This window comes from Arachis hypogaea, chromosome 12, assembly GCF_003086295.3.
Source record: "Arachis hypogaea cultivar Tifrunner chromosome 12, arahy.Tifrunner.gnm2.J5K5, whole genome shotgun sequence".
Classification (NCBI taxonomy): domain Eukaryota; kingdom Viridiplantae; phylum Streptophyta; class Magnoliopsida; order Fabales; family Fabaceae; genus Arachis; species Arachis hypogaea.
Genome location: NC_092047.1, coordinates 35,965,374 through 36,037,462, shown reverse-complemented (window position 1 = coordinate 36,037,462; position 72,089 = coordinate 35,965,374). Strand labels below are relative to the sequence as shown.

Sequence of the window (72,089 nt, the reverse complement as noted above, 5' to 3'; positions counted from 1 at the left end):
TTTCAATCATATCTTTTCAAAAATATCTTCTTATCTTATCTTTTTCAAAAATATGATTTCAAAATATCTTTTCTAACTTCCTAACTCCTTATCTTTTCAAAATTGATTTTCAAAAATTGTTTCAACTAACTAACTAACTTTTTGTTTGTTTCTTATCTTTTTCAAAACTACCTAACTAACTCTCTCTCTCTAATTTTCGAAAATATCTTCCCCCTTTTTCAAAAATTTCTTTTTAATTAACTAATTATTTTAACTTTTGATTTTAAAAAAAATTTCGAAAAAAAATAAAAAAATTACTAACATTTTTCAAAAACTATTTTCGAAAATCACTAACTCTTTTTCAAAAATTATTTTCGAAAATTCCTTCTCTCTCATCTCCTTCTATTTATTTATTCATTCACTAACATCTCATCTCACATCTCTGCCCTCCTCACAGTTGTGTTTCTTTCTTTACATCACATTCTTTGTACCCCTCTTTTCTTCCACTCACAAAGGGATCCCTATACTGTGGTATAAAGGATCCATATTATTATTATTATTTTTTCTGTGCCCTCTTCTTTGTCATATGAGCAGGAGCAAGGACAAGAATATTCTTGTTGAAGCAGATCCAGAACCTGAAAGGACTCTGAAGAGAAAACTAAGAGAAGCTAAATTACAACAATCCAGAGATAACCTTTCAGAAATTTTCCAACAGGAAGAGGAGATGGCAGCCGAAAATAATAATAATGCAAGGAGGATGCTTGGTGACTTTACTGCACCTAATTCCAATTTACATGGAAGAAGCATCTCCATTCCTGCCATTGGAGCAAACAACTTTGAGCTGAAACCTCAATTAGTTTCTCTGATGCAGCAGAACTGCAAGTTTCATGGACTTCCATCTGAAGATCCTTTTCAGTTCTTAACTGAATTCTTGCAGATATGTGATACTGTTAAGACTAATGGAGTAGATCCTGAAGTCTACAGGCTCATGCTTTTCCCTTTTGTTGTAAGAGACAGAGCTAGAATATGGTTGGACTCTCAACCTAAAGATAGCCTGAACTCTTGGGATAAGCTGGTCACGGCTTTCTTAGCCAAGTTCTTTCCTCCTCAAAAGCTGAGCAAGCTTAGAGTGGATGTTCAAACTTTCAAACAGAAAGAAGGTGAATCCCTCTATGAAGCTTGGGAAAGATACAAACAGTTGACTAAAAATTGTCCTTCTGACATGCTTTCAGAATGGACCATCCTGGATATATTCTATGATGGTTTATCTGAGCTATCAAAGATGTCACTGGACACTTCTGCAGGTGGATCCATTCACCTAAAGAAAACGCCTGCAGAAGCTCAAGAACTCATTGACATGGTTGCTAATAACCAGTTCATGTACACTTCTGAGAGGAATCCTGTGAGTAATGGGACGCCTATGAAGAAGGGAGTTCTTGAAGTTGATACTCTGAATGCCATATTGGTTCAGAATAAAATATTGACTCAGCAAGTCAATATGATTTCTCAGAGTCTGAATGGAATGCGAGCTGCATCCAACAGTACTCAAGAGGCTTCTTATGAAGAAGAAGCTTATGATCCTGAAAACCCTGCAATAGCAGAGGTGAATTACTTAGGTGAACCTTATGGAAACATCTATAACTCATCATGGAGAAATCATCCAAATTTCTCATGGAAGGATCAAAAGCCTCAACAAGGCTTTAATAATGGTGGAAGATACAGGTTTAACAATAATAAACCTTTTCCATCATCCACTCAGCAACAGACAGAGAACTCTGAATAAAATACTTCTAATTTAACAAACTTAGTCTTTGATCTGTCCAAGGCCACTGTGAGTTTCATGAATGAAACAAGGTCTTCCATTAGAAATTTGGAAGCACAAGTGGGCCAACTGAGTAAGAGGATCACTGAAATCCCTCCTAGTACTCTCCCAAGCAATACAGAAGAGAACCCAAAAGGAGAGTGCAAGGCCATTGACATAAGCACCATGGCCGAACCCAAAGAAGGAGAGGAGGACGTAAATCCCAAGGAGGAAGACCTCCTGGGACGTCCAGTGATCAATAAGGAGCTTCCCTCTGAGGAACCAAAGGACTCTGAGGCTCATCTAGAGACCATAGAGATTCCATTGAACCTCCTTATGCCCTTCATGAGCTCTGATAAGTATTCCTCTTCTAAAGAGAATGAGGATGTTACTGAAGAGCAAACTGCCAAGTTTCTTGGTGCAATCATGAAGCTGAATGCCAAATTATTTGGCATTGATACTTGGGAAGTTGAACCTCCCTTGTTCATCAATGAACTAAGTGATCTGATCAACTGACATTGCCTCAGAAGAGACAGGATCCTGGAAAGTTCATAATACCTTGTACCATAGGCACCATGATCTTTAAGGCTCTGTGTGACCTTGGTTCAGGGATAAACCTCATGCCCCTCTCTGTAATAGAGAAACTGGGAATCTATGGGGTGCAAGCTGCTAGAATCTCATTAGAGATGGCAGATAATTCAAGAAAACAGGCTTATGGACAAGTAGAGGACGTATTAGTAAAGGTTGAAGGTCTTTACATCCCTGCTGATTTCATAGTCCTGGATACTGGAAAGGAAGAGGATGAATCCATCATCCTAGGAAGACCTTTCCTAGCCACAGCAAGAGCTTTGATTGATGTGAACAGAGGAGAATTAATCCTTCAATTAAATAAGGACAACCTTGTGTTTACAACTCAAGGATCTCTCTCTGCATCCATGGAGAGGAAGCAGAAAAAGCTTCTCTCAAAGCAGAGTCAAACAAAGCCCCCACAGTCAAACTCTAAGTTTGGTGTTGGGAGGCCACAACCAAACTCTAAGTTTGGTGTTGAACTCCCATATCCAAACTCTAAGTTTGGTGTTGGAGAGTCTCAACAAAGCTCTGCACATCTTTGAGGCTCCATGAGAGCCCACTGTCAAGCTACTGACATTAAAGAAGCGCTTGTTGGGAGGCAACCCAATTTTTATCTAACTATATTTTTCTTAGTTATATGTCTTTATAGGTTCATGATCATGTGGAGTCACAAAATAAATATAAATATTGAAAACGGAATCAAAAACAGCAGAAGAAAAATCACACCCTGGAGGAAGCATCTGCCTGGCGTTCAACGCCAGAACAGAGCATGGTTTTGGCGCTGAACGCCCAAAATGGGCAGCATCCTGGCGCTGAACGCCCAGAACAAGCATGGTTCTGGCGTTCAACGCCAGAAATGGCAACAAATGGGCATTGAACGCCCAAAATGGGCACCAACCTGGCGCTGAACGCCCAGAGTTGTGTGCAAGGGCATTTTACATGCCTAAATTGGTGTAGGGATGTAAATGCCTTGACACCTCAGGATCTGTGGACCCCACAGGATCCCCACCTACCTCATCATCTCTCTTTCCATTCATGATCATCCCTTCTGTTTTCCATTTACCACTCACATCCATACACCCACTACCTTCAAAATTCAACATCTCTCTCCCACCCAATCCCACCCATATGGCCGAATACACACATCCATCCATCTCCTCCATATCTTCTTCTTCTTCTTCTATTCTTTCTTCTTTTGCTCGAGGGCGAGCAACATTCTAAGTTTGGTGTGGTAAAAGCATAGCTTTTTTGTTTTTTTCCATAACCATTGATAGCACCTAAGGCCAGAGAAACCTCTAGAAAGAGGAAAGGGAAGACAAAAGCTTCCATCAAGGGTCTATAGCTCAGTGGTAGAACATTTGACTGCAAATCAAGAGATCCCTGAGATACCTCAAGGGATACATTTTCTTCCACACAATTATTGGAAGCAACTAAGGGTGGAACATCAAGAGCACTCCATCATCCTTCATGAAATAAGAGAAGATCTAAAAGCAATGAAGGAGGAGCAACAAAGGCAAGGAAGAGACATAGAAGAGCTCAAGGACATCATTTGTTCCTCAAGAAGGAAACGCCACCATCACTAAGGTGGATTCATTCCTTGTTCTTATTTCTTCTGTTTTTCGTTTTCTATGTTATGTGCTTATCTATGTTTGTGTCTTCATTACATGATCATTAGTAGTAGTAACTATGTCTTAAAGTTATGAATGTCCTATAAATCCATCACCTCTCTTAAATGAAAAATGTTTTAATTCAAAAGAACAAGAAGTACATGAGTTTCGAATTTATCCTTGAACTTAGTTTAATTATATTGATGTGGTGACAATGCTTCTTGTTTTCTGAATGAATGCTTGAACAGTGCATATGTCTTTTGAAGTTGTTGTTTAAGAATGTTAAATATGTTAGCTCTTGAAAGAATGATGACTAGGAGACATGTTATTTGATAATCTGAAATATCATAAAAATGATTCTTGAAGCAAGAAAAAGCAGCAAAGAACAAAGCTTGTAGAAAAAAAAATAGGCGAAAAAAAAATAATAGAAAGAAAAAGAAAAAGCAAGCAGAAAAAGCCAAAAGCTCTTAAAACCAAGAGGCAAGAGCAAAAAGCCAGTAACCCTTAAAACCAAAAGGCAATGGAAATAAAAAGGATCCCAAGGCTTTGAGCATCAGTGGATAGGAGGGCCTAAAGGAATAAAACCCTGGTATAAGCGGCTAAACCAAGCTGTCCCTAACCATGTGCTTGTGGTGTGTAGGTGTCAAGTGAAAACTTGAGACTGAGCAGTTAAAGTAAAGGTCCAAAGCAAAAAAAGAGTGTGCTTAAGAACCCTGGACACCTCTAATTGGGGACTTTAGCAAAGCTGAGTCACAATCTGAAAAGGTTCACCCAATTATGTGTCTGTGGCATTTATGTATCCGGTGGCAATACTGGAAAACAAAGTGCTTAGGGCCACGGCCAAGACTCATAAAATAGCTGTGTTCAAGAATCATCATACTGAACTAGGAGAATCAATAACACTATCTGAAATCTGAGTTCCTATAGATGCCAATCATTCTGAACCTCAATGGATAGAGTGAGATGCCAAAACTATTCAAGAGGCAAAAAGCTATAAGTCCCGCTCATATGATTGGAGCTATGTTTCATTGATAGTTTGGAATTTATAGTATATTCTCTTCTTTTTATCCTATTTGATTTTCAGTTTCTTGGGGACAAGCAACAATTTAAGTTTGGTGTTGTGATGAGCGGATAATTTATATGCTTTTTGGCATTGTTTTTAGTATGTTTTTAGTAGGATCTAGTTACTTTTAGGGATGTTTTCATTAGTTTTTATGTTAAATTCACATTTCTGGACTTTACTATGAGTTTGTGTGTTTTCTGTGATTTCAGGTATTTTCTGGCTGAAATTGAGGGACTTGAGCAAAAATCAGATTCAGAGGTTGAAGAAGGACTGCTGATGCTGTTGGATTCTGACCTCCCTGCACTCAAAATGGATTTTCTGGAGCTGCAGAACTCAAAATGGCGCGCTTCCAATTGCGTTGGAAAGTAGACATCCAGGGATTTCCAGAAATATATAATAGTTCATATTTTGGCCAAGTTTAGATGACGCAAACTGGCATTCAACGCCAGCTCTCTACCCAAATCTGGCGTCCAACGCCAGAAAAGGATCCAAAACCAGAGTTGAACGCCAGAAATGGATCAAAACCTGGCGTTCAACTCCACAAATGGCCTCTACACGTGCAACACTCAAGCTCAGCCCAAGCACACACCAAGTGGACCCTGGAAGTGGATTTATACATCAATTACTTACTTCTGTAAACCCTAGTAGCTAGTTTATTATAAATAGGACCTTTTACTATTGCATTAGGTATCTTTGATCAGTTGTATGCTATCTTAGATCACGTTTGAGGGCTGGCCTCTCGGCCATGCCTGGACTTTCACTTATGTATTTTTAACGGTAGAGTTTCTACACTCCATAGATTAAGGTGTGGAGCTCTGCTGTTCCTCAAAGATTAATGCAAAGTACTACTGTTTTCTATTCAATTCATCTTGTTTCGCTTCTAAGATATTCATTCGTACTTCAATCTGAATGTGATGAATGTGACAATCATCATTATTCCCTATGAACGCGTGCCTGACAACCACTTCCGTTCTACCTTAGACTGAATGAGTATCTCTTAGATCTCCTAACCAAAATCTTCGTGGTGTAAGCTAGAATGATGGCGGCATTCAAGAGAATCCGGAAGGTCTAAACCTTGTCTATGGTATTCCGAGTAGGATTCAATGAATGAATGACTGTGACGAGCTCCAAACTCGCGATTGCGGGGCGTTAGTGACAGACGCAAAAGGATAGTAAATCCTATTCCAGCATGATCGAGAACCGACAGATGAATAGCCGTGCCGTGACAGGGTGCGTTGATCATTTTCACTGAGAGGATAAGATGAAGCCATTGACAAGGGTGATGCCTCCAGATGATTAGCCATGCCGTGACAGGGCATTTGGATCATTTTCCCGAGAGAAGACCGAAAGTAGCCATTGACAATGGTGATGTATCACATAAAGCCAGCCATGGAAAGGAGTAAGACTGATTGGATGAAGATAGCAGGAAAGCAGAGGTTCAGAGGAACGAAAGCATCTCTATTCGCTTATCTAAAATTCTCACCAATGAATTACATAAGTATTTCTATCCCTATTCTATTATTTATTTTCGAAAACCCATTACTGTTTTATATCCGCCTGACTGAGATTTACAAGGTGACCATAGCTTGCTTTATACCAACAATCTCCGTGGGATTCGACCCTTACTCACGTAAGGTATTACTTGGACGACCCAGTGCACTTGCTGGTTAGTTATGCGAAGTTGTGAAGATATGTTTAGACCATGGTCCTGTGCATCCGTTTTTGGTGCCATTGCCAGGGAATCAATTTCGAACAACAATTCACAACCTGAGTAGCAATTTCGCATACCAATCGTTTCATAAGAAAGGAACAAAAATAATAATAATTACAGAATTAAAAGACAAAAATTTCCCCTTACTCTACCCTACCTAATACAATATCAATCGTAGAAATGATCAATTAATCTACTTCTCATTAACAAGATCAATATTAACTATACACAATTAATTAATTAATCAATTCTCTGTATCATATAAACATAATAGGATCAAAGAACAAATTAAAGCAAGTAAATTAATTAATCACTTTTCTACTTTATTGTAATGAGTATAGTAATTAGCATTGGATTAGAGAGAATTAAGATGTTAGAATACTAACGAAAAGGGAGAAATCAAATAAGGATAAATTCAATTCACTAATTAAACCACTGGCCAATCATACATGTGACATTCACATTATCACATATACTATCCTAAGTCCAAGAATATGTATTTTAAAGCGTTGATATTAACAAAAGTATATGTACCTGTAAAATGAACCATAGTGTGAGTAGGATATTGCCAGCTGTGAGAAGAAAGCCACCAATGACCCAATTTGTATCCACTAATTCAAAGTTTCCATTTAATCGTTGAACAAGATGGAGAGAAGGGGAATCATCAGCAATAATGATGGATGGGCCTTTGTAGAATGTCACTATAAATGCACCTCCTATTGATATTATGCTTCCTACAATTTTAGCTTGGGTTGTTCTAGTTTTTACATCTATCTTTTCCATCCTTAAGTTGTGGTAGTAATAGCATTGTGAAAAACAAACAAAACATGGAACAAGAATGGATAATAGAGTAACATGCTAAGATAGTGATTCAGAAAGACATTTTTATTATCTTCTGACCATTTTTGTTTTCATTTTTGTTCTTCTTTGAAACAACTTTGAGCAACAAATGATGAGTGTACATGTTAGAATTTTGTGAAATAAATCCATAAATTGAGAAAGAGAAAGGAACCTGCAAATGATGGAAAGTATGAAGGTGAAAGCAGCAATGAACGAGTACTTGATTACAGCAACAAGAATGGCAAAAGAGTTGAACAGCTGCCAGAGAACTTGAACATTAGCCCATGTCAGAATCCCAATCAACCCAAACGCAACCACGTTGTCTGGGTCAGGGTCAAAAAGGAAATTCCAACTCAAACTGAAAATTGTTCTTCTTTCTTTGCTGAAATTCTTCTTATCATCTTCTTCTTCTCCATTGAAACCACTGGGTTTTTGTTCTTCTTTGTCTTCCACTTTCCTCATGGCTCTGTTATTCTCCTCTTCCTTCTTTCTTTCTTTTATATATATATATATATATATATATATATATATAGTAATAATTTGAAGATTTAATAATCCTAAATTGCTAATCAGAACAAGTAAAAAAAATAAGTAACAACTCAGAAAAAATACTACACAGAACAATAATCAACAACTCTAATATTTACAAGTATTAAAAACAACATTCTTAATCAGAAGTTCTAATAATCAAAATCAACACTTTTACCCAACATCAGAAGTTTTCATTAACAAAATCTTTATTCCCTAATCAGAACATTAATTCGTTATAATAACTAATTATTTACCTGAGAAGAGAAGAAGAGGACGACTGAAGAAGAGAATAGAGAAGAGGTGGCGAGGCGGGATGGACGGGGGCAGCAGCGCAGCTCCTCCCTCTCTCACGCGCGTCTTTTACCATCGAGCTCGACGGCTCTCTCGCGTACGACATGGATAGCGGCGACAGTAGGATCGGCGGTGGTGAACCAGAAGGACGTCGTGTGGTCTCCTCTTCTTCGTTCCCAAGCTATCTCCATTCTCCCCTTACTTTCTGCTATCTGCTGCTGTTGGTTGTATTTGGAGAGGGGGGCTAGGTTTATATGGGGGTTTTAATTTGAGAATTTTTAGGTTAATTAGGGTAGTGTAATTTAAATAAAATTAGGGTTAGGGTTTGAAAAATAGAATTGGGATTTGGATGAGGAGAGTTAATACTCAAAATGGCCTCGAAAATTTGACCTCCGACACAATTTAGCCCTTAAATTTTTAATTGACTCAAATTGTACCCTGAAATTTTGACCCGTTCCTCAATTTGGCCTTTCTGACATTTTCTGTCACCGGAAAGCTGACTTGGCAATTTTAAATGACACATGGTACTGTAATGGTTAAATGACACGGCCAAATTTTTTAAGGCATCAATTTAACCCCTCACAATTTGAACATAAAACCTAGAGCAGTCTCAGTTCTCCCAAATCGTAGTAGTTAATGTGTGTCCTAAGTACACATGATAAATTTATTATTATCGAAAAGTTTTAAATATTTTCATTTAATAAATGTAAAATAAATACATAAAAAATTTAAATTTTTTCATATTTTCAATAAAAAATTTATTAATTTATAAACTTAACATGTCTTCTTAATACACAAAATAGATAAATTTTTATTTTTGTTAGTGACAAATAATTTTTGTATTTAACATACTATTTATACATTTGTTCTAAAGTTTTAAAAGAATCTTTGAAAAATTATTTAAAAATCATGGAGAACATATACGTACATATATATACATAATAATAACCCAAAAGAACATGTTCAAAATCCTAGTTCTCCATAAAACTTCTAAGAGGTACATAAACAAAGTATTCTTACATACAAGAGGAGAAACTATACATATATATACATCAAAGTAACAAAAGGGCTGATGGATGATGGAAGGATGTAGAGTTGTGTTGTGGTGGTATTGCATATGCTGTAACTAATTCTGTGATGATCGGAATTGCGTGGAACTAAGTCCTGGTTAAACTTCGGAATATTTGGAACTGAACTGGAGAATTTGAGATCTTAAACTAAAATTCAATCTCTTGCAAAATGGAGGAGAAAAAATGAAAATTTCTGCAACTCGTTTCTGACATCCTGCTACATATAATTTGGAGTTCAATTCCAATTTGCGGGAACCTTTCACAACGTGGACATGCGCATTTTGATATCTCTTTTTTATTATGCTATTTTAGGAATTAAATATTTTAAATATTTAGTAAAATGAAAAAGCCGAATATCATGTTATGAAGTACCATTAACATGGAAGACGAAATAGCGTGGGTTTAATCAGGTACTACTCTGGGAGAACTCTACTACGCAATTAGCATGGTTCATGGCTTCCCTGCTGGGAGTTGCACTACAATTGGCATTGGAGGACACTTGAGTGGAGGTGGATTTGGCACCATCTTCAGGAAATATGGCCTAACAGCTGATAATGTGATCGATGCACAGATAATCAATGTTAATGGGACGATACTGAACAGAAAAACAATGGAGAAAGATCTGTTTTGGGCCATAAGAGGTGGAGGAGGTTCAAGCTTTGGTGTCATCACAGCATGGAAGATCAAGCTTGTCCAAGTTCCATCAACAGTTACCATCTTTGAGGTTTCAAAGAATCTTGATGATGGTGGTTTTGAGATTTTCACCAAGTGGTGGTTCTGAGATTTTCACTAAGTGGCAAACTGTTGCTCCAAAGCTTCCTACAGAACTCTTCCTACAATTTGGGGAATTGGGGCTACACTAGGTTTTATGTTCAAATTGTGAGGGGTTAAATTGATGCCTTGAAAAATTTAGCCATGTCATCTACCCGTTACAGTGCCATGTGTCATTTAAAATTGTCAAGTCGGTTTTTTGGTGACGGAAAGCGTCGAAAGGGCCAAATTGAGGTATGAGTCAAAATTTCAGGGTACAATTTGAGTCAATTGAAAATTTAAGGGCTAAATTGCGTCAGAAGTCAAATTTCAGGGGCCATTTTGAGTATTAACTCGGATTAAGATAGTATAAGAATTTAAATAAAATTAAAAAAATAGAATAGTAATTAAAAATCAACTATAATTTATTTAAATTATTTTAAAAATGTAATATTTATTTATCAACTTATTAATTAGTTTTAAATTTTAAATAATTTTTTAATTTAAAATTAAAAGTATTTTATTTAATTTTTTTATTTATAAAATTAAATTTAAAATTTTAATATTTAAATTAAATTATATAAAATTTAAATTAGTTTTTAATTATTAAAATTTTTAAATTTTAATTAATTTGAATTCAAATTTTCAAAACTTAATTTAGTTACAAAAATATTCTTGAATAGTAATTAGACTTAGGGTTAGAGTTAGAACTAAGGTAGTGTAAAAATTTTATTAAAATTAAAAAGTAGAATAATAATTGAAAATTAATCATAATTTATTTAAATTATTTTAAAAATATAATATTTTTTTGTCGACTATTACGTAGTTTTATGTTTTAAATAATTTTAAATTTAAAATTAATAGTATTCTCCTTAATTTTTTATTTATAAAATTAGATTTAGAATTTCAATATTTAAAATAAATTAAATAAAATTCTCATTAGTTTTTAATTATTAAATGTTTTTAATTTTAAATATATGAGATATTCACTTTTAAGTCACCCACCAAAACTGTGACCAGAGATCTTTTTAGGTCACCCTTTCGTAAAGCTGTGTTCATAGACCTTTTAGGTCACTCCCCAAAACTGTGACCATAAATACCTTTAGGTCACCCCCAAAAACTGTGATCATAGACCATTTTAAGTCACCCTTTCGAAAAATTGTGACCATAGACCCTTTTAGGTCACCCCCAAAACCGTGACCACAGACCCTTTTGTAAACCCCGCTAAAATCGGTAAATAATTAGTTAATAAATTAAATTTTAATTAGAAAAGCTACAAATGTAAAACTAATATCAAAATTGGATAGAGCTCATCAAAACGAAAATTTTGATACCAATTTCAAAAATTTGGCCCAAAATCAAACTGAAAGGGCAGAACCGGTTGAACCGGGGCCCAAACCGGGCCCATGGGTCCAACCGGACCATGACTTAAAAGAGGGACAGAAGCTCTTCGTCCCCATTTCAGCAACAATAGCGCTAAAAACAGATTGGGGAGAGGAGGAGATCCCTAACCCTCATCAAACCTTCAAACCACCGTATCTTCCTCGTTTGAGCTCCGATCGCCGCACCGTTTGCGGCCACGCGTCCAACGCGTCGAGCTCTACCTTTCTATCAGATCAATTTTATTGGTAAGTCTCATATTTGATTCAGAATCTCTATTTCCCTTTCTTTGGTGAAATTTAAATTCTATAGTGAAATCTTGTCCAATTTTGTGTTTTAGGCTCAAGTTAGCTTCCGGGACTTAATGGGCTCAAGCTATTGAGCATATAGGTATGGTAAGAACACTCTAACCCTAGCTCAATCTTGCATTTATAGTGGAATAACTGAATTTGGAATATGTATATGAATTAGGTGTAGATTAAGTGGGTATATATGCATTGAAATTGAATTGGGAGTATTTGGAGGCTTATTGGTGATCAAGGCTTAGTTTGTGGCTGTTTTAATTGAGATTGGAGGGGCTGTGTTTTGTGTTGAGAGGCTACCTTGGGTGAAACAAAGTGACCAGCCAAGGTATGGTTTAAGTTTCGCACGTTTAATATTTACGATGTTGTGAAAACTGAGGCTATAGGAACTATAGGATAAGTTGAATTGGTTATTGCATTAATGATTAGTCTTGTAATGTTGTTGGAATAAATTGTTGGTGAATATGTATTCGAATTATGAGGTGTTGAAGTTATTAGTTGTATGCTCTTGGATTTATTTATTAGGGATTGTGTTGATGTTGGTATATATTGATGGACTATGGTTGGTGTTTGATGAGCGGATAATTTATATGCTTTTTGGCATTATTTTTACATAGTTTTCAGTATGATTTAGTTAGTTTTTAGTATATTTTTATTAGTTTTTAATTAAAATGCACATTTCTGGATTTTACTATGAGTTTATATGTTTTTCTGTGATTTCAGGTATTTTCTGGCTGAAATTGAGGGACTTGAGCAAAAATCAAATTCAGAGGTTGAAGAAGGACTGCAGATGCTGTTGGATTCTGACCTCCCTACACTCAAAGTGGATTTTCTGGAGCTACAGAACTTCAAATGGCGCGCTTTCAATTGCGTTGGAAAGTAGACATCCAGGGCTTTCCAGAAATATATAATAGTTCATACTTTGCTTGAGTTTAGACGACGCAAACTGGCGTTCAACGCCAGTTTCATACTGCATTCTGGAGTTAAACGCCAGAAACAGGTTGCAAAGTGGAGTTAAACGCCAGAAATAGGTTACAAACTGGCGTTCAACTCTAAGAGAAGCCTCTACATGTGTAAAGCTCAATGCTCAGACCAAGAACACACCAAGTGGGCCCCGAAAGTGGATTTCTGCATCATTTACTCATTTCTATAAACCCTAGTAACTAGTTTAGCATAAATAGTACTTTTTACTATTGTATTAGGATCAGAAGTTTTATCTTCGGATCAATTTAAGTCTTGGTTACTCTGGTTCCCCCTCTGGGGCCGAGACCAATGAACTCCATTATCACTTATGTATTTTCAACGATAGAGTTTCTACACAACATAGATTAAGGTGGGGAGCTCTGCTGTTCCTCATGAATTAATGCAAAGTACTATTGTTTTTCTATTCAATTCAAGCTTATTCCTATTCTAAGATGTTCATTCGCACCCAAGAACATGATGAATGTGATGATTATGTGACGCTCATCATCATTCTCACTTATGAACACGTGCCTGACAAACACTTCCGTTCTACATGCAAACAAGCTAGAATGAATATCTCTTAGATATCTAATACAGAGGACCGAGTCTGAGATATTAGAATCTTTGTGGTATAAGTTAGAACCCATGGACGGCCATTCCTGAGATCCGGAAAGTCTAAACTTTGTCTGTGGTATTCCGAGTAGGATCTGGGAAGGGATGGCTGTGACGAGCTTCAAACTCGCGAGTGCTGGGCGTAGTGACAGACGCAAAAGGATAGTAAATCCTATTCCAGTATGATCGAGAACCAACAGATGATTAGCCATGTCGTGACAGCGCATTAGACCATTTTCACAGAGAGGATGGGATGTAGCCATTGACAACGGTGATGCTTTACATAAAGCTTGCCATGGAAAGGAGTAGGAATGATTGGATGAAGATAGCAGGAAAACAGAGGTTCAGGAGGAACGAAAGCATCTCTATACGCTTATCTGAAATTCTCACCAAAGAATTACATAAGTATCTCTATCCTAGTTGATATTTTAATTATGTTTTAATTATCAAATCTCTAAAACCATTTGAATCCGCCTGACTGAGATTTACAAGGTGACCATAGCTTGCTTCAGGACGATAATCTCCGTGGGATCGACCCTTACTCACATAAGGTTTATTACTTGGACGACCCAGTGCACTTGCTGGTTAGTTGTGCGAAGTTGTGATAAAGAGTTGAGATTACAATTGTTCGTACCAAGTTGTTGGCGCCATTGATGATCATAATTTCGTGCACCAGTATTTGTTAATAAAGAGTTGTTAAATGTGTTAATGGAATAATATGTGTGAAGGGTTGATAATTGCATTAATGGAATGGTATATGTGAAGGGATGCTCATATATGTATATATGTTATATGCTAATGCAAAGTTGAGATTATGGCTCATTGGATTGGTTAAAGGTGGCTTGAAGTGGTTGTTGATGAGTTGGGATTGGATATGTTAGCAATATGCATGTTTTAAAGATAAGGATTTATGAATGTGGTGAAAATGAGGTTTGGAAGTGTTTTGGTAAAAAGTGATTTTGATGAACTTTGGACGTCCATAATTTACTCCACAAATTTCGGATTGAGTTGTGATTTATTGCAAATGAAAGATGGTTCTATGAGCTTTTGATCAATATCAATTTTGTGAAAAACGAAATTTCGTAGAGAAAGTTATGGACGTTGAAAGCTTGATGTATAAATCTGTGGTATAGGATGGCAAAACTGGTTGCAGTAAGCTTTCTGGGCATTCTGCCCATTTTTGAAAAAACGCCAATCCATGCGTACCCGTGGGTGGCTCACGCGTACGCGTGGCATGGAATTTTGGCGACGCATACGCGAGAAGCATGCGTACGCGTGTGTGCATATTCACGAGTACGCATGACTCATGCGTACGCGTGACTTGATGTACGCTCCACGCGTGCGTGTGGCCTACGCGTACACGTGGATGCTGCCCGCTGCAAAAACCGGTTTTGACTGTTTTTAAACTAATTTTTCCACTTCTAAACCTCCATGTTCTTCCCTTAAGGATTAAAGTATGGTTTTAGGTCCAATGGATAAAAGAAGCTAGGAAAACAAGATATCTTAAGGGTGAAGAAAGTTGTAAATGGTGGCTTTTATGAAGAAAATAAGAATATTAATGAAGCTTAACGCTAAGGCTTGATAATTGATGATGTATTGAAAATGAAATTGCCATGGCTTATGAATAATGATATCTGAGATACGAGTTTCCCTGGGTAAAAATCGTGGCTTGTCACCATGTGTTCTAGGTTGAATCTCGATACTCTATTGACCCTACGTCGTAAGGGTGACCGGGCACGTATAAATTCCCAGGTATGGATAGCCCCCATTGAGTGATTATATGATGAATGAATGTGAACTCTATGCATAGACTCTTGTGGATGCACGACGGGGGACAATCTAAGGTTTTCGGACTTGTCAGGTTGGCTGGATAACCGATTGATGGGCCCCATCATCCATATGACAGGCATGCATCATATGCATTTGTTTGTTTTGGTTGCTATGCATTTTCTGGGTTTGCCTAATTGATATATACCACCTGATACCTGTTATACTTGCTACTTACACTATCTGTTCATTACTTATGCGTGAACTTGTTTGGTTCCTTGTTTCTGTTGCATTATGGATGATGGAGGGATGGAGGAACAGGTGGAATGGTTTGGTGTTATGATAGGTTTGAAATTGAGTAAGTTAGGTATTAAGTTAAGTAGACCTAGAATACCTACCCCTGTTTATGGTTCCTGTTTAGTAGTTAAGTTGGATAATTGAATAACGGAGTTCTAGGATTACCTATGGCATTCTCAGGACCTTATTTATTATACGCGTGGCACTTTTACCATGCTCAGAACCTCCGGTTCTCATTCCATACTGTGTTGCTGTTTTTCAGATGCAGGTCAAGAGGCTCCTCGCTAGGCGTCTGGATCCTTGAAGCGAAGTAATTCTTGGGTGTATTTTGGATTTCTGTTTGTATATATGTATATATGTATTTAGCTTACTCTCCAAGTAACTTGTGTATACTGCTCCTCTTAGAGGTTGAGGGAAAGATAGGAGTTTATTTTGGTATTTTGGTGTATTTTGGGATACCTATGTATGTTTATATATATATATATATATGATGCACGGAAAACTTGTCTCGTAACAAATTTCCATCGGCAAGTGTACCAAATTCGTCGTCAAGTAAAAATTCACAATAGAGTGAGGTCGAATCCCACAGAGATTGATTGATCAAGCAACTTTGGTTAGAGGAATGTTCTAGTTGAGCGAATCAGAATTTGAGTTGAAAATTGTAGAAAATAAAATGGCGGGAAGGTAAATAACAGAAAAAGTAAATGCTAGAAATAAAGAGCTGAAAGTAAATGACGGAAAGTAAATTGCAGAATTGTAAATGGGAATGGGGTAATGGCTCATAAAAGTAAATGACATAAATTAAAGAGAATGAGTAAGATCAGAAATGGGGAGTTCATTGGGCTCAGGAGATGTATGTTGCATTCTCCGGATCAATGTCATTTTCATCTCTTCCTCAATCAATGCATTCATTGATCTCCTTGGCAATCTTAAGTGATCGAATTACAATTCCTTGTAATTCAATCTCTCAAATCTTGATCAATAGCCAATTCCTTGGTCAATTGCTCATGAGAAGAGATGAAGTATGCTCACTGATTATACCACATGCATTTCCCAAATCAAGTATTGAGAGGATTATAGTCACATATCCATCCAAACCCAATTTGGTCCAGCATGAGAAAGCATTTCTAGCATGATCTCTTCATTCCTCTTTCAAGGTTCAAAAGAGACCCAAGTTTGAATAGCTTCTTTTCCAAGATAACTATCCAATTGGATGAAGATCGAAAGCTTCAAGTAAAATCAAGAAAACAGATAGAGGAAGAATAATGAAAACTAGTATTGATCCATCAAATTATAACAGAGCTCCCTAACCCAATGAAAGGGGTTTAGTTGTTCATAGCTCTGGAAAATGAAAGCAAAGATGGAGAATACATGATGAAAACAAAACTAGAAGTGCAGAGAATGGTAAAATACAGAGAGTAGTTCCCTCAATTTTCCAATCTCCTTAATCAATTCAAAGCTCCTCCTATATATACTACTCTTCTGATCTTCTAGTTGGCTCTTCAAGTCTTGGGTATGGGCCTTTGGATCTTGAGTTTGAAGCAGTTATCTTCTTCATTGGGCTTAGCTTTACTTGCAGAGAGAAAGTGTGAAGTGGGCAGGGTCTTTAGCTCAGGACGTTAGTGGTGTTAACGTTAAGTGAAAATATGGGTTTGAGAACGTTAGTGACAATCACCTTTTTCACTAACGTTCCTTACCCAAGTTAGAGCCACGTTAACCTCAACGTTAGTGGCACAAACGTTGCCACTAACATTGCCTCTTGGTCCTTCGCACACGTTATTGGGACTTACCTTTCACAATAACGTTGAGAAGCCTCCCCCTTCCTTACGTTAGAGTCCACGTTAACTTAGTTAACTTGGCTCTTAACGTTAGCTTGCCAACCTTCGAGAACGTTAGTGACAGTTACCTTTGTCACTAACGTTTTAATGTGCCCCTATCTCCCACGTTAGAGTCCATGTTAACTAGGTTACCGTGGCCTCTAACGTAGCAATGCTAGCCATCTCCAACGTTAGTGACAAAGGTGAATGTCACTAACGTTGGCTCATCATCTCTCTTCTTCACGTTAGCTTCCACGTTAACTAAGTTAACGTGGGAGTTAACGTGGCTCATTGTGGCTTGTGTGCTTCATTCCAACGTTAGTGACAAAGTTAGGTGTCACTAACGTTGGCGATCATATACTTTCTCCACGTTGGCTTCCACGTTAACTAAGTTAACGTGGGAGTTAACGTGGCTTATGGAAGCTTGGCCAACGTTAGTGACAAAGGTGAATGTCACTAACGTTGGCTTCTCTTTTGCTTCTTAACGTTAGAAGCCACGTTAACTAAGTTAACGTGGCAACTAACGTGGCCACTTATGAGCTTGACCCAACGTTAGTGACAAAGGTAAGTGTCACTAACGTTGGCTCCATTTTCTTTCCTCCATGTTAGAGTTCACATTAACTTAGTTAACGTGACTCTTAACGCGGGCTATGATGGCTTCGAGGACGTTATTGGCGATTACTTTTCTCATTAACTTTGCAAGCTAGCTCCCATTCCTACGTTAGAAATCACGTTAGTGAGACTAACGTGGCTGCTAACGTGGTTCTTCCTTGCTTCCTTTGTCCTGAAATCAAGCAATAAAGTGCATCAAAGTTCTAGTCCAAGTCATGGGAAATGCAACATCTAATTTGTCATTAATTTCATGCAAAATCCTCATGAAATCATGTAAAGCGCACAATGTATGCTTGAATCAAGATGTAAGTGAATATCTACCCAAAACTAGCTTATTTTCTAAGGAAATGCATGAAACTATCCTAAAAACAGTAAAGAAAAGGTCAGTGAAACTGGCCAAAATGTCCTGGCATCACAACACCAAACTTAAAGCTTGCTTGTTCCTAAGCAAGTACTGGAACAAGAGAATGATGAATGGAATGCCAATAGAAATGAGTCATTCTTGTGGAGGTCATGTCCCTGGTTTTATGGTGGTTTCATGCATAGCAACTTATGTTCATTCCTGGCTTTCAGACCTTTATCATGTACTAGAATACTCACTGTGATTGCATCCCATGAGACTTTTATTCATTGATCCTTTTGTTGTCATTTCAGGGCTTATTTGTGTTCTTAAGCTAAGTGCTCTGTAAGGGGGCAACTCTTTAAAATAAGCTTTCAGCCAACACTCCCGAACCAGTTGGTTCAAGGTGCTAGGTGTTGAAGAACCTCTAAGGACTTACTTCCTCAAGTCTTTCCCCCATACATACACACCACAGGCACATGGTTTGTTTATTTTCTTTCTTGAGACCTTGGTGTCCAGCACCTCTTTGGGTTACTAAATGCTCTGTAGTGGGGGTTACTCTTGATAGTGGACTTTCAGCTGATAATCCTGAGTTAGTTAACCCAAGTTACCAAGTGATAAGGCACCCCTAAGAGCTTATTCATCCAAGTAAATCCCTCACACAGGAACACCATAGACACATGCTTCAAGATTAAAACCATTGGTTCCTAGCCTTATTGCTTACTCTTTTTCTTTTATTTTTCCACTTTCAATTTTATTTTCCCTTTTTTCTTATTAGGATCTTGTTATTTAGTTATTCTCATGGGGTATGTTCAAGGCATAGTATTCATGACAGATAGTTGTCCTCCTACCTTGTGGTTGAACCAACTTAGCTAACTTATGATCACACCATAAACTCATGAACTTACTCCGTAGTATGAACTCCACTCTGGTCTTTTGAAACACTCATTCTCTTTTTCATTTGATTTAAAGGAACAAGCATACAAGTAAGCAAAGTGATGATGCAGTGACATAAAGACTAGCAAGCATAGAACTCTTCAACACAAAACTTAAAAGATAGAATTTAAAAAGTTTAAACTATCATGGAAGCATGTTCTATTTCATACAAGATCTTCCTTATTTAAAGCATGGAAAAAGATGGACCAAAGAAGGAACTCCACCACCTTTTACTCGTGTGGTTGCCCATGCTCTCTTCCTTGTTTGTCCTCTTTGTGTCCTCTTGCATTTCCTCGCATCCGTGCCAATCTTGCTTGCTTCCAATCCTCAAGTTCCTTCCTTACTGATTCATGACTCTCTTCCACCTTTTGTCTTTCTTCTCGTGCTAATTCATCCCTCATTTCTTCGTACCTTGTAATTCCTGGATGCAATATAGACAGCTGTCCTACTAAGTAACCGAGCCTGGCTTGAGTGTTTATATGATGCCCAGTCTCGCTCAGGTAAACTCCTTCTGTGAATGCTCTTTGCTCGTCCATTAGTTCTGCCTATTCTATTTGTCTTCAATACATCTCATGTATGTGTGCACCTTGATGTGCTTGGATGTTGATTAGCCTCTGGATGGATTCTTGTTGTTCATTTTGCCTTTGTTCCATCCTGTGGAATGTTTCACTCCATTGTTGTCCTTGACTCAGTTGTTGCTCCATCATTTGCTTTTGCCACTCCCCTTGTTGAGTTATCCATCTTGAGAGTGATTCCTCTTGCTGCCCCATCATCTGTAGTTGAAGCTCTTTCTGTGCTCCTTGGCTTTCCAAATATTGTCAAGATAGGCCATCAATGGCTTCCTGCAGTTGGTGCATATCCAAGGTGACTGGTGCTTGCCCTTCTAAGACTTGTCCTTCTACTACTTGAGAGGCTGGCCTCTTCCTTTGCTTCCGTTGAGGCAGGGGGGATGCGGTAGCATGCATTCATCGGACGGTTATTGGAATGCCCTCTTTTATCCACACGGGGTCCTCATCTTCAAACACCACCCCAGCTTTCTTGCACAGTCGATAAATAGTGCTGGGGTACCCTAACGTTCCTCTTGAGTCGCTTTTCTCTGCCATTTTTCTAATGCCTTCGGCTATGAGTTCATGAACCTTGATCTCTCCTCCTTTGAGTATACAGCGCACCATTGTGGCTCTCTTGTGATTCACCTCCGAGTTGTTCCCTGCTGGGAGGATGGACCTCCTTACAATTTTGAATCACCCTTTTGCTTCCGGGGTGAGATCTGCTCTCTTGATGAACCTTGGTCTCCTATCCGCATATCTTTCCCAGTCAGCTCCTGGTACACAAATGTCTTGCACAATCTGGTCATGATTGGGGTTGTTGTCCATTCTTGAATGATAACTCTCTTCTTCAAACGGTATGGACCGTAGCTTTAATGCCCTCATGACACTCATGGGACCGAAATCCACAATCTTTCCTCTCACAAAGCTCGTATACGACTCGTCCACCTTATCATATCGGACCGCATTTGCATAAAATTCTCTTACAAGATTTGCATTCACCTTAATGACCGGATCAGTGAGGAGCTCCCATCTTCTCTTTTCTACCTTCTTTGTGATTTCGGGGCACTCAGTTTTCCTGACTTGAAATCCCAGCTCATAGATGATCTCCTTATCCATCATCCACCCGTATTGCAATGCATGGTGCAAGCTTCTAAATCTCTTTTCATCATACGGGTGTTGCTCTATAGGTTCCTTTCCCTGCCTTCTTTTAGAGCTCGAAGATGCCATGAATGAGAGTTAATGTGTGAAGGTGGTAAGGGTGTGGAGACTTTTTGTTGTTTAGGGTTGATTGTAATGAAGGGAATGAGGGAGAATGTTTCTAATGGGGTGTGAGGTGCTGGGTTTTGAAAGGAAGATGTGTGAAGAGTGGGCGTGGAGTGTGAAGGTGGGATACGGAACAAAGGTCACTTATATAGAGGGGTTGTGAGTGAATGGAAGGTGTAGATTAACGGAGTGGTTGCTTGATGGACGGTTAGGGTTGTGCATGGAGAAAGGACAAGGATTATCACTTTATGATGGGGATTGCTCGGTCTTCAAGGGTCCCATTCTTTTCTATGTTGCATGGCAACATTTTCCAATGCGTTCCCTTTTGAGAACAAGTGTGTAGTCCCTCTTCATGAAGTGGCCGAACCTTCCTCATTTCATTGTCCAATCAATCCCTTTCAATGCTCCTTTCCTTTTTCCTATAAAAATAAGAAAAATTAATATCATACAAATTCAAATTTTACGGCTAGAATAATAAAGAAAAAGGATTGGATTGTTTATTCATGAACACCAACTAACTAACTAATTGTGTATCCTTATATGCATATTCGTGGCACCCTGGGGTGACACCAAACGTAGTTTGGAGCACTGTGATGAAAAGTTTTGTTCAAAGCCTCAAGACTAGCATGCTCTGAGTTGCGCTCATGCTTTCTTGGCATGCTTTGAACACCAAACTTGTTCTTCACTATATACTGCATAATAAGGATCTCACTAAGTGTCTGTCAAGTTTGGGTTGGAGTCCATGAATATTGACTTATTCACTATTTTCTAAAAGCATATAAAACACGGGTTGCCTCCCATGAAGCGTTTCTTTAGCGTCACTAGCTTGACGTTTCGCCTTCATTAGGGAGGTTGATAATGTTTCAAGTCTTCTCCTCTGGCTGTGGACCTATATCCATTGGTTGTATCAATGATCTCTACATGTTCCAAGGAGAGAACTCTGTTGATAGTGAAGACCTTAGGTAACTGAGATGGTACAGTGGGGAGATCAGGGGGGATATCTGGGAAGTAAGCTGAGATCACTTTATCCCCTGGAGAGAAGTCTTCTGTAGGGATCTTCTTGTTCCTCCACCTCCTTGGTACCTTCTTCTTTGTTCCTTTTGATGTTCCCTTGCTCTTTGTGACTTCTTCTTCTAAGGAAATTTTGTTGTTGTCTTCACATGTCTCTGGTGGTTTAGGTTCCTCTAGCTTTTCCTTGAGCTGTGACAATTGCTTATTTCCTTGTTCATCAACCAAGGGCTTTCCCAGATGGGCTGGTTGTGCTTCAGTGCTTGCTTCCTCTTTCAGTATCTCATTATGATCTTTGCTTGGTTCTTTGTTCTCTTGGTCTGCTTCTTGTGAGAGTTTGAAGACATTAAAGCTGAGTCGTTCATCATGGATCCTCAATATTAGCTCTCCTCGCACCACATCTATGAGTGCTCTGGCTGTAGCTAGGAATGGTCTTCCCAATATGATTGGGTGAGTGTGACTCTCTTCTATGTCCAGGATGACAAAGTCTGTGGGAAGAAAGTATTTTCCAACCTTTACCAACACATTTTCCACCACTCCTATTGCTTGTTTTTGAGTTTTGTCTGCTAGCCTGATGACTACATCTGTGGGCATTATCTCATTGATCTGCAGCCTCTTCACCAGGGATAAGGGCATTAAGTTGATGCTTGCTCCCAAATCGCAGAGTGCTCTATCAAACATTGTTTCTCCTATGGCATAGGGGATGTGAAAACTCCCTGGGTCTTTTCTTTTTGTAGGCAACTCTGGTTGAATGAGGGCGCTACACTCCTTGTTCATCACTATAGTTTGGCCTCCCTTGAGTGAGCTTTTCCTGGGAAGCAGTTCCTTTATATACTTGATGTATGCAGGCATTTGTTGGATGGTCTTGATGAATGGTATGTTGACATGCAAAGATGCAAACAAGTCAAGGAATCTTGAGTATATTCTCTTCTCAACAGCACCATTGAGTAGTTGGGGAAAGGGTGCATAAAGTCTCAGCAGCTCCTGTTGTGAGATTTCTGGTTCTTGGTGATCTTTTTCCTCCTTCTTTGTTGAGGTGTCTCCAGGTTGTTCTGCCGACTTGTTTGGCTTGTCCTCAGTCTCCTTATCACTTATAGCGACTATCTTGCAATCTTCCCATCTTACTTTCTTTGTTTCACCTCTCAGATTCTTCTCTGTGTCACTTGGGAATCCATCTGTAGGTTTGGGAATCTGCTCAGAGAGATACCCCACTTGGGATTCCAACCTCTTGATTGTGTCTCCCTGGTTCTTGAAATTGGCTCGCACTTCCTCCTTGAATGCCTTGTTATTTTGAATCTCTTTGCCTATGCCTTCAAGTAGATTCTCAATCCTTGAGAGTCTGTCATCAAATGATGGTAGATTGGGATTAGAGGTGGAAGGATGAGGAGGGTTATTTTGGCCTTGGTAAAGGTGTTGAGAGGGTTGGTTATGTGGGTGCTGATATGGTCTAGATGCGAAATGTTGGTGGGCTGCATTATTGTTGGGATTTGAATGTCTTTGATCTAGGCCTGGGTCTTGTTGATTTCCCCACCCGAAGTTTGGGTGATTCCTCCATCCAGGGTTATAGGTCTTAGAGTATAGATCATGGTTTTGCCTAGGTGAATTCCCAATGTAGTTGGCTTGCTCCTGACTATCCTCTACTTCTTCATTCACTCCTTCTTGGGTTGTTGATGAAGTGGTGATTGCTGCTACTTGGTTCCTCTCCATCTTCTTGGTGAGGTCAACCAGTTGCTTGGTAATGAGCTTGTTTTGGGCGAGCAGAGCATCTACATTATTTAGCTCCATTACTCCTCTAGTGTTGCCTCTTTCAGAAGCATAGAAATAGTCATTCTCTGCTACTGTTTCAATGACATCTATGGCTTCCTCAATGGTCTTCTTCTTGTTCAAAGATTCTCCGGATGAATGGTCTACAGCCTTCTTTGATTCATATGACAAGCCTTCATAGAAGATGTGCAGCTGCACCCATTCGTTGAACATGTCAGGTGGACACCTCCTTGTCAGGTCCTTAAACCTCTCCCATGCTTCATAAAGAGTCTCACCATCTTGTTGCCTGAAAGTTTGGACCTCAGCTCTCAGCCTATTGATTCGTTGAGGAGGGTAGAATCTTGCTAAGAATTTGTTCACCACATCTTCCCAAGTTGTCAAGCTCTCTTTCGAGAAAGACTCCAGCCACTTGGCTGCCTTATCCTTGAGTGAGAATGGAAATAAGAGCAATCTATAGGCGTCAGGATGAACACCATTAGACTTCACTGTGTCACAAATTCTCAGGAAGGTGGTTAGATGTTGATTGGGGTCTTCTTGGATACTTCCTCCGAACAAACAGTTGTTCTGAACAAGGGTGATGAGCTGTGGTTTTAGTTCAAAATTGTTGGCATGGATGGTTGGCTTTTGAATGCTACTTCCACAGCTTCCTAGGTTTGGATTGATGTAAGAGCCTAAAACTCTTCTATCCTCCCCAGCAAGATTTGCTCGACCTCCTCCGCCATGGTTGTGAGCCTCTTCTTCACGATGGTTTTCCATGTTTTCTTCCATATTTGGTTCGAAGTATTCTTCAAAGTATTCCTCCTCTTCCTCAGCACCAACTACACATTTTTCTCTTGCTTCCCTCCTTAATCTAAGGAAGGTCCTCTCAGGTTCAAAATCAAAGGAAGTTGAAGCCTCGCTTCTTCTCCCTGTCATACAACCAACAAGGCACAAGCAAGGAAAATAAATGCAGAAAGTATTCTGTTAGAATTACTGTTAGTGTGAGTGATGCAATATATCAAACAGTTAGTGGGTTAGTGAACTGAATTGTAAATAACAAAGAAAAAATGAAAATGTAGGGGGAAGGGAAGAAATTAACTAGAACTGAAAGTAAATTACTCAAACAGAAAATTAAATCAAACAAAATAAAAAAAACTTAATCTAGTTATCCTCCAATTTAATCATTGTTGATGCACAATCAATCCCCGGCAACGGCGCCATAAACTTGATGCACGGAAAACTTGTCTCGTAACAAATTTCCTTCGGCAAGTGTACCGAATTCGTCGTCAAGTAAAAACTCACAATAGAGTGAGGTCGAATCCCACAGAGATTGATTAATCAAGCAACTTTGGTTAGAGGAATGTTCTAGTTGAGCAAATCAGAATTTGAGTTGAGAATTGCAGAAAATAAAATGGCGGGAAGGTAAATAACAGAAAAAGTAAATGCTAGAAATAAAGAGCTGAAAGTAAATGACGGAAAGTAAATTGCAGAATTGTAAATGGGAATGGGGTAATTGCTCATAAAAGTAAATGACAGAAATTAAAGAGAATGGGTAAGATCAGAAATGGGGAGTTCATTGGGCTCAGGAGATGTATGTTGTATTCTCCGGATCAATGTCATTTTCATCTCTTCCTCAATCAATGCATTCATTGATCTCCTTGGCAATCTTAAGTGATCGAATTACAATTCCTTGTAATTCAATCTCTCAAATCTTGATCAATAGCCAATTCCTTGGTCAATTGCTCATGAGAAGAGATGAAGTATGGTCACTGATTATACCACATGCATTTTCCAAATCAAGTATTGAGAGGATTATAGTCACATATCCATCCAAACCCAATTTGGTCCAGCATGAGAAAGTATTTCTAGCATGATCTCTTCATTCCTCTTTCAAGGTTCAGAAGAGACCCAAGTTTGAATAGCTTCTTTTCCAAGATAACTATCCAATTGGATGAAGATCGAAAGCTTTCAAGTAAAATCAGGAAAACAGATAGAGGAAGAATAATGAAAACTAGTATTGATCCATCAAATTACAACAGAGCTCCCTAACCCAATGAAACGGGTTTAGTTGTTTATAGCTCTGGAAAATGAAAGCAAAGATGGAGAATACATGATGAAAACAAAACTAGAAGTGCAGAGAATGGTAAAATACAGAGAGTAGTTCCCTCAATTTTCCAATATCCTTAATCAATTCAAAGCTCCTCCTATATATACTACTCTTCTAATCTTCTAGTTGGCTCTTCAAGTCTTGGGTATGGGCCTTTGGATCTTGAGTTTGAAGCAGTTATCTTCTTCATTGGGCTTAGCTTTACTTGCAGAGAGAAAGTGTGAAGTGGGTAGGGTCTTTAGCTCAGGACGTTAGTGGTGTTAACGTTAAGTGAAAATGTGGGTTCGAGAACGTTAGTGACAATCACCTTTTTCACTAACGTTCCTTACCCAAGTTAGAGCCACATTAACCTCAATGTTAGTGGCACAAACGTTGCCACTAACGTTGCCTCTTGGTCCTTCGCACACGTTATTGGGACTTACCTTTCCCAATAACGTTGAGAAGCCTCCCCCTTCCTTACGTTAGAGTCCACGTTAACTTAGTAAACGTGGCTCTTAACGTTAGCTTGCCAACCTTCGAGAACGTTAGTGACACTTACCTTTGTCACTAACGTTCCAATGTGCCCCTATCTCCCACGTTAGAGTCCACTTTAACTAGGTTAACGTGGCCTCTAACGTAGCAATGCTAGCCATCTCCAACGTAGTGACAAAGGTGAATGTCACTAACGTTGGCTCATCATCTCTCTTCTTCATGTTAGCTTCCACGTTAACTAAGTTAACGTGGGAGTTAACGTGGCTCATTGTGGCTTGTGTGGTTCATTCCAATGTTAGTGACAAAGTTAGGTGTCACTAACGTTGGCGATCATATACTTTCTCCACGTTGGCTTCCACGTTAACTAAGTTAACGTGGGAGTTAATGTGGCTTATGGAGGCTTGGCCAACGTTAGTGACAAAGGTGAATGTCACTAACGTTGGCTTCTCTTTTGCTTCTTAACGTTAGAAGCCACGTTAACTAAGCTAACGTGGCAACTAACGTGGCCACTTATGAGCTTGGCCCAACGTTAGTGACAAAGGTAAGTGTCACTAACGTTAGCTCCATTTTCTTTCATCCACGTTAGAGTTCACGTTAACTTAGTTAACGTGACTCTTAACGTGAGCTATGATGGCTTCGAGAACGTTATTGGCGATTACTTTTCTCATTAACTTTGCAAGCTAGCTCTCATTCCTACGTTAGAAATCACGTTAGTGAGACTAACGTGGCTGCTAACGTGGTTCTTCCTTGCTTCCTTTGTCCTGAAATCAAGCAATAAAGTGCATCAAAGTTCTAGTCCAAGTCATGGGAAATGCAACATCCAATTTGTCGTTAATTTCATGCAAAATCCTCATGAAATCATGTAAAGTGCACAATGTATGCTTGAATCAAGATCTAAGTGAATATCTACCCAAAATTAGCTTATTTTCTAAGGAAATGCATGAAACTACCCTAAAAACAGTAAAGAAAAGGTCAGTGAAACTGGCCAAAATGCCCTGGCCAGCCTTAGCTTCACAGGCTGAGTCAGGGGCTAGTTATGCTGATTCCGTAGCTTTCCTTTACTCTCTGGTTTATCTTTATCATTTCCTATTAGGTTTCTTAGCACACAAGTAATCCTTTCTTTTGAGCGTTGCGCTTTGCATTTTGCGATTTTCGCTTACCCGTTTTGTTTCAAGGCTCCTAGTATAATCCTCTTCTCTATTATGTATTTATTTTGCTGTTTAGAGGTCCGTAACACCACACTACCTCTATTCTACGACTTAAGCATAAAACTCTGCGTAGTAGGTGTTACACCTTTTAAGTCAACCTTTCAAAAAATTGTGACCATAGATCCTTTTAGATATCCCCCAAAACCGTGGCCACAGACCCTTTTAGGCCACTCCCTAAAACCGTGACCATAGACCCTTTTAGGCTACCTCCAAAACCGTGACCATAGATATCTTTAGGTCACCCCCCTAAACCGTGACCATAGACCCTTTTAGGTCACCTTCCAAAACCGTGACCATAGACATGTTTTGGTCACCCCTGAAAACCATGACCATAGACCTTTTAGGTCACCCTCTTTTGAAAAACCGTGATCATAGACCTCTTTAGGCCACCCTCCAAAACCGTGACCATAGACCCTTTAGGTCACCCTCCAAAACCGTGACCACAGACATGTTTAGGTCACCCTCGAAAACCGTGACCATAGACCCCTTTAGTTACTCTTTTTTGAAAAACTGTGACCATAGACCCTTTTTGGTCACCCCTAGAAACCGTGACCATAAACCCCTTTAGGCCACCCCAAAAATCGTGACCAAAGACCCTTTTGAGCCACCTTTTTTTTAAAAATCGTGACCATAGGTACTCTATGGTCACCCTTTTTTTAAAAAATATGTCCAAAAAAACTGTGGCCCTAGGCCTAAAATGTTGTAGTGCACAGAGCTCAGCTGCTTACTCTCCAGAGACAGCATATGAAGTGGACACTGGTGACAACATCTTGACCACCATAGTGGAGGTGAACTATATAGGAAACACATCCAGAAACTCCAATAACAATCCCTATTCGAATACCTTCAATCTGGGATGGAGGAATGGTGCACAAAATTGTGATTACACTTTTCACAACTCCGCACAACTAACCAGCAAGTGCACTGGGTCGTCCAAGTAATACCTTACGTGAGTAAGGGTCGATCCCACAGAGATTGTCGGCTTGAAGCAAGCTATGGTTATTTTGTAAATCTTAGTCAGGAGATTGATAACAAGAGTGATTGTATTTATGAAAAATAAATAACATGAAATAAATAGTACTTGTGATTCAGTAATGAGAAACAAGCTGAGGTTTCGGAGATGCTCTGTCATCTAAATCTCTGCTTTCCTACTGTCTTCTTCTCCAAACACGCATGGCTTCCTTCAATGGCAAGCTGTATAATCCTCTCGGATGAAAAATACCAAGTACGATCTCTGCACAGCTAATCAACTGTCGGATTACTCGTCTCAGATGAAAAATACCATGTACAGCTACCGCACGACTAATCATCTGTCGGTTCCCGCTAGCGTCGGAATAGGACCCTTGTCCTTTTGCATACTGTCATTGCGCCCAAAATTTGTAGGTTTGAAGCTCGTCACAGTCATCCCTTTCCAGATCCTACTCGGAATATCACAGACAAGGTTTAGACTTTCTGGATCCCAAGAATGCTGCCAATTGGTTCTAGCCTATACCACGAAGGTTCTAACCTCCAGACTCGGTCCGTGGATTAGAAACCCAAGAGATACGCACTCAAGTTTTTTCCCAATGACTACATTGAGTTCAGATAGAATGGGAGTGGTTGTCAGGTACGCGTTCATGGGTTGAGGATAATGATGAGTGTCACGGATCATCATATTCTCTATATTGAATAGAAAACAGTAGTAATTGCATTAATCCGTTGAAACACAGCAGAGCTCCTCACCCCCACCTATGGGGTTTAGAGACTCATGCCATCAAAGATACAATATGGAATAAAAAAATGTCATGAGTTGTAAACTGAATCTCTAAAACTAGTTTTTATACTAAACTAGTAACTTAGGTTTACAGAAAATGAGTAACTAAGTGCAGATAGTGCAGAAATCCACTTCCGGGACCCACTTGATGAGTGTTTGGGCTGAGCTTTCAAGATTTCACGTGCATATGCCTCATATTGGAGTTAAACGCCACCCTGAGTGCCAAAATGGGCGTTTAACGCCAAGAATTATGCCAGTTCTGGCGTTTTACGCCAGAAAGTTTTAGGCTGGGTTTCAACGCCAGTTTGGGCCATCAAATCTCATGAAAAGTATGGACTATTATATATTGCTGGAAAGCCCAAGATGTCTAGATTCTAACGCAACTGAGAGCACGCCAATCGAGCTTCTGTAGTCCAGAAACTCCACTTCGAGTGCAGGAGGGTCAGAATCCAATAGCATCTGCAGTCCTTTTTCAGCCTCTGAATCAGATTTTTGCTCAGGTCCCTCAATTTCAGCCAAAAAATACCTAAAATTATAGAAAAATACACAAAATCATAGTAAAGTCCAGAAATGTGATTTTTGAATAAAAACTAATAAAAATATAATAAAAAGTAAATAAAACATACTAAAAACTATGTAAAAACAATGCTAAAAAGGGTATAAATTATCCGCTCATCACAACACCAAACTTAAATTGTTGCTTGTCCCCAAGCAACTAAAAGCAAAATAGGATAAAAAGAAGAGAAAGTACAATAAATTTCAAATATCAGTGAAGCTCAGTTCCAATTTGATGAGCGGGACTAGTAGCTTTTTGCTTCTGAATAGTTTTGGCATCTCACTTTATCCTTTGAAGTTTAGAATGATTGGCATCCATAGGAACTCAGAATTCAGATAGTGTTATTGATTCTCCTAGTTTAGTATGTTGATTCTTGAACACAGCTACTTTATGAGTCTTGGCCGTGACCCTAAGCAATTTGTTTTCCAGTATTACCACCGGATACATAAATGGCACAGACACATAACTGGGTGAACCTTTTCAGATTGTGACTCAGCTTTGCTAGAGTCCCCAGTTAGAGGTGCCCAGAGCTCTTAAGCACACTCTTTCTGCTTTGGACCATGACTTTAACCGCTCAGTCTCAAGCTTTTCACTTGACACCTTCACGCCACAAGCACATGGTTAGGGACAGCTTGGTTTAGCCGCTTAGGCCAGGATTTTATTCCTTTGGGCCCTCCTATCCATTAATGCTCAAAGCCTTGGATCCCTTTTTTTACCCTTGCCTTTTGGTTTAAAGGGCCATTGGCTTTTTCTGCTTGCTTTCTCTTTTTCTTTCTTTTTATTTATTTTTTTTCGCAAGCTTTGCGTTCTTCACTGCATTTTCTTACTTCAAGAATCAATTTTATGATTTTTCAGATTATCAATAACATTTCTCCTTTTTCATTATTCTTTCAAGAGCCAACAAATTTTAACATTCATAAACAACAATATCAAAAATATGCACTGTTCAAGCATTCATTCAGAAAACAAAAAGTATTGCCACCACATCAAAATAATTAGATTATTTTCAAGATAAAATTTGAAATTCATGTACTTCTTTTTCTTTTTCAGAAAACATTTTTTTCATTTAAGAAAGGTGAAGGATTCATAGGATATTCATAGCTTTAAGACATAGACACTAGACACTAATAATCATGTAATAAAGACACAAACATAGACAAAACATAAAGCATAAAAATCGAAAATCAGAAAAATAAGAATAAGGAAATTAAAAAACGGGTCCACCTTAGTGACAGCGGCTAGTTCTTCCTCTTGAAGATCCTATGGAGTGCTTGAGCTCCTCTATGTCTCTTCCTTGCCTTTGTTACTCTTCCCTCATGGCTCTTGTTGAGGTCCATAAGTGGGCTCTCTTGTTTGCTCCATCCTCTTTCTAGTGATGGGGTTTTGAGATGAATCTCTCCATCAACCATGACTTGGAGTTGAAAGCAACTGCCTTCCCTTTCCTCTTCCTAGAGGTTTCTCCGGCCTTAGGTGTCATTAATGGTTATGGAAAAATAAAAAGCAAAGCTTTTTCCACACCAAACTTAAAAGGTTTGCTCGTCCTCGAGCAAAAGAAGAAAGAAGGGAATAGAAGAAGAATGATGCAATTAATTTTGAAAACTTATTACTGTATACAAGAAAACGTTTAAAAGGATTTGAAAAGAATTTGAAAAGATATGTGAGTTTTGGAAATGTTTTGGAAGGAATTGAAGGGAATTAAAAAGAATTGGAAAGATTATTAATATTTGAAAATAGAAATTGAAAGATGAATGTTTGAAATATGTTTGATGCAAAAAATTATGAATTAAAACATGAAAAATTAAAAAAAAAATCGAATTGGAAACAAAATTACCTCCCTTGTGTCCTCCTGGTGTTAAACACCCAGAATGCATAGCATTCAGGGTGTTTAACGCCCACTTGACTGCCTATTTGGGCGTTTAACGCCTGCCAAGATTCCTTCTTTACTGGGCGTTTTTCTGAAGGCCCAAAATGATGCCATTTCTGGCGTTAGACGCCCAGAATGCTGCATATTCTGGTGTTTAACGCCCAGAATGCCCCTTTACTGGCGTTTTGACTCCAGTGAGCTCCTTTTCTCTGTGATTCCTCTGCTTTATGTCCTGAACCTCCATTTCTCTGACTTATTCACTGAAATGCATGTAACTAACATAGATAACAAAATAAAATAGACTTATATAATTGTTACAAACATCTAATTTTTTATAATGGCTGGGTTGCCTCCCAGCAAGCGCTTCTTTACTGTCTTTAGCTGGACTTGATTGAGCTTTTAATTTAGTCTCAGTTTTGAGCATTCTTGCTCAACATTTCCTTCAAGATACACTACAAGAAAATAGCTCTATTGCCACGCTTTTAAAGCGTGACGAAAAGCTGAAAAAACCGTGGTGATAGCTTTTCGCCACGCTTTTTGAGCTACCGCCACGCTTTTGAAAGGGTGGCCTATCTAAGGGTGGTGGTTGCTCTATCGCCACGCTTTTGGTGACCTATCGCCACGCTTTTTCTTTTGCCACGCTTTTTACAAATGGCCACCCTTTGAAGCGTGGCCGTATGTGAGAGATATGGCCATGCTTTAAAAGCGTGGCCATATGGGAGATATGGCCACGCTTTTAAAGCGTGGCCATATCCAGAGGTACAGCCACGCTTTAAAAGCGTGGCAATAGCCTTATAAAATTAAAAAAAATCTTTTTACTGATTTTTACCTTCATCGATACAAAATATAAAATTTTCAGTTCTTTTTTATTACCAAACTTATAAATATAGTATGCAATTTTTATTACAAGACAAATCAAATAATAATTAGTGACATACATAATTTTCGCTATAATTGTTTTATACATTAAAAAACTAATACTCAAATACAAAATAAATCTCGAGTTCAAATTCCAAAACTAAAAACTGAAAAAAATACAGAAACAATACAACTTAAATACTAAGTCCTTTGCTGTTCCTCCTTCCTCTAGCCCTCTTAAACTTCCTTCCTTTAGATCATACATAATTGTTTCGGAAACATTTGTGAAATTTTTTACCTGCAAAAGATGGCAAAAATAGATACAAAATTGATAAATTATTTTGAAGCTTCACTTTCCATTCTAAACAACACTAGCTTTATTTTCTTTTAGCCTATTACTCAAAGTCGCAAACCAAAACATGTGTTATCTTGTAAAAAAACTTTAAAAGAAGATTAAAGAATAAAATTCTTGAAATTGTAAATTCACGCTTTTCCTGTGTTCCCACGCATCTCCACAATACAGTTTGGATCCTTTTGTCAAAGCTCTGCCCAAAAGCTTAGAAAGAGAATAAAGGGACAAACTTGGATGATATACATGCAAGCACAAATATCCAAAAACTCAATTATTGTAAAAGGCATTTCCACTTAAAAGGGTCATAGGAAAGAAGAAGAGAATTAAAGAAGGAATACCAGTGCTGTAGGGGCTCTCAACTTTAACTTGGGAACTCAGACAAACTCCCATGCTAGAAACAGGTTCCTCAATTACTGAATCCTTGTTTGTTATGTGAAGATTACAATCAAAAAAGCTGAGAACTCAAGTTAAGGTCCAGCACAACTGCATAAACAAACAAACAAACAACCATGAAAGGTGGACTGAATACAGAATAAGAAACAAGAAAAGATCTGAGGCCAAGAACCTGATGGGGAAATGCATTAGGACCCAGTTCTATTTTCCTTTTAACTTCAACCTTTATGGACCCCCATCCCTTCAATTTTAATTAATGCCTACAAGCTATAATGCCACTACAATTTACAAGCAATAAGTACACTAACTACACTAAATTGTTCAAAAACACAAACTACACTAACTCTATACAATCAATATACACACAAATTTTGCCAAAAATAAAACAGTAAAAACAAATTGAGAATTTGTTTGTCAGGACTCTATTATAAATATTTTAAATATTTTTTAGTATAAATAAATTATTTTTTAACAAATAAATTTTATTGGTAATTATTCACTAAATCAATGTGAACGCATTCTCTATTCTTTCCAAAACAAGGTGATGAAAGTTAGATATCATGTCACATAAAGGTAACCCTTTAACTCTATCAGCTTTAAAGTTTAAATAGCACTTTACTAAGTGATTAGTTGATTACTATTCAACCAATGTGTAGGCAACTAGGCATTAGGATTTACATTTCTGACCCATGAAACTCACCATGCTTTTGTAATTAGTCCAGATATAGCAACTGTGCAAGATCACATGGCTTGTAATTAATATTTAATAATACACACAAATTGATTATTACAAGAGTATTCTATGAAGTTTAAAGATATTGATGCCATTCAGCTATTATAGCGAAAAATCAACCTATCTCACCAACTGAATTATTCTTATGAAAGTCTATATATCCACCAAACAAATATTGGATAAAGGTACCGGCATCAGAATAAGAATTGGGTACAGAAAAAAATCCAAATATGTTCAACTATAGTAATAAATCCATTCATATGCTTCCTTTTTTCCCTACCAATTTATACAGTAACATGACCATGTTGTTCCTACCAGGGATAATCGTAGGTTGAACAAAAAATGATAAAAAAATAACCCCATGAAGGTAGGTACTCTTAGAAGAGAGTATGGTGAGTATAGTGCTGCTTCTGCATGCATCATAGGAAATGAATATATACATGTAGAGATGATAAAAGTGAGAACAAAGTTTAGATCCATGCATAAGATAAATTAAGGACTGATATCAAAATTAATTATGTATGTCAAGAGGAGCAAGCAAGCAATCAGTTAAACTTGCATTGGTGACAGAATTAGAGTGGTTCAGTGAGTGATTCTAACGAAATTCCACTTCTATGGAGACAATCCAGCCTGGCAAATAGATCTTCTTTCTTATTCTACTATATTATATATATAGTTGGCCTGGGTCAAACGTCAGATATCACATGTATGTTAATCCAATACAATAAGTAGACAGAACATGTCAATGTGTGAAAATTGGAGTAGATAGAACCTGGAACTTGCATTTAGAGACCAAAAACATGTGTGTAGGTCAAGCCTCAACATTTTCATTGGTCTTAAAATATTCAACATATAAATGGAAAGAATCTTTTGACAATAACAGAACCTAACCACTCAATTATACATGATTATGCTTTAAATTTTTCCCTCCTCAACTGTTTTTTTCCTTTCAATTAGGCAGAATTAAGATAAGAACAGCCTAAACATAAGATAAGATCTAATGATCCATACGGATATATGGGCTAGCTAGATGATTTTACATTGTTTCAGCAGTGCTGAACACACTTTAATTATTACTTTAATATTGTAGGTTATTCGAGCTTATCTACAACTTACTACAATTACAGAAATGATCATTTTTTTATGCACTCATGAATCATGATTATATTGCTGAAAAAGGAGTATTCTCGTATGGTTGATTAATATGGAGTAGGAGGAAGAAGGTGATTCTTAACCAAAGACCAAGACTCTTGCAAGTTTTCTTTAACCCATAGAAGCTGAAAAGTTTAGAATACTTTGGAAAATGAGTTCATAAAAGAGAGAATGATTCTTAAAACTATAGATGATGTAACAATAAATCATGTGAACCAACTGCATTGAGCAAAATGTAACCAGTTCAGTAGCTGGGAATGTAAACTTACCCATATCTGATCCATTCCAGGACAAGTTTTCAAATTCAAGGTCATTATCTTCCTCATTGCCAGTGGGTGCTTCAATCACACTAAGAGCAAGTTGCATCCAGCTTCTTTCAACTTTTGAATGAAATCATCAAACCTGTCTTCCAATTGCATAAGGCTATTAGCAAGTTGATTGCAGACACTAACTTCGCCATCCCAGTTCTCGCATAGCCAGAACATTTGCCACACACTTCGCAATACTGAGATGCTCATTGCTCCAACCTGAAACAAGACTGTAAGTTCACCAAACGAGGATTGACTTCCAATTAATTCTCAGGTATGTTTGGTTCGGGTTGAAATTTTTATGGATGAGCTCTGCATATAATTATACACAGCAAACCGTTCCATGAAAATTTCTACACTATCAATAAGAATTTAGAGCTGATGAATTAAGTCACTATCACTTTCATTCAATTTTCTCTTCCCCATTCTAGAAAATTCAAAAAACCATAAATATAAATATCAGATTATCAATAAGTAATTTCCTTTTCCAAATCACCAGAATACAAAATCAAAACTAAATCCAAATTCAAACATCCAAGCAAAGTTATCACGCAATCATTCTACACATAAACAAGTAGACAAAAAAGATCCAAAGAAGAAAGTAGGAATTTACCATATCTTCAACTTCTTGGAATCAGCTTTCTCCAGTGCAGCTTCAGAACCCTTTCTCTTACCATTGAGAGACTTCAAAGCCTCCTTCACAGACTCTGCAACCTCGGTGACACAGCGCTCAGACTCTTCCCTATACTTGGCTACATACTTGTGAGCTTCTCCATCGCCAGCAACCTTCTTACCTTTCTTCATCTGCTTCTTCAGAAACTCCTCCACAACCTTCTCCAGCCACCGCTCCTCCTCCGCTGCCTTCCACTCCTCCAGCTTCTCTCTGCATTCACGTGCCTCAGCCTTCTCCCACTCATGTTCCCGCAAGCGTCAAAATTGTTCATCTTCTTTTTCCCGGCCTATATCGCTGCCCTCAAAGCAGCGATCCGAACCCTCCCATGCCGCCCTTCAGCCGCAGAAGGAGTCGCACTGTCGGGAAGATGTTGCTGCCCTCCGGCGAGCAGATAGCCGAGGAGGAGACGGTAAAAGGCTAATAGCGTAAACGACGAGGAGACGGTAAGAGGCTAATGACGCTGACGTTGTTCGATGCTAGGGCAGAGGCGACGAGGAGACGAGGCGGAGGGGAGGCTAACGGCGCAGCGAGGGCGGTGCTGGTGACGGCGGGGATCTGAGATCTTTCTGGGTTGCCATTTATGAGAGTGACGGTAAGAGTTGAGAGAGAGAATCCCGATCGAAGCATTTGGATGGCCAAGTTTGAGGGTTATTGGGTTGGGGGTGGGTAATTAGGATTTTTTTTTATAAAAAAACTTTTGGCCACGCTTTTAAAGCGTGCCAAAAGAGTACCAGGATATGGCCACGCTTTATAAACGCTACCATAATGAAACCCTGTTGCCACGCTTTCAAAACGTTTCTGTTTCTCTCTATGGCCACGCTTTTGAAGCGTGGCAGAAAAAAGCGTGGCCATATCTCTAATCAATTGCCACTCTCACAAAAGCATGGCCATTGACCCTTTTCGCCATGCTTTTGAAGCGTGGCAAGAAAAAATATGGCCAAATCTCTATTCAATCGCCACCCTCACAAAAGCGTGGCCATTGACCACTTTTGGCCACGCTTTTAAAGCGTGGCAAAAAAAGCGTGGCCATAGGCCATTTTTCTTGTAGTGATAATGTTTGACACTTTGTCCATTAACAATGAACTTTTTGTCAGAGTCAATATCCTGAAGCTCTACTTAACCATATGGTGACGCACTTGTAATCGCATATGGTCCCTTCCACTGGGATTTTAATTTCCCAAGGAACAATCTGAGCCTAGAGTTAAACAGCAGAACCTTCTGTCCTGGCTCAAAGATTCTATATGACAGCTTTCTGTCATGCCACCTTTTTGCTTTCTCCTTGTAAATTTTAGCATTTTCGAAAGCATTGAGTCTGAACTACTCCAGCTCATTCAACTGGAGTAATCTTTTCTCTCCAGCTACCTTAGCATCAAGGTTTAGAAACCTGGTTGCCCAGTAGGTCTTGTGTTCTAGTTCCACTGGCAGATGACAGGCTTTTCCATATACAAGCTGGTATGGAGAGGTCTGATGAGGGGATAATTTATACGCTTTTTGACATTATTTTTAGGTAGTTTTTAGTATGTTTTAATTAGTTTTTTTATATTTTTATTAGTTCTTAAATAAAAATCACATTTCTGGACTTTACTATGAGTTTGTGTGTTTTATTGTGATTTCAGGTATTTTCTGGCTGAAATTGAGGGACCTGAGCAAAAATCTGATTCAGAGGCTGAAAAAGGACTGCAGATGCTGTTGGATTCTGACCTCCCTGCACTCGAAGTAGATTTTCTGGAGCTATAGAAGCCCAATTGGCGCATTTCAATTGCGTTGGAAAGTAGACATGCTGGGCTTTCCAGCAATATATAATAGTCCATACTTTGCCTGAGATTTGATGGCCCAAACTGGCATTCCAAGTCAGCATAAAATTTCTGGCATCAAAACGCTAGAACTGGCACAAAAGCTGGCGTTTAACTCCAAGAGAAGCCTCTACACGTGAAAGCTTCAATGCTCAGCCCAAGCACACATCAAGTGGGCCCAGAAGTGGATTCTGCATTATTTACTCATTTCTGTAAACCCTAGGCTACTAGTTTTCTATAAATAGGACCTTTTGCTATGGTATTTACACACCTCATGACACTTTACACGTTTCATATTGTATTTCTGATGGCATGAGTCTCTAAACCCCATGGTTGGGGGTGAGGAGCTCTGCTGTGCTTTGATAAATTAATGCAATTACTGCTGTTTTCCATTCAATCACGCTTGTCTCTATTCTAAGATATTCACTCGTACTTCAACTTGATGAATGTGATGATCCCTGACACTCATCACCATTCTCGACCAATGATCGCGCGCCTAACAACCACCTCCGTTCTACCTTAGACTGAGTGCTTATCTCTTAGCCTTCTCATTCAGATCAGAGTCTTCGTGGTATAGGCCAGAATTATTGGTAGCCATTCTTGAGATCCGGAAAGTCTAAACCTTGTCTGTGGTATTCCGAGTAGGATCTGGGAAGGGATGACTGTGATGAGCTTCAAACTCACGAGCGCTGGGCGTAGTGACAGATGCAAAAGGATTAATGGATCCTATTCCAACATAAGTGAGAACCGACAGATGATTAGCCGTGCGGTGACAGCGCATTTGGACCATTTTCACTAAGAGGACGGATGGTAGCCATTGACAACGGTGATCCACCAACATACAGCTTGCCATGGAAGGAGCCATGCGTGCGTGAAGAAGAAGACAGTAGGAAAGCAGAGATTCTAAAGACAGAGCATCTCCAAAACCTCAACCTGTTCTCCATTACTGCATAACAAGTATTTATTTCATGTTCTTTTACTTTTTACAATTAAATCTGAGAATTATTGATATTCTAACTAAGAGTTACAAGATAACCATAGCTTGCTTCAAGCCGACAATCTCCATGGGATCGACCCTTACTCACGTAAGGTATTACTTGGACGACCCAGTGCACTTGCTGGTTAGTTGTGCGGAATTACAAAAGTGTGATTGTAATTTCGTGCACCAAGTTTTTGGCGCCGTTGCCGGGGATTGTTCGAGTTTGGACAACTGACGGTTTATCTCGTTGCTCAGATTAGGTAATTTTATTTTATGTTTAAGCTTTCTACTTTTTATTTTCGAAAAAAAAGAAAAAAATTAATATTCTGTTCTTCAGAGTTTTTAAGAATGAATTCTAGAGTTTCATGATGATCTGTTGAAATCTGGCTGGCTGTAAAGCCATGTATAATCTTTTGGACCGAGGTTTCAACTTATCATCACAAGAGCTTGTTGATTTCTATCAATTTTACTGTTGCAAGTAATGATCTGCTAAAGCTTGGCTGGCCATTGGCCATGTCTAGTATTTTGGACCGAAGCTTTCATTGAAGGCTTGGCTGGCTAGTAAGCCATGTCTAATTCCTAGACCTGAGTTTTAGACTAACATTGCATGATTCCTGGAATTGTCATTAAAAATTTTGAATACCTTATTTTCGCTTTTTCCAATTAATTTTCAAAAAATTACAAAAAAAAAAGTTAATAAAATCTTAAAACCAAAAATATTTTGTGTTTCTTGTATGAGTCTAGTGTCAATTTTTAAGTTTGGTGTCAATTGCATGTCTTTATTCTTCCTGCATTTTTTTGAATATATGCATTATGTTCTTCATTCATCTTCAAGTTGTTCTTGATGATTTCCTTGCTCTGATCTTTAAATTCTCTTGCTTTGTGTGTTTAGTTGTTTCTCATATGAATTCTCAATTTGTTAGTGTCTCTAATATGAAAATTTCTAAGTTTGGTGTCTTGCATGCATTGTTTATTTGATCTTAGTTTTCCATGATTTGTTTCAGTTTGTTGTTTCTCATCATTAAAAAATTCAAAAAAAAATTTTAAAAACTATGTCTTTTCAAGTCAATAATATAGAGAATTGAAGATTCAGAACATTCAGCAGAGAAATTACACAGAAAAAGCTGAGCGTTCAAAACGCCCAAAAGGGTAGTATTTTGGGCGTTAAACGCCAGAATGGATACCATTCTGGGTGTTTAACGCCAGGAGGACACTAGAGGTAAGATTTTGTTTTTAATTCAAATCTTTTTCAAATTTTCATACTTTTTCAAAATCAAATCTTTTTCAAATCATATCTTTTCAATCATATCTTTTCAAAATCAATTTCTTTCCATTTTTTATTTTTTTTTACTATTTTCAAAAATCCTTGCTACAATTAATGATTTAATTCAAAATTTTCAAGTTGTTACTTGCCTATTAAGAAAGGATCAAATTTTGAATTTTAGAATCATATCTTTTAAATTTCTTGTTAGCCAATTCATTAATTTAAAAAAAATCAAATCTTTTTAATTGATTGTCAATCATATCTTTTTGAAAACCATATTTTCTCAATCACATCTTTTTCAAAATTTATTTTCAATCATATCTTTTTTATTTTTAATTTCAAAATCTTTTTTCAAAACCACTTAACTACTTTCTCAATTTCAATTTTCGAAAATCATCAGCCATTTTTAAAAAAAGAAAAAAATTTTGTTTTTGAAAATTCTTCTCCTCTTCTCACATCCTTCTATTTAAGGACTAACACTCCTCCTCTATCAGCAATTCAGACCCTTCCTCTCTAAAGTTTGAATTCTCTCCTCTCTACCTCCTCCTTCTATTCTTCTTTTCCTCTGACACCTCAAGGAATCTCTATACTGTGACATAGAAGATTCCATACTTTTCTCTTCTCTCTTTCATATGAGTAGGAGAAAGGACAAGGGCATTCTTGTTGAAGCTGATCCTGAACCTGAAAGGACCTTGAAGAGAAAGCTAAGAGAAGCTAAAGCACAACTCTCTAGAGAGGACCTAACAGAAATTTTCAAACAAGAAGAAGCCATGGCAGCCGAAAACAACAACAATGCAAGGAATGTGCTTGGTGACTTTACTGCACCTACTCCCGACTTCTATGGGAGAAGCATCTCTATCCCTGCCATTGGAGCAAACAAATTTGAGCTTAAGCCTCAATTAATTTCTCTAATGCAACAGAATTGTAAGTTTCATGGACTTCCATTAGAAGATCCTCATCAGTTCTTAGCTGAATTCTTGCAAATCTGTGATACTGTAAAGACCAATGGGGTTGATCCTGAGGTCTACAGACTTATGCTCTTCCCTTTTGCAGTAAGAGACAGAGCTAGGATATGGTTGGACTCACAACCAAAAGAAAGCTTGAACTCTTGGGAAAAGCTAGTCAATGCCTTTTTGGCAAAGTTCTTTCCACCTCAAAAATTGAGTAAGCTTAGAGTGAAAGTCTAAACCTTCAGACAGAAGGAAGGTGAATCCCTCTATGAAGCTTGGGAAAGATACAAGCAATTGATCAGATGGTGTCCTTCTGACATGCTTTCAGAATGGAGCATCATAGGTATCTTCTATGATGGTCTATCTGAACTATCCAAGATGTCATTGGACAGCTCTGCCAGAGGATCTCTTCATCTGAAGAAGACGCCTACAGAAGCTCAGGAACTCATTGAAATGGCTGCAAATAACCAATTTATGTACACTTCTGAAAGGAATCCTGGGAATAATGGGACAAATCAGAAGAAAGGAGTTCTTGAGATTGATGCTCTGAATGCCATATTGGCTCAGAACAAAATATTGACTCAGCAAGTCAATAGGATTTCTCAGAGTCTGTCTGGCATGCAAGCAGCAACAGGCAGTACCAAAGAAGCCTCATCTGAAAAAGAAGCTTATGATCCTGAGAATCCAGCAACGGAAGAGGTGAATTACATGAGAGAACCTTATGAAAACACCTATAATCCTTCATGGAAAAATCATCCAAATCTCTCATGGAAGGACCAACAGAGGCCTCAACAAAGCTTCAACAACAGTAATGGTGGAAGAAATAGGTTTAGCAATAGCAAGCCTTTTTCATCATCTTCTCAACAACAGACAGAGAATTCTAAGCAGAGCCACTCTGACTTAGCAACCATAGTCTCTAATTTAATTAAGACCACTCAAAGTTTCATGACTCAAACAAGGTCCTCCATTAGAAATTTGGAGGCACAAGTGGGTCAGCTGAGTAAGAAAGTTACTAAACTCCCTCCTAGTACTCTCCCAAGCAATACAGAAGAGAATCCAAAAAGAGAGTGCAAGGCCATCAACATAACCCACACGGTCGAACCTGGAGAGGAGGAAGAGGCAGTGATCTCCACTGAGGAAGACCTTAATGGACGTCCACTGGCCTCCAAAGAGTTCCCTAATGAGGAACCATGAGAATCTGAGGCTCATACAGAGACCATAGAGATTCCATTGAATTTACTTCAGCCATTCATGAGTTCTGATGAGTATTCTTCCTCTGAAGAGGATGAAGATGTTACTGAAGAGCAAGTTGCTAAGTACCTTGGAGCAATCATGAAGCTAAATGCCAAGTTATTTGGTAATGAGACTTGGGAGGATGAACCCCCCTTGCTCACTAAAGAACTGGATGACTTGACTTGGCAGAGATTACCTCAGAAGAGACAGGATCTTGGGAAGTTCTCAATACCTTGTACCATAGGCACCATGACCTTTGAGAAAGCTCTGTGTGACCTGGGGTCAAGTATAAACCTCATACCTCTCTCTGTAATGGAGAAGCTAGGGATCCTTGAGGTACAAGATGTAAGAATCTCACTAGAGATGGCAGACAATTCAAGAAAACAGGCTTATGGACTTGTAGAGGATGTCTTGGTAAAGGTTGCAGACCACTACATCCCTGCTGATTTCATAATCCTAGACACTGGGAAGTGTATGGATGAATCCATCATCCTTGGCAGACCCTTGCTAGCCACAGCAAAAGCTGTGATCGATGTTGACAGAGGAGAATTGGTCCTTCAAGTGAATGAGGACTCCTTTGTGTTTAAGACTCAATGTTCTCCTTCTGTAACCATGGAGAGGAAGCATGAAAAGCTTCTCTCAATACAGAGTCAAACAAAACCCCCATACTCAAACTGTAAGTTTGGTATTGGGAGGCTACAACCAAACTCTAAGTTTGGTGTTGAGAGGCTCCAACCCTGCTCTGATTATCTGTGAGGCTCCATGAGAGCCCACTGACAAGCTATTGACATTAAAGAAGCACTTGTTGGGAGGCAACCCTATTTTATTATATCTATTTATTTTCTATTACTATTTTATGTTTTCTGTAGGTTGATGATCATGTGAAGTCATAAAAATAACTAAAAAAGTAAAAACAGAATGAAAAGTAGCATTAAAAACAGCACACCCTGGAGGATGAGCTTACTGGCATTTAAACGCCAGTAAGGGTAGCAGAATGGGCGTTAAACGCCCAGTCTGGCACCATTCTGGTCATTTAACGCCAGAAATGGGCACCAGACTGGCGTTTAACGCCAGAAAAGGGCACCAAGCTGGCGTTAAACGCCAGAAAGGGAAGAAAAGCTGGCGTTAAATGCCAGAAATGGGCAGCAACCTGGCGTTTAATGCCAGGATTGGCACTCAAAAGGGCGTTTACATGCCAGAATGGTGCAGGGATGAGAAATCCTTGGCACCTCAGGATCTGTGGACCCCACAGGATACCCACCGACCTCAACTCAATCTCTCTCTTCTTCATACATTCCAATAACACCCTTCCCCAAATACTCTTCCCCATCACCTCTTAACCATTCACACCTCTCCATCTCCTCCATTTTCTTCTTCTTCTCCTCCCTTCGTTCTTCTTTTGCTCGAGGACGAGCAAACCTTCTAAGTTTGGTGTGGAAAAAGCATTGCTTTTTATGTTTCCATAACTATTTATGGCACCTAAGGCCGGAGAAACCTCTAGAAAGAGGAAAAGGAACGCAAAAGCTTCCACCTCCGAGTCATGGGAAATGGGGAGATTCATCTCAAAAGCCCATCACTAAGAAAAGGATGGAGCAAACAAGAGATCCCACTCATGGACCTCAACAAGAGCATTCCACTATCCTCCATGAAATTAGAGAGGACCAAAAGGCCATGAGAGAGAAGTAACAAAGGCAAGGAAGAGACATAGAGGAGCTAAAGCACTTCATAAGATCCTCAAGAGGAAGAACAAGCCGCCATCACTAAGGTGGACCCGTTCTTTAATCTCCTTGCTCCTATTTTTCTGTTTTTCGAAAATTATGCTTTATGTTCTATCTATGTTTGTGTCTTTATCACATGATCATTAGTGTCTTAGTGTCTATGACTTAAAGCTATGAATGTCCTATGAATCCATCACCTTTCTTAAAATGAAAAATATTTTCTGAAAAAGAAAAAAAAGTACGTGAATTTCGAATTTTAAAATAGTGTAATTATTTTGATGTGGTGGCAATGCTTTTTGTCTTTCTGAATGAATGCTTGAACAGTGCATATTTTTGGATTTGTTGTTTATGAATGTTAAAATTATTGGCTCTTGAAAGAATAATGGAAAAAGGAGGAATGTTATTGATAATCTGAAAAATCATAAAAATGATTCTTGAAGCAAGAAAAAGCAGTGAATACAAAGCTTGCGAAAAAAAGAGAAAAAAGAAAAATAAAGAAAAAGAAAAAGCAAGCAGAAAAAGCCAATAGCCCTTTAAACCAAAAGGCAAGGGTAAAATAAAAAGGATCCAAGGCTTTGAGCATCAGTGGACAGGAGGGGCTACAGGAATAAAATCCTGGCCTAAACGGCTAAACCAAGCTGTCCCTAACCATGTGCTTGTGGCGTGAAGGTGTCAAGTGAGAAGCTTGAGACTGAGCGGTTAAAGTCGTGGTCCAAAGCAAAAAGAGTGTGCTTAAGAGCATTGGACACCTCTAATTGGGGACTCTAGTAAAGCTGAGTCACAATCTGAAAAGGTTCACCCAGTTATGTGTCTGTGGCATTTATGTATCCAGTGGTAATACTGGAAAACAAAATGCTTAGGATCACGGCCAAGACTCATAAAGTAGCTGTGTTCAAGAATCAACATACTGAACTAGGAGAATCAATAACACTATCTGAATTCTGAGTTCCTATAGATGCCAATCATTCTGAACTTCAAAGGATAAAGTGAGATGCCAAAACTGTTCAGAAGCGAAAAGCTAATAGCCCCGCTCATCTAATTAAGACTGATCTTCATATATGTTTTTGGAATTCATTGTATATTCTATTCTTTTTATCCTACTTTGTTTTTAGTTGCTTGGGGACAAGCAACAATTTAAGTTTGGTGTTGTGATGAGGGGATAATTTATACGCTTTTTGGCATTGTTTTTAGGTAGTTTTTAGTATGTTTTAATTAGTTTTATTATATCTTTATTAGTTTTTAAATAAAAATCACATTTCTGGACTTTACTATGAGTTTGTGTGTTTTTCTGTGATTTCAAGTATTTTCTGGCTGAAATTGAGGGACCTGAGCAAAAATCTGATTCAGAGGCTGAAAAAGGACTACAGATGCTGTTGGATTCTGACCTCCCTGCACTCGAAGTGGATTTTCTGGAGCTATAGAAGCCCAATTGGCACCTCTCAATTGCGTTGGAAAGTAGACATTCTGGGCTTTCCAACAATATATAATAGTCCATACTTTGCCTGAGATTTGATGGCCCAAACCGGCATTCCAAGTCAGCATAAAATTTCTGGCGTCAAAACGCCAGAACTAGCACAAAAGCTGGCGTTTAACTCCAAGAGAAGCCTCTACACGTGAAAGCATCAATGCTCAGCCCAAGCACACACCAAGTGGGTCTGGAAGTGGATTCTGCATCATTTACTCATTTCTGTAAACCCTAGGCTACTAGTTTTCTATAAATAGGACCTTTTGCTATGGTATTTACACACCTCATGACACTTTACACGTTTCATATTGTATTTCTGATGGCATGAGTCTCTAAACCCCATGTTTGGGGGTGAGGAGCTCTGCTGTGTTTTGATGAATTAATGTAATTACTGTTGTTTTCCATTCAACCACGCTTGTCTCTATTCTAATATATTCACTCGTACTTCAACTTGATGAATGTGATGATCCATGACACTCATCACCATTCTCGACCTATGAACGCGTGCCTGACAACCACCTCCGTTCTACCTTAGACTGAGTGCTTATCTCTTAGCCTTCTGATTCAGATCAGAGTCTTCATGGTATAGGCTAGAATTATTGGTAGCCATTCTTGAGATCCAGAAATTCTAAACCTTGTCTGTGGTATTTTGAGTAGGATCTGGGAAGGGATGACTATGACGAACTTCAAACTCACGAGTGTTGGGCGTAGTGATAGACGCAAAAGGATCAATGGATCCTATTCCAACATAAGTGAGAACCGATAGATGATTAGCCGTGTGGTGACAGCGCATTTGGACCATTTTAACTGAGAGGACGGATGGTAGCTATTGACAACGGTGATCCACCAACATACAACTTGCCATGGAAGGAGCCATGCGTGCGTGAAGAAGAAGACAGTAGGAAAGCAGAGATTCTAAAGACAGAGCATCTCCAAAACCTCAACCTGTTCTCCATTATTGCATAACAAGTATTTATTTCATGTTCTTTTACTTTTTACAATTAAATCTGAGAATTATTGATATCCTGAGTAAGAGTTACAAGATAACCATAGCTTGCTTCAAGCCAACAATCTCCGTGGGATCGACCCTTACTCACGTAAGGTATTACTTGGACGACCCAGTGCACTTGCTGGTTAGTTGGCGGAATTACAAAAGTGTGATTGTAATTTCGTGCACCAAGGTCCCTATAGGAGTCTTGAATGCGGTTCTGTATACCCACAGAGCATCATCCAGGCTTATTGCCCAATCCTTTCTACTGTTGCTTACAGTCTGCTCCAGGATTCGTTTTAGTTCTCTATTTGAGACTTCAGCCTGCCCATTTGTCTGTGGGTGATATGGAGTTGCCATTTTATGGTTAATTCCATATCGGACCAGAGCAGGGTCAAGCTGTTTATTGCAGAAATAAGTGCCTCCATCACTGATCAGTATCCTAGGGACACCGAACCTGCTGAAGATATGCTTCTGGAGGAACTTCATCACTGTCTTAGTATTATTAGTGGGTGTTGCAATTGCCTCCACCCATTTAGATACATAGTCTACTGCCACCAAAATATAAGTGTTTGAGTATGATGGTGGGAAAGGCCCCATGAAGTCAATACCCCATACATCAAACAACTCAATCTCTAAGATCCCTTGTTGAGGCATGGCATAACCGTGAGGCAGATTACCAACTCTCTGGCAACTGTCATAGTTACATACAAACTCTCGGGAGTCTTTATAGAGAGTAGGCCAGTAAAAGCCACACTGGAGAACCTTGGTGGCTGTTCGCTCACCTCCGAAATGTCCTCCATACTGTGATCCAAGGCAATGCCATAGGATCTTCTGTGCCTCTTCTCTAGGCACACATATACGGATCATTTCGTCTGCACACCTCTTAAAGATATATGGTTCATCCCACAAGTAGTACTTTACATCAGTAATCAATTTTTTTGTTTGTTGCTTACTGTACTCTTTGGGTATAAATCTCACAGCTTTATAGTTTGCAATATCTGCAAACCATGGTACTTCCTGAATGGCAAAGAGATGCTCATCCGGAAAGGTTTCAGAGATCTCAGTAGGAAGGAGGAAAGCTCCTGCTACTGGTTCTATCCGGGACAAGTGATCAGCTACTTGGTTCTCTGTCCCCTTTCTGTCTCTTATTTCTATATCAAACTCTTGCAAAAGCAGCACCCATCTTATGAGTCTGGGTTTTGAATCCTGCTTTGTGAGGAGATATTTTAGAGCATCATGGTCAGTGTACACAATCACTTTTGATCCTACTAAATAAAATTTAAACTTGTCAATGGCATAAACCACTGCAAGAAACTCTTTTTCTGTGGTTGTGTAATTCTTCTATGCATCATTCAGAACACGGCTAGCATAGTGAATGACGTGCAAAAGTGATGAGCGGATAATTTATACGGTTTTTGGCATTGTTTTTACATAGTTTTCAGTATAATTTAGTTAGTTTTTAGTATATTTTTATTAGTTTTTAATTAAAATTCACATTTCTGGACTTTACTATAAGTTTGTGTGTTTTTTTGTGATTTCAGGTATTTTTTGGCTGAAATTGAGGGACTTGAGCAAAAATCAGATTCAGAGGTTGAAGAAGGACTGCAGATGCTATTGGATTCTGACCTCCCTGCACTCAAAGTAGATTTTCTGGAGCTACAGAACTCCAAATGGTGCGCTCTCAATTGCGTTGGAAGGTAGACATCCAAAGCTTTCCAGAAATATATAATAGTCCATACTTTGCCCGAGTTTAGACGACGCAAGCTGGCGTTCAACGCCAGTTCCATGCTGCATTCTGGAGTTAAACGCCAGAAACAGGTTGCAAAGTGGAGTTAAACGCCAGAAACAGGTTACAAACTGGCGTTCAACTCCAAGAGAAGCCTCTACATGTGTAAATCTCAATGCTCAGCCCAAGCACACACCAAGTGGGCCCCAGAAGTGGATTTCTGCATCATTTACTCATTTCTGTAAACCCTAGTAACTAGTTTAGTATAAATAGGACTTTTTACTATTGTATTTACATCTTCAGTTTCATCTTTAGATCATGTTTGGGGGCTGGCCATTCGGCCATGCCTGGACCATTATCACTTATGTATTTTCAAACGGTAGAGTTTTTACACACCATAGATTAAGGTGTGGAGCTCTGCTGTTCCTCATGAATTAATACAAAGTACTACTGTTTTTCTATTCAATTCAAGCTTATTCCTTCTCTAAGATATCCATTCGCACCCAAGAACATGATGAATGTGATGATTATGTGACGCTCATCATCATTCTCACCTATGAATGCGTTCCTGACAAACACTTCCGTTCTACATGCAAACAAGCTAGAATGAGTATCTCTTAGATATCTAATACAGGGGACCGAGTCCGAGATATTAGAATCTTCTTGAGATCCGGAAAGTCTAAACCTTGTCTGTGGTATTCCGAGTAGGATCTGGGAAGGGATGGCTGTGACGAGCTTCAAACTCGCGAGTGCTGGGCGTAGTGACAGACGCAAAAGGATAGTAAATCCTATTCCAGTTTGATCGAGAATCGACAGATGATTAGCCATGCAGTGACAGCGCATAGGACCATTTTCACAGAGAGGATGGGATGTAGCCATTGACAACGGTGATGCCCTACATAAAGCTTGCCATGGAAAGGAGTAGGAATGGTTGGATGAAGACAGCAGGAAAGTAGAGGTTCAGAGGAACGAAAGCATCTCGATACGCTTATCTGAAACTCTCACCAATGATTTACATAAGTATCTCTATCATATTTTAATTATCTTTTAGTATACTATAATCTCTTAATACATTTGAATCCGCCTGACTGAGACTTACAAGGTGACTATAGCTTGCTTCAAGCCGACAATCTCCGTGGGATCGACCCTTACTCACGTAAGGTTTATTACTTGGATGACCCAGTGCACTTGCTGGTCAGCTGTGCGAAGTTGTGATAAAGAATTAAGATTATGAATGTGCGTATAAAGTTTTCAGCGCCGTTACCAAGGAATGGAATCGTCACGATTTTTGCGCACCAAGTTTTTGGTGCCGTTGCCGGGGATTGTTCGAGTTTGGACAACTAACGGTTTATCTTGTTGCTCAGATTAGGTAATTTTATTTTAATTTTAAGCTTTTTATTTCTTATTTTCGAAAAATACAAAAAAAATATTTCTTCTTTTTCGTTTTTTCCAAAATAATTTTCGAAAAAAAAAAACCAAAAAAATTAACAAAATCATAAGATCAAAAATATTTTTGTGTTTCTTGTTTGAGTCTAGAGTCAAGTTTTACGTTTGGTGTCAATTGCATCTTTTTAATTTTCTAAAAATTATTTTCGAAAATTTCATGCATTATATTCTTCATGATCTTCAAGTTGTTCTTGGCTAGTCTTCTTGTTTGATCTTCATATTTTCTTGTTTTGTGTCTTTTCTTGTTTTTCATATGCATTTTCAATTTGTTAATGTCTAAAGAATAAAAATTTTTAAGTTTGGTGCCTTCCATGTTTTCTTTTCTTGAAAATTTTTCAAAAATTAGTTCTTGGTGTTCATCTTGACATTCAAAGTGTTCTTGGTGTTCATCTTGACATTCATAGGTTCTTGCATGCATCACATGTTTTTATCTAAAATTTTCATGCATTGAGTCTTTGGATTGTTTTTCTCTTTCTTTAATAAAATTCAAAAATAAAAAAAATATTTTTTCCTTTTTCACTCATAAATTTTCGAAAATTTGAGTTGACTTTTTCAAAATTTTTTAAAATTTAGTTGTTTCTTATGAGTCAAATCAAATTTTCAATTTCAAAATTCTATCTTTTTCAAATCTTTTTCAAAAATCAAATCTTTTTCATTTTCCTTTATGATTTTCGAAAATTTCAAAATTGATTTTCAAAAATCTTTTTCTTATTTTTATTTCATATTTTTGAAATTAATACTAACAATTAATGTGATTGATTCAAAAATGTTAAGTTTGTTACTTGCCTAGTAAGAAAAGTTCAATCTTTAAATTTTAAAATCATATCTTTTTAGTTTCTTGTTAGTCAAGTAATCAACTTTAATTTTCAAAATCAAATCTTTTTAAATTTCTTTTTCAAATCCTTTTCAAAATGATTTTCAATCATATCTCTCAATCATATCTTTTTCAAAATCAATTTCAAAATCTTTTCTAACTTCTTATCTTTTTCAAAAACAATTTTCAATTCTTTTTCAATCAATCTTATCTTTTTGTTTCAATCATATCTTTTTCAAAACTACCTAACTAATTTTCTCTCTAATTTTCGAAAATCACCTTCCTCTTTTTCAAAATTCCTTTTTAATTAACTAATTATTTTAATTTTTAATTTTAATTTTATTTTTTTCTAACTTTCGAATTTTATTTTAATTTCAAATTAAAAACAAAAATATTTTTATTTTAATTTGTTTAATTTTCGAAATTCCCTCTCTCTCATCTCCTTCTAATTATTTATTTATTTACTAACACTTCTCTTCATCCCAAAATTCGAACCCTCTCTTCCTCTTGGTGTTCGAATTTTCCTTCTTACATTCTTCTCTTCTTATACTCACATAAAGGAATCTCTATACTGTGACATAGAGGATTCCATATTTTCTTTTGTGTTCTCTTCTTTTTCATATGAGCAGGAACAAGGATAAGAACATTTTTGTTGAAGCTGATCCTGAACCTGAAAGGACTCTAAAGAGAAAGCTAAGGGAAGCTAAAGCACAACTCTCTGGAGAAAATCTGACAGAATTTTTCGAAAAAGAAGACAACATGGCCGAAAATAATAATAATGCAAGGAAGATGCTTGGTGACTTTACTGCACCAAATTCCAATTTACATGGAAGAAGCATCTCAATTCCTGCCATTGGAGCAAACAACTTTGAGCTTAAACCTCAATTAGTTTCTCTGATGCAATAGAACTGCAAGTTTCATGGACTTCCATCTGAAGATCCTTTTCAGTTCTTAACTGAATTCTTACAGATCTGTGATACTGTTAAGACCAATGGGGTTGATCCCGAGGTCTACAGGCTTATGCTTTTCCCATTTGCTGTAAGAGACAGAGCTAGAATATGGTTGGACTCTCAACCCAAGGATAGCCTGAACTCTTGGGATAAGTTGGTCACAACTTTCTTAGCCAAGTTCTTTCCTCCTCAAAAGCTTAGCAAGCTTAGAGTGGATGTTCAAACCTTCAGACAAAAGGAAGGTGAATCCCTCTATGAAGCTTGGGAGAGATATAAGGAACTGACCAAAAGGTGTCCTTCTGACATGCTTTCAGAATGGATCATCCTGGATATATTCTATGATGGTCTATCTGAGTTATCAAAGATGTCACTGGATCATTCTGCAGGTGGATCCATTCACCTAAAGAAAAAACCTGCAGAAGCTCAAGAACTCATTGACATGGTTTCAAATAACCAGTTCATGTACACTTCTGAAAGGAATCCTGCGAATAATGGGACGCCCATGAGGAAGGGAGTTCTTGAAATTGATACTCTGAATGCCATATTGGCTCAGAATAAAATATTGACTCAGCAAGTCAATATGATCTCTCAGAGTCTGAATGGATTGAAGGAATCATCCAATAGTACTAAAGAGGCATCTTCTGAAGAAGAAGCTTATGATCCTGAGAACCCTGCAATAGCAGAGGTGAATTACATGGGTGAACCCTATGGAAACACCTATAATCCCTCATGGAGAAATCATCCAAATTTCTCATGGAAGGATCAACAAAAGCCTCAACAAGGCTTTAATAATGGTGGAAGAAACAGGTTTAGCAATAGCAAGCCTTTTCCATCATCCACTCAGCAACAGACAGAGAATTCTGAGCAGAATCCATCTAGCTTAGCAAATATAGTCTCTGATCTATCTAAGGCCACTTTAAGTTTCATTAATGAAACAAGATCCTCCATTAGAAATTTGGAGGCACAAGTGGGCCAGCTGAGTAAAAGAGTCACTGAAACTCCTCCTAGTACTCTCCCAAGCAATACAGAAGAGAATCCAAAAAGAGAGTGCAAGGCCATTGATTTAACTATCATGGCCGAACCTATAAGGGAGGGAGAGGACGTGAATCCCAGTGAGAAAGACCTCCTGGGACGTCTAGTGATCAACAAGGAATTTCTCTCTGAGGAAACAAAGGAATCTGAGACTCATCTAGAGACCATAGAGATTCTATTGAACCTCCTTATGCCATTCATGAGCTCTGATGAGTATTCTTCTGCTGAAGAGAATGAAGATGTTACTGAAGAGCAAGTTGCCAAGTACCTTGGTGCAATCATGAAGCTGAATGCCAAATTATTTGGTAATGAGACTTGGGAAGATGAATCTCCCTTGCTCATCAATGAACTGAGTGATCTGGATCAACTGACATTGCCTCAGAAGAAACAGAATCCTGGAAAGTTCTTAATACCTTGTACCATAGGCACCATGACCTTTGAGAAGGCTCTATGTGACCTTGGGTCAGGGATAAACCTCATGCCACTCTCTGTAATGGAGAAACTGGGAATCCTTGAGGTGCAAGCTGCCAGAATCTCATTAGAGATGGCTGACAACTTAAGAAAACAGTCTTATGGACTAGTAGAGGACGTGCTAGTAAAGGTTGAAGGCCTTTACATCCCTGCTGATTTCATAATCCTGGATACTGGGAAGGATGAGGATGAATCCATCATCCTTGGAAGACCCTTCCTAGCCACAGCAAGAGCTGTGATTGATGTGGACAGAGGAGAATTAGTCCTTCAACTGAATGAGGACAACCTTGTGATTAAAACTCAAGGATCTCCTTCTGTAACCATGGAGAGGAAGCATGAAAACCTTCTCTCACTACAGAGTCAACCAAAGCCCCCAAAGTTAAACTCTAAATTTGGTGTTGAACGCCCACATTCAAACTCTAAGTTTGGTGTTGGGAGGTTCCAACCTTGCTCTGAACATCTGTGAGGCTCCATGAGAGCTCACTGTCAAGCTATTGACATTAAAGAAGCGCTTGTTGGGAGGCAACCCAATGTTATCTAATTATATTTATTTATTTTCCATAGTTATTTTATGTTTTCTTTAGGTTGATGATCATATGAAGTCACAAAAACTACTGAAAAATCAAAAACAGAGTGAAAAATAGAATGAAAAATAGCACACTCTGGAGGAGAACAGTCTGGCGTTTAAACGCCAGAAACAAGCATCTGTCCGGCGTTTAACGCCAGAAACAGGCACCAAGCTGGCGTTTAACGCCAGAAACAAGCATCTACCTGGCGTTAAACGCCAGAAACAAGCTACATTTGGGCATTTAACGCCAGAAACAGGCAGCAGTCTGGCGTTAAACGCCAGGATTGCACAGCAAGGGCGTTTTATACGCCTAATTGGAGCAGGGATGTTAAGTCCTTGACCCCACAGGATCTGTGGACCCAACAGGATCCCCACATCTTCTTCTCTCCTCTTCACACCCTTTCATAACTTTCTTCCCCAAATACCCTTCACCAATCACCTCCATACCTCTTCCACAACCATCATACAACCCACCTATACCCACCCACTCAAATTCAAACCATCACTCCTTCCTTTTCACACATCATACCCCCTTAGCCGAATTCACATATCTCTTTCCCTCTCCTCCATTCTTCTTCTTCTTCTACTACTTTCTCTCTTCTTTTGCTCGGGGACGAGCAAACATTTTAAGTTTGGTGTGGTAAAAGCATAGTTTTTTGTTTTTCTATAACCATTTATGGCACCTAAGGCCAGAGAAACCTCTAGAAAGAGGAAAGAGAAGGCAATTGCTTCCACCTCTGAGTCATGGAAAACGGAAAAATTCATCTCACAAGCCCATCACTAAGAAAAGGATGGAGCAAACAAGAGATCATGGACCTAAACATGAGCATGAGGAGATTCCTCACCAAGAAATCCCTGAGATGCCTCAAGGGATGCACTTCCCTCCACAAAACTATTGGGAACAAATCAACACTTCCCTAGGAGAATTAAGTTCCAACATGGGACAACTAAGGGTGTAGCACCAAGAGCACTCCATCATCCTCCATGAAATCAGAGAAGATCAAAGAGCCATGAAGGAGGAGCAAGAAAGACAAGGAAGAGACATAGAGGAGCTCAAGAGCACCATTGGTTCTTCAAGAAGAGGAAGACGCCACCCTCACTAAGGTAGACTCATTCCTTAATCTCCTTATTTATTTATTTTCCTGTTTTTCGATTTTTGAGCTTTATGTTTATTTATATTTGTGTCTTATTACATGATCATTAGTGTCTAAATGTCTATGCCTTAAAGTTATGAATATGAATCCATCACCTCTCTTGAATGAAAAATGTTTTAATTACAAAAGAACAAGAAGTACATGGTTTCAAATTCATCCTTGAAACTAGTTTAATTATTTTGATGTGGTGGCAACAGTTTTTATTTTCTGAATGAATGCTTGAACAGTGCATATGTCTTTTGAATTTGTTGTTTATGAATGTTAAATATGTTGGCTCTTGAAAGAATGATGAAAAGGAGACATGTTATTTGATAATCTGAAAAATCATAAAAATGATTCTTAAAGCAAGAAAAAGCAGTGAATACAAAAGCTTGCAGAAAAAAATGGCAAAAAAAGAGAAAGAAAAAGAAAAAGCAAGCAGAAAAAGCCAAAAGCTCTTTAAACCAAAAGGCAAGAAAAAAAAATCCAATAGCCCTTAAAACCAAAAGGCAAGGGTAATAAAAAAGGATCCAAGGCTTTGAGCATCAATGGATAGGAGGGCCTAAAGGAATAAAATCCTGGCCTAAGCGGCTAAACCAAGCTGTCCTTAACCATGTGCTTGTGGCGTGAGGGTGTCAAGTGAAAACTTGAGACGGAGCGGTTAAAGTCAAGGTCCAAAGCAAAAATAAGAGTGTGCTTAAGAACCCTGGACACCTCTAATTGGGGACTTTAGCAAAGCTGAGTCACAATCTGAAAAAGGTTCACCCAGTTATGTGTCTGTGATATTTATGTATCCGGTGGTAATACTGGAAAACAAAGTGCTTAGGGCCACGGCCAAGACTCATAAAGTAGCTGTGTTCAAGAATTAACATACTGAACTAGGAGAATCAATAACACTATCTGAATTCTAAGTTCCTATAGATGCCAATCATTCTGAACCTCAATGGATAAAGTGAGATGCCAAAACTATTCAAGAGGCAAAAAGATACAAGTCCCGCTCATCTGATTGGAGCTAAGTTTCATTAATATTTTGGAATTTATAGTATATTCTCTTCTTTTCATCCTATTTGAATTTCAGTTGCTTGGGGACAAGCAACAATTTAAGTTTGGTGTTGTGATGAGCGGATAATTTATACGCTTTTTGACATTGTTTTTACATAGTTTTCAGTATAATTTAGTTAGTTTTTAGTATATTTTTATTAGTCTTTAATTAAAATTCACATTTCTAGACTTTACTATGAGTTTGTGTGTTTTTCTGTGATTTCAGGTATTTTCTGGTTGAAATTGAGGGACTTGAGCAAAAATCAGATTCAGAGGTTGAAGAAGGACTGCAGATGCTGTTGGATTCTGACCTCCTTGCACTCAAAGTAGATTTTCTAGAGCTACAGAACTCCAAATGGCGCGCTCTCAATTGCGTTTGAAAGTAGACATCCAGGGCTTTCCAGAAATATATAATAGTCCATACTTTGCCCGAGTTTAGACGACAAAAACTGGCGTTTAACGCCAGTTCCATGCTGCATTCTGGAGTTAAACGCCAGAAACAGGTTGCAAAGTGGAGTTAAACGCCAGAAACAGGTTACAAACTGGTGTTCAACTCTGAAAGAAGCCTCTACACGTGTAAAGCTCAATGCTCAGCCCAAGTACACACTAAGTGGGACCCAGAAGTGGATTTCTGCATCATTTACTCATTTCTGTAAACCCTAGTAACTAGTTTAGTATAAATAGGACTTTTTACTATTGTATTTACATCTTCAGTTTCATCTTTAGATCACGTTTGGGGGCTGGCTATTCGGCCATGCCTGGACCATTATCACTTATGTATTTTCAAATTGTAGAGTTTCTACACACCATAGATTAAAGTGTGGAGCTCTGCTGTTCCTCATGAATTAATACAAAGTACTACTGTTTTTCTATTCAATTCAAGCTTATTCCTTCTCTAAGATATCCATTCGCACCCAAGAACATGATGAATGTGATGATTATGTGACGCTCATCATCATTCTCACCTATGAATGCGTTCCTGACAAACACTTCCGTTCTACATGCAAACAAGCTAGAATGAGTATCTCTTAGATATCTAATACAGGGAACCGAGTCCGAGATATTAGAATCTTCGTGGTATAAGTTAGAACCCATGGACGGCCATTCTTGAGATCCGGAAAGTCTAAACCTTGTCTGTGGTATTCCGAGTAGGATCTGGGAAGGGATGGCTGAGACGAGCTTCAAACTCGCGAGTGCTGGGCGTAGTGACAGACGCAAAAGGATAGTAAATCCTATTCCAGTATGATCGAGAACCGACAGATGATTAGCCATGCAGTGACAGCGCATAGGACCATTTTCACAGAGAGGATGGTATGTAGCCATTGACAACGGTGATGCCCTACATAAAGCTTGCCATGGAAAGGAGTAGGAATGGTTGGATGAAGACAACATGAAAGTAGAGGTTCAGAGGAACGAAAGCATCTCTATACGCTTATCTGAAACTCTCACCAATGATTTACATAAGTATCTCTATCCTATTTTAATTATCTTTTAGTATACTATAATCTCTTAATACATTTGAATCTGCCTGACTGAGACTTACAAGGTGACTATAGCTTGCTTCAAGCCGACAATCTTCGTGGGATCGACCCTTACTCACGTAAGGTTTATTACTTGGACGACCCAGTGCACTTGCTGGTCAGCTGTGCGAAGTTGTGATAAAGAATTAAGATTATGAACGTGCGTATAAAGTTTTCAGTGCCGTTACCAAGGAATGGAACCGTCACGATTTCTGTGCACCAAGAAGCTTGTTATGCCTTTGTCCCAATACTGCACCAATGGCATGGTCACTGGCATCACACATTAGTTCAAATGGTAATGTCCAGTCTGGTGCAGAAATGACTGGTGTTGTGACTAGCTTAGCTTTCAGAGTTTCAAATGCCTGCAGACACTCCGTGTCAAAGACAAATGGCGTGTCAGCAACTAGCAGATTGCTCAGAGGTTTTGCAATTTTTGAAAAATCCTTTATAAACCTCCTATAGAATCCTGCATGCCCCAGAAAGCTTCTGATTCCCTTAACATTGGCAGGTGGTGGTAATTTTTCAATTACTTCTACCTTAGCTTGATCTACCTCTATTCCTTTGTTCAAAATTTTGTGCCCAAGGACAATTCCTTCAGTCACCATGAAGTGACATTTCTCTCAGTTTAAAACCAGGTTGGTCTCTTGGCACCTTTTCAGAATAAGTGCTAGATGATCAAGACAGGAGCTGAATGAGTCTCCAAATACTGAGAAGTCATCCATGAAGACTTCCAGAAATTTTTCTACCATGTCAGAGAATATAGAGAGCATGCACCTCTGAAATATTGCAGGTGCATTGCACAGACCAAATGGCATCCTTCTATAGTAGGCAAAGACTCCAGATGGACATGTGAATGCTATTTTCTCTTGGTCCTGAGGATCTACTATAATTTGGTTGTAACCTAAATAGCCATCCAAAAAGCAGTAGTATTCATGACCTGCTAGTCTCTCTAGCATCTGGTCTATGAATGGTAAAGGAAAATGATCCTTCCTGGTGGTTGTATTGAGCCTTCTGTAGTCAATACACATACGCCACCCTGTAACTATTCTTGTAGGAACCAGTTCATTCTTTTCATTATGAACCACTGTCATGTCTCCCTTCTTGGGGATAACTTGGATAGGGCTCACCCAGAGGCTATCAGAAATAGGATAAATAATCCCAGCCTCTAGTAACTTAGTGACCTATTTCTGCACCACCTCCTTCATGGCTGGATTTAGCAGTCTCTGTGGTTGAACCACTGGCTTAGCATCATCCTCCAATAGGATCTTGTGCATGCATCTTGCTGGGCTAATGCCCTTAAGATCACTTATGGACCACCCAAGAGCTGTCTTATGTATCCTTAGCACCTGAATTAGTGCTTTCTCTTCCTATGGATTTAAAGCAAAGCTTATGATCATGGGAAAAGTGTCATCTTCTCCCAGAAATGCATATTTCAGGGATGGTGGTAGTGGTTTGAGCTCGGGTTTAGGAGGCTTATCCTCTTCCTGAGGAGTTTTCAGAGGTTTTTCTGTTCTCTCTCGTTCCTCCAGATCAAGCTGAACATCTTTAAAAATGTCCTCTAGCTCTGATTCGAGACTCTCAGTCATATTGACCTCTTCTACCAGAGAGTCAATGATGTTAGCACTCAGGCAGTCTTTTGGTGTGTCTGGATGCTGCATAGCTTTGACAGCATTCAACTTAAACTCATCCTCATTGACTCTCAGGGTTATCTCCCCTCTTTGGACGTCAATGAGGGTTCGTCCAGTTGCTAGGAAAGGTCTTCCTAGAATGAGAGTTACGCTCTTGTGCTCCTCCATTTCCAGCACTACAATGTCAGTAGGAAAGGTAAATGGCCCAACCTTGACAATCATGTCCTCAATTATGCTTGATGGGATTTTAATGGAGCCATCAGCAAGTTAGAGACATATCCGGGTTGGTTTAACTTCATCAGTCAAACCAAGCTTTTTGATAGTGGATGTAGGTATTAGGTTGATACTTGCCCTAAGATCACAAAGGGCTGTCTTGGTACAAGCATCCCCTAATGTGCATGGCATCATAAAGCTTCCGGGATCTTTAAGCTTCTCTGGTAACCTTCTCAGAATGACTGTACTGCATTCTTCAGTGAGGAAAACTTTTTCAGTTTCTCTCCAATCCTTCTTATGACTTAAGATTTCTTTCATGAACTTAGCATAAGAGGGTATTTGCTCAAGTGCCTCTGCAAACGAAATCTTTATTTCAAGAGTCCTGAGATAGTCTGCAAAGCGGGCAAATTATTTATCCTGTTCCGCTTGGCAGAGTTTCTGAGGATAAGGCATCTTAGCTTTGTATTCTTCAACCTTAGTTGCTGCAGGTTTATTTCCTACAGAAGTGGTTAGAGAAGCCTGCCTAAGGGGGTTGTTATCAGCACTTGTAGGTGTCTGACCCCTTATTGGCATTTGAACGCCAGAATTGGGTGCTGCATGGGCATTTAACGCCAGATTGCCACCCTTTTCTGGCATTTGGACGCCAGAATTGGCCATCCCTTGGGCGTTTAACGCCACTTTTCCACCCTGTTCTGGCGTTTGAACGCCAGAATCATTCCTCTCTGGGCTCTTACTGTCCTCAAAGGGATTTTGGGCAGTGAGTTGGTTATCCTCTGTCAGTTGTTCCTTTCTTGGCTTTCTGCTGCTTTGAGTTGAGACATTCAATGTCTTTCCACTCCTTAATTGAACAGCTTGGCATTCTTCTGTTATCTGTTTAGATAGCTGCTGTCTTGTCTGATCCAATTGTGCTTCCATATTCTTGTTAGCATTTTTAGTGTCTTAGAGCATCTCTTTGAATTCTGCGAACTATTTTGTTATAATAAGCAATTGCTGATTGAGTTCAGCAACTTGTTCTTGAGGACTAAGTTCAGTGGATACTGCTTTAGCTTCTTCTTTCATGGAGGACCCACTACTTAAGTATAGATATTGATTTTTAGCAACTGTATCAATAAGTTCTTGAGCCTCTTCAATTGTCTTTCTCATGTGTATAGATCCACCAACTGAGTGGTCTAGAGATATCTGGGCCTTTTCTGTAAGCCCGTAGTAGAAGATGTCTAACTGCACCCACTCTGAAAATATTTCATAGGGGCATTTCCTTAGCATCTCTCTGTACCTCTCCCAGGCATTATAAAGAGATTCATTATCCTCTAGTTTAAAGCCTTGGATGTCTAGCCTTAGCTGTGTCATCCTTTTTGGAGGGAAATATTGATTCAGGAATTCGTCTGATAACTGTTTCCATGTTCTTATGCTTGCTGTGGGTTGGTTATTTAACCACCTCTTAGCTTGATCTTTTACAGCAAATGGAAACAGTAATAATCTGTAGACATCCTGATCTACTTCCTTATCACGTACTATGTTAGCAATTTGTAAGAACTGTGCCAGAAACTCAGTAGGTTCTTCCTGTGGAAGACCAGAATACTAGCAATTTTGCTGCACCATGATAATGAGCTGAGGGTTTAGCTCAAAACTGCTGGCTTTTATGGGGGGTATACAGATACTACTCCCATATGCAGCAGTAGTGGGGTTAGCATATGACCCCAAAGTCCTTCTGGACTGTTCATTTTCACTTAGGTCCATGATGGAGAAAGGGAGATGTGGATTGTAAAATAAATTATTTTTTTTGAATACCGAAATTAAAAGAAAATAAAATAAATGAAAAGTCGAATATAAGTTCAAAAATTAAAAGAAAATTTATAACTAAAATAATTAATTAATTAAAAAGATTTGAAAAAATGGGTGAGGATTTTCGAAAAATGGAGAGAGAGAAAGTGGTTAGGAAGTTTTGAAAAAGATATGTCTTAAAATTAAAGATACCTGTAAGAAAATAAATAAAAGAAAAGATTTGAAAAAGATTTGATTTTAAGTTTTGAGATTAGAAAAGATAAGATAAGTTAGGTAACAGAAGATAAGTTTTTTAAATGAAAAAGTTTTGAAATTTTAAATTTGAATTTTGAATTTTGAAAAAGTCAACAATATAAGATAAAGATTTGAAAAAGATTTAAATTTTGAAAAGATTTGATTTTTAAATTTGAAAATTAAATTTTGAATTTTAAATTTTGAAATTTGAAATTTGAAATCTAAATTTTTAAATTTGAATTTTTGAATTTTGGAATTCAATTGAAATTTGAAATTTGAATTTGAAATAAGATAAGATAAGATTTTGAAAAAGATATGATTTTTGAAAAAGATTTTGAATTTTGAAATTTTAAAACTAAGATAAGATAAAACAAAAATTTTTAAAATAAAAATCTGAATTTTTAAATGAAATTTTCTAAAATTCAATTAAATAAAGAGAAAAGATATTTTTGAATTTAATGAGGAAAGAGAAAAACAATAAAATGACACCAAACTTAGAATTTTTAGATCAAAACAAAGAAAACAAACAAGAAAACTTTGAATGTCAAGCTGAACACCAAGAACACTTTGAAGATCAAGATGAACACCAAGAGCAAATTTTAAAAATTTTTAAGAAAATAGAAACACAAAGGACACCAAACTTAAAAATTTTTATATTTTGGACACTAATAATTCGAAAATGTATAAGATAAACAGCAACAAACACCAACAAGAAATTTTAAATATCAAATAAGAAAAATTAACAAGAACAATTTGAAGATTAATAAAGAACTAAGAACATGTAATTCAAAAAATTGAAAAAAAATAAAAACATGCAATTGACACTAAACTTAAAACATGAAACTAAACTCAAACAAAAGACTAAATTATGAGGTTATTAGTTTTTATTTATTTATCAAAAATTTCGTAAAGAAATTTAGAAAAATAAAACAAGGATTTTAAACATTTTAACAAGAACAATAATAAAAGACTCAAAGACAAATCACAGATTAATAAAGAAAAATAAAAATTTTTGAAAGATTTTTGAAAAAAAAATAAAAGACTCAAATTTAGTGACTTTAAACCAACTAAAAAGGTAAATTCTTCCTAATCTAAGCAACAAAATAAACCATCAGTTGTCCAAACTCGAACAATCCCCGGCAACGGCACCAAAAGCTTGGTGCACGAAATTGTGATTACACTTTTCACAACTCCGCACAACTAACCAGCAAGTGCACTGGGTCGTCCAAGTAATACCTTACGTGAGTAAGGGTCGATCCCACGGAGATTGTCGGCTTGAAGCAAGCTATGGTTATTTTGTAAATCTTAGTCAGGAGATTGATAACAAGAGTGATTGTATTTATGAAAAATAAATAACATGAAATAAATAGTACTTGTGATTCAGTAATGAGAAACAGGGCTGAGGTTCCGGAGATGCTCTGTCATCTGAATCTCTGCTTTCCTACCATCTTCTTCTCCAAACACGCATGGCTTCCTTCAATGGCAAGCTGTATGATCCTCTCGGATGAAAAATACCAAGTACGATCTCTGCACGGCTAATCAACTGTCGGATTACTCGTCTCAGATGACAAATACCATGTACAGCTACCGCACGGCTAATCATCTGTCGGTTCCTGCTAGCGTCGGAATAGGACCCTTGTCCTTTTGCACACTGTCACTGCGCCCAACATTTGCAGGTTTGAAGCTCGTGACAGTCATCCCTTCCCAAATCCTACTTGGAATACCACAAATAAGGTTTAGACTTTCCGGATCCCAGGAATGCTGCCAATTGGTTCTAGCCTATACCACGAAGGTTCTAACCTCTGGACTCGGTCTGTGGATTAGAAACCCAAGAGATACGCACTCAAGTTGTCGCAATGACTACGTTGAGCTCAGATAGAATGTGAGTGGTTGTCAGGCACGCGTTCATGGGTTGAGGATAATGATGAGTGTCACGGATTGAATAGAATCAAGCGTGATTGAATAGAAAACAGTACTAATTGCATTAATCCATTGAAACACAGCAGAGCTCCTCACCCCCACCTATGGGGTTTAGAGACTCATGCCGTCAAAGATACAATATGGAATAAAAAATGTCATGAGTTTTAAACTAAATCTCTAAAACTGGTTTTTATACTAAACTAGTAACTTAGGTTTACAGAAAATGAGTAACTAAGTGCAGATAGTGCAGAAATCTACTTCTGGGACCCACTTTGTGAGTGTTTGGGCTGAGCTTTCAAGCTTTCACGTTCATATGCCTCATATTGGAGTTAAACGCCACCCTGAGTGCCAAAATGGGCGTTTAACGCCAAGAATTATGCCAGTTCTGGCGTTTTACACCAAAAAGTTTTAGGCTGGCTTTCAATGCCAGTTTCAGCCATCAAATCTCGGAAAAAGTATGAACTATTATATATTGCTGGAAAGCCCAAGATGTCTAAGTTCCAACGCAATTGAGAGTGCTCCAATTGGGATTCTGTAGCTCCAGAAAATTCACTTTGAGTGCAGGAGAGTCAGAATCTAACAGCATCTGTAGTCCTTTTTCAGCCTCTGAATCAAATTTTTGCTCAGGTCTCTCAATTTCAGCCAGAAAATACCTAAAATTAAAGAAAAACACATAAACTTATAGTAAAGTCCAGAAATGTGATTTTTGAATAAAAACTAATAAAAATATAATAAAAAGTAAATAAAACATACTAAAAACTATGTAAAAATAATGCCAAAAATGGTATAAATTATCCGCTCATCAAGGAACCACCCAAACTTTAGGTGGAGAGATTAGTAGAAGCTTGAACAAGGCTTCAGCAACAATCAGGATGGAATGAACTAAAACTGGTTCAATAATAGACCATTCCAACCCTCTCAGCAGCAGAAGGAGACACCCACACAAAGTCTCTTTGACCTGGCTACTATAGTCTCTAACCTCTCTAAGACCACGCACTATTTTATGGCAGAAACTAGATCCTCCATCAGAAACTTGGAGGTTCAGATAGGTCAGCTGAGCAAGAGGATCCCAGAGATCCCCTCTAACACTCTTCCATGCAACACTGAGGTGAATCCAAAGAAAGAGTGCAAGGACCTCACTATGGAAGCTGAGGCCGAACCCAAGGAGGAGTCTGCTACTGAGGAACTGAAGAAGATTAAGGCTCAGAAGGAGACTGGGAGTATGCCCAAGCACACCCCCATGAAAAGGGAGGAGCCTGAAGGACCACCCTCTCTAAGCATGCAACAGGAGCCTGATGATGAGCAACTTGATCAGTTCTTAGTAGTTCTCAGGAAACTGCAAGTCAACATCTCTTTTGCAGAGGTGCTGGAGAAGAACCTCCCTTTCATGGCGTGTTTGAAGAGCATGATCGCTGATAAGAAGGCTCTAAAGGGAGATGAGATGGTGATACTGACTAAGGAATGCAGCGCCTTGGTCCAGAAGAAGCTGCCTCCGAGGATGCTAGATCCCGGAAGCTTCCTTATTCCCTGCACTATAGGGACTATGACCTTTGAGAAGGCATTGTGCGACTTAGGATCAAGCATTAATCTTATGCCTCTCTCTGTAATGAGGAAACTGGGAATTCAAGAGGTGCAGCCCACTAGGATCTCACTGGAGATGGCAGATATGTCCCCGAAACGGGCATATGGTGTGGTGAAAAATGTTCTTGTAAAGGTTGAAGACCTTTACCTCCCTGCGAACTTCATGATACTAGATACTGGGGAGGACAGAAATGACACTATCATCCTTGGAAGGCCTTTTCTAGCTACTGCAAAGGCCTTCATAGATGTGGAAAAAGGAGAGCTATTCCTGAGGTTGCATGAGGATCATATTCTGTTTAAGATCCATAATCCTCACTCTCCCTCAAATAAAGAAGGTACCACTGTGCAACACTTACTGTTTCAACATTCTCTCTGAGTAGAGAGCATTACAGATCCCCCTGACATCAAACTTAGGTTTGGTATTGGGCATCCATCACCATCTACTGAAGAAGGAGGTACCAAGAAGAAAGTACCCAAGGACTGGAGGAACAAGAAGGTTCCAACTGAAGACTTCTCACCTGGCATGAGAGTTATCTTCGCTAGAAGTCCAGTCATTCCACACACAGTGAACCGGATCCTATCATTGGAACATGTAGAGTTAATCCATGAGAGTACAGGACGGAAGTTTACCATAAGGGGCGAAGATCTGAGCCCCTATCAACCTCCGTAAAGGAGCTATCCGTCAAGCTAATGACAGTAAAGAAGCGCTTGTTGGAGGTAACCCAACCAACTGTATAATAATTTTATTTTATTTTTCTTCTTCTTGTTCATTTTAATTTTCTTTCATATTAATTTATTTTCTATAGTTTTCCCTTACTTTTTAACGTTTGTGATCATATGTAGCACCTAGAACAAAGCAAAAATGCTTAGGATGAAAACAGAACACCCTGGAGAGAGCCCCTTACTAGCGTTGAACGCCAAAACTAGCGCCCAGCACCAAAGTGGAGAAGCTTGGGTGTTCAACACACCTTAAGGAGCTTCATTGGCGTTCAACGCCAGTTATGGAGAAGGCTCGGCGTTCAACGCCCATACAGGAGCAACCAGGGCCATTTCTTTGGCCCCCAATGGGCGTTCAACGCCCATTCTTGGTGTTGAACACCCCACCAAGCTGAAACTTCAAAAAAAAAGTATCCCTATTTTCTGGGCGTTGAACGCCCAGGCAGGGCAGAAGAACTCGAGTTTTCAGCTTTATCGGCCTGTGGGTCCCACCAAATCTCCACCTACCCCACCTTTCATTCACTCCTTCCCTTCTCTCTCCTACTTTTTCACCCTTAAATTTTCACACCCCTATTTTTACTATTCCTAATACACTTCCCTTATTCCTCTTCCAACCCCACTTGGCTGAAGCCTTCTTCCCCTTTCCCTCTATCTTTTCTTCTTTCCTCTATTATTTTTGTTTTCTTTTGTTTTTATTTGCTCGAGGACGAGCAAAGTTCTTAAGTTTGGTGTTGGAAAGATCTACTTTTTGCTTAATACTCTTTCTCCATGGCACCAAAAGCCGGTGAATCCTCAAGGAAGAGAAAGGGAAAAGCCCATGCTTCCACTTCTGAACCTTGGAAATCATGGAGATTCCTCACCAAGGTACATCAAGACCACTTCTATAATGTGGTGAGGCATAAAAAGGTGATTTCTGAGGTCCTTTTTAGGCTTAAAAAAGATTGTATTCGGAGATCCAACAAGAAATCTAGAGAAGTGATTTGGAAATTCTGGCCAATCCTATTTCAGAGGTTGGAACATTAATGGTGCAAGAATTTTATGCCAATGCTTAGGTCACCAAAAAGCATGACACTAGTATGAACACAAAGCCTAAAAACTGGCACACCATGGTCAGAGAGCAGCTCTTGGATTTTAGCCCGGAAACTGTGAAGTTGGCATTACAATTGCCACAGATGCTAGGAGACCCACACTCTTACACTCAAAGGGTCAACTCTGACCAAAGGCTGGAGCAAGTGCTTGCGGATATGTGTGGAAGGAGCTCAACGGAGGAGGGACGCACAAGGCAAGCCCTACCAACTAGGTAGGCTTGACCTTAAGCCCGTGGCTAGAGGATGGTTGGAGCTTATCCAACGCTCCATCATCCCCAAAAGTAACCGATCTGAGGTTACCATTGACCGAGCAATAATGATTCATTGCATCATGCTTGGGAATGAGGTGGAGGTGCATGAGGTGATACCTCAAAAATTATACAATGTGGCCGACAAGCCTTCCACCCAAGCGAGGCTAGCGTTCTCTCACCTCATTTATCGCCTATGCAATTCAGCTAGAATTGGCATAGCATGAGACACCCTCATTGAGATGGACAAGCCCATCACAAAAAGAAGGATGAAGCATGATGAATGAACTTTTGTGTGGTCTAGAATTCCACTAATGAATTTTCGTTGTAAGGTATAGTTTCTAAACCAAACAATAGTCCTTTCATGCAACAATTTGGTTGTCACAAGTAACAAACCCCAAATAAGAAATAACCGGAGTATTTTGGACTCCGGGTCGTCTCACAAGGAATTACAATGAGGTGTTCAATTATTGGCTATGAAAATACACGGGGGTTTGATTTGATAAGAGGACAAGAGAATAAATGACAAGAAAGGTAAAGAGAGCAATTAAAGGAAGCAAGTAATAAAGAGAGACATTCATGGCAAGGTTTGAGATCATAGGCTTTCTATCCTAGTCATGCAATGATTAATTCATCTTATTTAGTCAACTCCAATAAATAAGGAGAAAATCAAACAAGACTAATCAATCATACCACAATAATAACAAGAATTTATCTTATTACGTCATCTCTAACATTGGAAGAAGGTATCATATTATCTTCCATGAGAGAAAGTCTAATAAGACTAGCTAATCTCAATCCAAAAGTCCTAATCAACTTACTAATTGAATTAGCAAAAGATTAGCGTCAATGGAAACAATATTAGCTAACAACTCTAGATCACCAACATAAGTTGGGTTTTCATGACTCAAGATTGCCCAATTACTCTTTCCAAGCCAAGAATGCTCAAAATCTACTCTAAAGCCCAACTAAGCATTTTGTCAAACACTTGGTGGGTACAAAGGAAAAGCATGGTAAATGTGCAAGAATGATAAATCTACCAACTACAAATTGCAAGGAAACAAGATCAACAACTCAAATCAACAATAAAGAAACATCAAACATTAAATTGCATTAAAAGTAAATCAAATCCAACAAGAGCATCCATGAACATAAAAGAGAGCAAAAAGGAAAATTAACATTACAAATCAAGAGAATGAAAGAGTAGAAGCAAGAATTCATAAAAGAAACAAGATGAAAACATGTAATTGAACCTAAATCTAAGAGAGATTAACCTAACCTAATTCTAGAGAGAAGAGGGAGCTTCTCTCTCTAGAAACTAACCTACATGATGCTATACTACCAAACAATTGCTCCCCCTTTGCCCAAGCATGAATTCTGTATGAAATAGCATTAGAAATGAGTTAGGTTGGCCCAAAGTGCTTCAGAAATCGCTGGGGGCGATTTCACATTAGTGGGCCACGTGCTCAATCGGTGCGCACGCGTACATAGCACGTTCACGCCCCTTAACGCGAAGCAACATATGACAAATTTTATATCATTTTGAAGCCCCGGATGTTAGCTTTCCAACGCAACAAGAACTGCCTTATTTGGACCTTTGTAGCTCAAGTTATGGTCGTTTGAGTGCGAAGAGGTCATGCTTGACAGCTTTACGGTTCCTTCATTTCTTCATGAGTTCTCCCACTTTGCATGCTTTTCTCCTCACTTCTTCCATCCAATACTTGCCTTATGAACCTGAAATTACTCAAAAAACACATCAAGGCATCGAATGGAATTAAAATGAATTAAAATCACTAATTTTAGGGCCTAAAAAGCATGTTTTCACATTTAAGTACAAATCAAGGGAGAATTGCAAAATCATGCTATTTTATTGAATAAATGTGGGAAAATGTGATAAAAATCCCCCAAAATAAGCACAAGATAAACCACAAAATCGGGATTTATCACAACCTTAACTAAAGACCTCATGATTTTTGGTATGTCTATATTCTATAATTGTTGATTGGTTAGATGAAGAACAAAGTTATAGAAAGTAAGAATAAAAAGAAGAATAGAGTGATTAACCCAATAAATACTTAGTGACTAGAGAGTAAACACAAAATCCAGTGAGGGTTCGATAGCTCATTAACATGTATCTCTGCTGAAATTATTAATTGTCTTGCAAGTTTATAAAATATTTTTCTCTCCCATTTCAATTGTAAAGGCACTTTATCAACTATCTAAGGTTTGACTATATATATATATGACTCCTTGAGAATGTGAATTAATTCAACTACATGCAAGCTTTATATACAAGTGAATAAAAATTAGAATTGCATGATGCATCTAGGTAGTTGCATTTAGAGTAGATAGCATTGCATGAGATTCCACCACTTTAACCTTAACTTACTCTTTATCTTGGACTTAGCATGAGAACATGCTATCGTTTAAGTGTGGGGAGGTTGATAAACCCATATTTTATGATATATTTTGTGCTTAATCTGAGTGATTTATTCAATCCTTCACCGACTTATTCATATTAATTGCATGGTTTTACTTTTCCTTCCTTATTATGTGATGTATGTGAAAAACATGTTTCCTATGCTTAAAAATAATTATTTTGATTACCCTTTATTTCCATTCGATGCCGTGATTCGTGTGTTGAGTAGTTTCAGATCTTCTAAGGCAGGAATGACTTAAAGGATGGAAAGGAAACATACAAAAATGGAAGGAAAGCACAAAACAGAGTTTTTGAAGAAACTGGCAGCCACGCGATCGCATGGGCGACGCGGCCGCATGCCAGCGTGAAAAGGCATTGACGCGGCCGCATGACTGACGCGACCGCGCGCCTTGAGCGAAACGCATATGACGCGGTCGCATGACTGACGCGACCACGTGACAAGGAAAACTCTGAATGACGCGACCGCATGAGCCACGCAGACGCGTGACAGAGGCCACGCACCAGAAATTGCAGAAAACGCTCATAGCGAATTCTGAAGCCCTTTTTGGCCCAAATCCAAGTCCAGAAGGCATAGACTGGAGGTTTTGAAGTGGGGGAATGCATCCATTCAGCGGAGAGTCTCGAGTTAGTTAGTTTTCCATGATTTAGATTTAGTTTTGAGAGAGGTTCTCTCCTCTCTCTTTAGGATTAGGATTTAGATTTAGGATTTTATTCGCTTTCCAGATTATCTCTTTATCAGGTTCAATATTCCTTTTTATTATTTTCTCAATTTAATTATGAATTCTTCCATGTTACAGATTTCTCTTTGAATTAATGTTATTTGAGGTATTTCAGTTTAATATTGCTTTCTTTTATTTATGTTACTTTTATCCCCAATCTGAAGACATTTTTATTCCAGTAGATTTACTTTCCCCTTTTGGTCTTGGTTAAGAAATCAGTAACTCAGGAGTTATCAAACTCAAACATGATTGATAATCGTTATCTTTGCTAATTGAATTGAACTTCAATAATCCCAATCTTTCCTTAGGGATTAACTAGGATTTGAGGATCTAACTAATTAGTCACTTGACCTTCCCTTGCTCTAGTAAAGGTTAACTAAGTGGAATTAAGATTCAATTTTCATCATCATTGATAAGGGTAACTAGGATAGGACTTCTAATTTCTCATACCTTGCCAAAAGTGTGTTTTACAGTTATTTATTTACTTTACAGTCTTTTATTTATTTTAATTGAAATTTAAATTACTTGCTCCCTACCTTCAAAACCCCAATTTACAATCTTCATAACCAATAATAAGAACATACTTTCCTGCAATTCCTTGAGAAGACGACCCGAGGTTTAAATACTTCGGTTATCAATTTATTTAGGGGTTTGTTACTTGTGACAACCAAAACATTTGTACGAAGGGATTTCTGTTGGTTTAGAGACTATATCTACAACGCGACTGTTTTTATGAAATTTTTTACTGGCAAAAATCCTAACGTCAGGCTCCCTTCTCAAGAATTCATCTCTCCCATAATGTGAGCCATCATTCAAGTTTCCATTACCTACAACATAGTCATAACCATATCCAAAACCACAAGGATGAGAATTCATATGGAAAAGAACAAGTCGAAACAAAAATCTCAAAAAGGCAAAGAAAAGTAAACTCCTAATTACTAACAAGACCTAGAAATAACCAAAAAACTAAATATTCACAATATGGACATATTCACAATAGTCAATAACATAACACCATTGCAATCCCCGACAACGGTGCCATTTTGATGAGAGATTTTTGACAGTTTAGAATTTCACAAATGAAATCCCGCTGCAAGTATAGTTTCCAAACCAACAAAGAATCTTTTCATACAAAAGCTTGGTTATCACAAGTACAAACCCCTATAAAAATAACCGAAGTATTCAAACCTCGGGTCGTTCTCCCTAGGAAATGCAATAAAGTGTTCAATTATTGGCTATGAAGTATCTTTTGGGGTTTTTGAGATAAGAAACAAGAAATGTAAATGACAAAAGAGATAAACTAACAATTAAGGAAGCTTTTGGCAAGGTATGAGAATTAGAAGTCCTATCCTAATTATCATCATCAATTGTGACATGAGAATTGTTCATTGCTCCCACTTAGTTAACCTCTAACTATGAAGGAAAGTCAAGTGGATACAATCAACTTGAGACCACAAGTCCTAGTCTAATCAAAGTGAAAGACTAGCTTTAGTGACATTCAAGTTAATTAGCAACTTCCAATCATCAATCAACATGAGGGTTTGATAATTCAAGAGTCACCAATTACTCAACCTAAGCCAAGAGGAACAAAAATCTAACTTTTAACTAAAAGAAGCATTTCAACAAACACCTAGTGGGCAATACAAACAAACAACACATAAATTGCAGAGTAAAAGTGCAAGAATAATAAATCTACCAACTACCAATTGTAAAAAATCAATAATAACAATCAAGATCAACAATAAAGAAACATCAAACATTAAATTTCATTAAAGAAAAGATCCAAATCCAACAAAGGGTTCAAGAACATAAAAAAAGACATAAAAGTAAAATTGACAAGAGAACTAAGAAGAATAGAGTAGTAGCAACAAGAAATTAAAAGGAGAAACTAAATTAAAACAAGAATTAAAAGTTGGATTTAAGAAAATTAAACCTAAACTACCCTAAAATCTAGAGAGAGGAGAGAGCCTCTCTCTCTAGAATTCTACCCTAAAACATGATGAAAACTAAACTATGACTACTTCCTCCTTCCCCCTCTCAATCCTTGGGTTCAATAGCATCAGAAATGGGTTGGATTGGGCCCAAAATGAGCTACAAAATCACTGGGGGCGATTTCATTAAAGTGGACCCACGAGCAGCATCAGCGCGCACGCATACATGGCGCATGCACGCCCCTGAGCGCAAAGCAACATATGA

At 38.4% G+C, this 72,089-nt stretch overlaps 4 non-coding genes across 4 annotated transcripts; 1 reads left to right on the top strand and 3 right to left on the bottom strand.

Moving 5' to 3' along the window:
* Positions 1-1,099: 1,099 nt before the first annotated feature.
* On the bottom strand, positions 1,100-1,207 carry LOC112732125 (small nucleolar RNA R71). The gene has a single exon (XR_003167862.1). It is a non-coding gene; the product is annotated as a small nucleolar RNA R71 (small nucleolar RNA).
* Positions 1,208-24,033: 22,826 nt separating this feature from the next.
* Positions 24,034-24,137, top strand: LOC112731266 (small nucleolar RNA R71). Its single transcript, XR_003167053.1, has one exon. It is a non-coding gene; the product is annotated as a small nucleolar RNA R71 (small nucleolar RNA).
* A 17,294-nt stretch (positions 24,138-41,431) lies between these two features.
* Positions 41,432-41,539, bottom strand: LOC112732173 (small nucleolar RNA R71). The gene has a single exon (XR_003167909.1). It is a non-coding gene; the product is annotated as a small nucleolar RNA R71 (small nucleolar RNA).
* Positions 41,540-51,760: 10,221 nt separating this feature from the next.
* Positions 51,761-51,868, bottom strand: LOC112732124 (small nucleolar RNA R71). Its single transcript, XR_003167861.1, has one exon. It is a non-coding gene; the product is annotated as a small nucleolar RNA R71 (small nucleolar RNA).
* Between the last annotated feature and the right edge of the window lie 20,221 nt (positions 51,869-72,089).